This window comes from Salmo salar, chromosome ssa17 (assembly GCF_905237065.1).
Source record: "Salmo salar chromosome ssa17, Ssal_v3.1, whole genome shotgun sequence".
NCBI classification, from domain to species: Eukaryota; Metazoa; Chordata; class Actinopteri; order Salmoniformes; family Salmonidae; genus Salmo; species Salmo salar.
Genome location: NC_059458.1, coordinates 76,329,628 through 76,400,889, shown reverse-complemented (window position 1 = coordinate 76,400,889; position 71,262 = coordinate 76,329,628). Strand labels below are relative to the sequence as shown.

Below are 71,262 nucleotides of genomic sequence, written 5' to 3'. Positions count from 1 at the left end.
TCATATCTAGCCTAGTGCTGCATGGCTTCTAACTCATATCTAGCCTAGTGCTGCATGGCTTATTATAACTCATATCTAGTCTAGTGCTGCATGGCTTATTATAACTCATATCTAGCATAGTGCTGCATGGCTTATTATAACTCATATCTAGTCTAGTGCTGCATGGCTTATTATAACTCATATCTAGCCTAGTGTTGCATGGCTTATAACTCATATCTAGCCTAGTGCTGCATGGCTTATTATAACTCATATCTAGCCTAGTGCTGCATGGCTTATTATAACTTATATCTAGCCTAGTGCTGCATGGCTTATAATAACTCATATCTAGTCTAGTGCTGCATGGCTTATTATAACTAATATCTAGCCTAGTGCTGCATGGCTTATTATAACTCATATCTAGCTCAGTGCTGCATGGCTTATTCTAAGTCATATCTAGCTTAGTGCTGGATGGCTTATTCTAACTCATATCTAACCTAGTGCTGCATGGCTTCTAACTCATATCTAGCTTAGTGCTGCATGGCTTATTATAACTCATATCTAGCCTAGTGCTGCATGGCTTATTATAACTCATATCTAGTCTAGTGCTGCATGGCTTATTATAACTCCTATCTAGTCTAGTGCTGCATGGCTTATTATAACTCATATCTAGTCTAGTGCTGCATGGCTTATTATAACTCATATCTAGCATAGCGCTGCATGGCTTATTATAACTCATATCTAGCTTAGTGCTGCATGGCTTATTCTAAGTCATATCTAGCTTAGTGCTGCATGGCTTATTCTAACTCATATCTAACCTAGTGCTGCATGGCTTCTAACTCATATCTAGCTTAGTGCTGCATGGCTTATTATAACTCATATCTAGCCTAGTACTGCATGGCTTATTATAACTCATATCTAGCCTAGTGTTGCATGGCTTATTATAACTCATATCTATCATAGTGCTGCATGGCTTATTATAACTCATATCTAACTTAGTGCTGCATGGCTTCTAACTCATATCTAGCTAAGTGCTGAATGGCTTATTACAACTCATATCTAGTCTAGTGCTGCATGGGTTATTCTAACTAATATCTAACCTAGTGCTGCATGGCTTCTAACTCATATCTAGCCTAGTACTGCATGGCTTCTAACTCATATCTAGCCTAGTGCTGCATGGCTTATTATAACTCATATCTAGTCTAGTGCTGCATGGCTTTTTATAACTCATATCTAACATAGTGCTGCATGGCTTATTATAACTCATATCTAGCATAGTGCTGCATGGCTTATTATAACTCATATCTAGTCTAGTGCTGCATGGCTTATTATAACTCATATCTAACCTAGTGCTGCATGGCTTCTAACTCATATCTAGATTAGTGCTGCATGGCTTCTAACTCATATCTAGTCTAGTGCTGCATGGCTTATTATAACTCATATCTAGCCTAGTGTTGCATGGCTTATAACTCATATCTAGCCTAGTGCTGCATGGCTTATTATAACTCATATCTAGCCTAGTGCTGCATGGCTTATTATAACTTATATCTAGCCTAGTGCTGCATGGCTTATAATAACTCATATCTAGTCTAGTGCTGCATGGCTTATTATAACTAATATCTAGCCTAGTGCTGCATGGCTTATTATAACTCATATCTAGCTCAGTGCTGCATGGCTTATTCTAAGTCATATCTAGCTTAGTGCTGCATGGCTTATTCTAACTCATATCTAACCTAGTGCTGCATGGCTTCTAACTCATATCTAGCTTAGTGCTGCATGGCTTATTATAACTCATATCTAGCCTAGTGCTGCATGGCTTATTATAACTCATATCTAGTCTAGTGCTGCATGGCTTATTATAACTCCTATCTAGTCTAGTGCTGCATGGCTTATTATAACTCATATCTAGTCTAGTGCTGCATGGCTTATTATAACTCATATCTAGCATAGCGCTGCATGGCTTATTATAACTCATATCTAGCTTAGTGCTGCATGGCTTATTCTAAGTCATATCTAGCTTAGTGCTGCATGGCTTATTCTAACTCATATCTAACCTAGTGCTGCATGGCTTATTATAACTCATATCTAGCCTAGTGTTGCATGGCTTATTATAACTCATATCTATCATAGTGCTGCATGGCTTATTATAACTCATATCTAACTTAGTGCTGCATGGCTTCTAACTCATATCTAGCTAAGTGCTGAATGGCTTATTATAACTCATATCTAGTCTAGTGCTGCATGGGTTATTCTAACTAATATCTAACCTAGTGCTGCATGGCTTCTAACTCATATCTAGCCTAGTACTGCATGGCTTCTAACTCATATCTAGCCTAGTGCTGCATGGCTTATTATAACTCATATCTAGTCTAGTGCTGCATGGCTTTTTATAACTCATATCTAACATAGTGCTGCATGGCTTATTATAACTCATATCTAGCATAGTGCTGCATGGCTTATTATAACTCATATCTAGTCTAGTGCTGCATGGCTTATTATAACTCATATCTAACCTAGTGCTGCATGGCTTCTAACTCATATCTAGATTAGTGCTGCATGGCTTCTAACTCATATCTAGTCTAGTGCTGCATGGCTTATTATAACTCATATCTAGCCTAGTGCTGCATGGCTTATTATAACTCATATCTAGCCTAGTGTTGCATGGCTTATTATAACTCATATCTATCATAGTGCTGCATGGCTTATTATAACTCATATCTAACTTAGTGCTGCATGGCTTCTAACTCATATCTAGCTAAGTGCTGAATGGCTTATTATAACTCATATCTAGTCTAGTGCTGCATGGCTTATTCTAACTCATATCTAACCTAGTGCTGCATGGCTTCTAACTCATATCTAGCCTAGTGCTGCATGGCTTCTAACTCATATCTAGCCTAGTGCTGCATGGCTTATTATAACTCATATCTAGCCTAGAGCTGCATGGCTTATTATAACTCATATCTAGTCTAGTGCTGCATGGCTTATTATAACTCATATCTAGCCTAGTGCTGCATGGCTTATTATAACTCATATCTAGCTTAGTGCTGCATGGCTTATTATAACTCATATCTAGCTTAGTGCTGCATGGCTTATTATAACTCATATCTAGCCTAGTGCTGCATGGCTTATTATAACTCATATCTAGCCTAGTGCTGCATGGCTTATTATAACTTATATCTAGCCTAGTGCTGCATGGCTTATTATAACTCATATCTAGTCTAGTGCTGCATGGCTTATTATAACTCATATCTAGCCTAGTGCTGCATGGCTTATTATAACTCATATCTAGCCTAGTGCTGCATGGCTTATTATAACTCATATCTAGCCTAGTGCTGCATGGCTTATTATAACTCATATCTAGCCTAGCTCTGGCCAGGGCTAAAAGGAGAACCAACCTTCTGTCTTCCCGAGGAGAGCTGATTCCACCTCACATACCTAGTGCTGCATCAGGTTTGGGGAGGAAGAGAGGAGCAGAGACATGGGCTACTTTATCATTCTAACTGTCATGTACTTAGCGTTAGCATGCCTGAGAATCTAAAAGGAGAACCAAAGCTCTCTCATCATATAGAGCTGTAAACTTTAAACCTGTAACTAATCTCCTCCACTTCATCACTCTAATTCAAACACCTCACCACCTAGCCTTGTCCTCCTCTTCATCACTCTAACCACCTAGCCTTGTCCTTCCCCAGAGCTGCATGTCTGAGACTATAAGAAGAACCCAGCCTGTCTTCACATATAGCTAACCTGGAATTAATATCCACCACTTTATCAAACTTAATCAAATCATTTTTTTTTTATCTAAACATGTAAAAATGGATATCATCCACCAAGTGCATTATTCCCTCATCAGAATGAGGACATACTTCACTTCAAATCAAACAGGCCATGGAGGCAGATACGGAGCTTCATCCCAACAGGCCATGGCTGCAAATACAGAGATTTATCACAACAGGCCATGGCTGCAGATACGGAGATTTATCACAACAGGCCATGGCTGCAGATACAGAGATTTATCACAACAGGCCATGGCTGCAGATACGGAGATTTATCACAACAGGCCATGGCTGCAGATACGGAGATTTATCACAACAGGCCATGGCTGCAGATACAGAGATTTATCACAACAGGCTGCAAATACGGAGATTTATCACAACAGGCCATGGCTGCAGATACGGAGATTTATCACAACAGGCTGCAAATACGGAGATTTATCACAACAGGCCATGGCTGCAGATACGGAGATTTATCACAACAGGCCATGGCTGCAGATACAGAGATTTATCACAACGGGCCATGGCTGCGGATACAGAGATTTATCACAACAGGCTGCAAATACGGAGATTTATCACAACAGGCCATGGCTGCAGATACGGAGATTTATCACAACAGGCCATGGCTGCAGATACAGAGATTTATCACAACAGGCTGCAAATACGGAGATTTATCACAACAGGCCATGGCTGCAGATACGGAGATTTATCACAACAGGCCATGGAGGCAGATACGGAGATTTATCACAACAGGCCATGGAGGCAGATATGGAGATTTTGACCCCCTGCCGCGCCTCATCGGAAACCTCTTTCTCAAAGCCTAAAATCCGGATTACGTTCAGCGTGTTATTTTATGCACGTAGCGTCTGCTCACACTCCACTTCCCTTAACGCTTCTCTCTTCACCATCTTCTGAACCATAATGACGTAGCTGGTCTTTCTCATACTTCTGAACAGTTTAAATAAATAAACCCTGCTGTGATGTGAACGAGCGTATCCCCAAAAGTATATATCGAAGGCTATACAAACTTCTCCGTCTGCAGTCGCTCGATATGCTGCCTAGACGGCTGCATGTAACTCCCCACAATGGGGCAAAACCACAATCTGTGTTTAACTACAGACCGGCCCTACTAACTGCTATTTCACTTCTCAATGATCACGCAAGTAGACTACCTGTACAAGGAGGCTGACTAGCTGTTCCACCTCTAGGCAGCCAAACGTTCTAGGCAGACTAGCTGTTCCACCTCTGGGCAGCCCAACGTTCTAGGCAGACTAGCTGTTCCACCTCTGGGCAGCCGAACGTTCTAGGCAGACTAGCTGTTCCACCTCTGGGTAGCAGAACGTTCTAGGCAGACTAGCTGTTCCACCTCTGGGCAGCCCAACGTTCTAGGCAGACTAGCTGTTCCACCTCTGGGCAGCCCAACGTTCTAGGCAGACTAGCTGTTCCACTTCTGGGCAGCCGAACGTTCTAGGCAGACTAGCTGTTCCACTTCTGGGCAGCCGAACGTTCTAGGCAGACTTCCTGTTCCACCTCTGGACAGCAGAACGTTCTAGCCAGACTAGCTGTTCCACCTCCGGACAGCAGAACGTTCTAGGCAGACTAGCTGTTCCACCTCTGGGCAGCCAAACGTTCTAGGCAGACTAGCTGTTCCACCTCTGGGCAGCCGAACGTTCTGGCAGACTAGCTGTTCCACCTCCGGGCAGCCGAACGTTCTGGCAGACTAGCTCTTCCACCTCTGGGCAGCCGAACGTTCTGGCAGACTAGCTGTTCCACCTCTGGGCAGCCGAACGTTCTGGCAGACTAGCTGTTCCACCTCTGGGCAGCCGAATGTTCTGGCAGACTAGCTGTTCCACCTCTGGGCAGCCGAACGTTCTGGCAGACTAGCATGTGTATCAGGACCGGTAGAGTCTGACAACGGGCAAGTTAGTTTTACATCGCCCGGCACGCTGTTATTCAACTACTGCTTTAGACTGTCTCCTATTGATGATGATAATCTACATAGTTATTCTGCTGCTTTAGACTGTCTCCTATTGGTGATGATAATCTACATAGTTATTCTGCTGCTTTAGACTGTCTCCTATTGGTGATGATAATCTACATAGTTATTCTGCTGCTTTAGACTGTCTCCTATTGGTGATGATAATCTACATAGTTATTCTGCTGCTTTAGACTGTCTCCTATTGGTGATGATAATCTACATAGTTATACTGCTGCTTTAGACTGTCTTCTATTGGTGATGATAAACTACATAGTTATTCTGCTTTAGACTGTCTCCTATTGGTGATGATAATCTACATAGTTATTCTGCTTTAGACTGTCTCCTATTGGTGATGATAATCTACATAGTTATACTGCTGCTTTAGACTGTCTCCTATTGGTGATGATAATCTACATAGTTATTCTGCTTTAGACTGTCTCCTATTGATGATGATAATCTACATAGTTATTCTGCTTTAGACTGTCTCCTATTGGTGATGATAATCTACATAGTTATTCTGCTGTTTTAGACTGTCTCATATTGGTCATGATAATCTACATAGTTATTCTGCTTTAGACTGTCTCCTATTGGTGATGATAATCAACATAGTTATTCTGCTTTAGACTGTCTCCTATTGGTGATGATAATCTACATAGTTATTCTGCTGCTTTAGACTGTCTCCTATTGGTGATGATAATCTACATAGTTATTCTGCTTTAGACTGTCTCCTATTGATGATGATAATCTACATAGTTATTCTGCTGCTTTAGACTGTCTCCTATTGGTGATGATAATCTACATAGTTATTCTGCTGCTTTAGACTGTCTCCTATTGGTGATGATAATCTACATAGTTATTCTGCTTTAGACTGTCTCCTATTGGTGATGATAATCTACATAGTTATTCTGCTTTAGACTGTCTCCTATTGGTGATGATAATCTACATAGTTATTCTGCTGCTTTAGACTGTCTCCTATTGGTGATGATAATCTACATAGTTATTCTGCTGCTTTAGACTGTCTCCTATTGGTGATGATAAACTACATAGTTATTCTGCTTTAGACTGTCTCCTATTGGTGATGATAATCAACATAGTTATTCTGCTTTAGACTGTCTCCTATTGGTGATGATAATCTACATAGTTATTCTGCTGCTTTAGACTGTCTCCTATTGGTGATGATAATCTACATAGTTATTCTGCTTTAGACTGTCTCCTATTGATGATGATAATCTACATAGTTATTCTGCTGCTTTAGACTGTCTCCTATTGGTGATGATAATCTACATAGTTATTCTGCTGCTTTAGACTGTCTCCTATTGGTGATGATAATCTACATAGGTATTCTGCTTTAGACTGTCTCCTATTGGTGATGATAATCTACATAGTTATTCTGCTTTAGACTGTCTCCTATTGGTGATGATAATCTACATAGTTATTCTGCTGCTTTAGACTGTCTCCTATTGGTGATGATAATCTACATAGTTATTCTGCTTTAGACTGTCTCCTATTGGTGATGATAATCTACATAGTTATTCTGCTTTAGACTGTCTCCTATTGGTGATGATAATCTACATAGTTATTCTGCTGCTTTAGACTGTCTCCTATTGGTGATGATAATCTACATAGTTATTCTGCTTTAGACTGTCTCCTATTGGTGATGGTAATCTACATAGTTATTCTGCTGCTTTAGACTGTCTCCTATTGGTGATGATAATCTACATAGTTATTCTGCTGCTTTAGACTGTCTCCTATTGGTGATGATAATCTACATAGTTATTCTGCTTTAGACTGTCTCCTATTGGTGATGATAATCAACATAGTTATTCTGCTTTAGACTGTCTCCTATTGGTGATGATAATCTACATAGTTATACTGCTGCTTTAGACTGTCTCCTATTGGTGATGATAATCTACATAGTTATTCTGCTGCTTTAGACTGTCTCCTATTGGTGATGATAATCTACATAGTTATTCTGCTTTAGACTGTCTCCTATTGGTGATGATAATCTACATAGTTATTCTGCTTTAGACTGTCTCCTATTGGTGATGATAATCAACATAGTTATTCTGCTTTAGACTGTCTCCTATTGGTGATGATAATCAACATAGTTATTCTGCTTTAGACTGTCTCCTATTGGTGATGATAATCAACATAGTTATTCTGCTTTAGACTGTCTCCTATTGGTGATGATAATCTACATAGTTATTCTGCTTTAGACTGTCTCCTATTGGTGATGATAATCAACATAGTTATTCTGCTTTAGACTGTCTCCTATTGGTGATGATAATCAACATAGTTATTCTGCTTTAGACTGTCTCCTATTGGTGATGATAATCAACATAGTTATTCTGCTTTAGACTGTCTCCTATTGGTGATGATAATCTACATAGTTATTCTGCTTTAGACTGTCTCCTATTGGTGATGATAATCTACATAGTTATTCTGCTTTAGACTGTCTCCTATTGGTGATGATAATCTACATAGTTATTCTGCTTTAGACTGTCTCCTATTGGTGATGATAATCAACATAGTTATTCTGCTTTAGACTGTCTCCTATTGGTGATGATAATCTACATAGTTATTCTGCTGCTTTAGACTGTCTCCTATTGGTGATGATAATCTACATAGTTATTCTGCTGCTTTAGACTGTCTCCTATTGGTGATGATAATCAACATAGTTATTCTGCTGCTTTAGACTGTCTCCTATTGGTGATGATAATCAACATAGTTATTCTGCTGCTTTAGACTGTCTCCTATTGGTGATGATAATCAACATAGTTATTCTGCTTTAGACTGTCTCCTATTGGTGATGATAATCAACATAGTTATTCTGCTGCTTTAGACTGTCTCCTATTGGTGATGATAATCAACATAGTTAGCGAGAGTTGCTGAAAACAGAACTAGACAATGTTTGCAATGATGACAAGATAGTCACTATGTCTGTATTGCTTGTGTTTGGTATGCTTGTGTTTGGTATGCTTGTGTTTGGTATTGCTTGTGTTTGGTATGCTTGTGTTTGGTATGTTTGTGTTTGGTATGCTTGTGTTTGGTATTGCTAGTGTTTGGTATGTTTGTGTTTGGTATTGCTTGTGTTTGGTATTGCTTATGCTTGGTATTGCTAGTGTTTGGTATGCTTGTGTTTGGTATTGCTAGTGTTTGGTATGTTTGTGTTTGGTATGCTTGTGTTTGGTATGCTTGCCTAAGAACATGAAATAGACTGCCTTTGTGTCGTGCTCGTGTTTGCAATACTGTTACACCGGACAACAAGGTTTGTACGAACACATCAATCACGTCTTCTGCGTACAACATAACTGTATGTGGCCTAAGACTCCTCCTAAGAAAATAACACGAAATCGCACATTAAGATTCCCCCTCCATGTCAATGAGGGGGAAGTGGCAGTGGAGCAGAAGTGAGTGGAGAAGTGGGGAACACTGAGCAGAAGCTATCTAGACAGCAGAGTGGAGAAGTGAGGAACACTGAGCAGAAGCTATCTAGACAGCAGAGTGGAGAAGTGGGGGAACACTGAGCAGAAGATATCTAGACAGCAGAGTGGAGAAGTGGGGAACACTGAGCAGAAGATATCTAGACAGCAGAGTGGGGAACACTGAGCAGAAGCTATCTAGACAGCAGAGTGGAGCAGTGGGGAACACTGAGCAGAAGCTATCTAGACAGCAGAGTGGAGAAGTGGGGAACACTGAGCAGAAGCTATCTAGACAGCAGAGTGGAGAAGTGGGGAACACTGAGCAGAAGCTATCTAGACAGCAGAGTGGAGAAGTGGGGAACACTGAGCAGAAGCTATCTAGACAGCAGAGTGGAGCAGTGGGGAACACTGAGCAGAAGCTATCTAGACAGCAGAGTGGAGAAGTGGGGAACACTGAGCAGAAGCTATCTAGACAGCAGAGTGGAGAAGTGGGGAACACTGAGCAGAAGCTATCTAGACAGCAGAGTGGAGAAGTGGGGAACACTGAGCAGAAGCTATCTAGACAGCAGAGTGGAGAAGTGGGGAACACTGAGCAGAAGGTATCTAGACAGCAGAGTGGAGCAGTGGGGAACACTGAGCAGAAGATATCTAGACAGCAGAGTGGAGAAGTGGGGAACACTGAGCAGAAGATATCTAGACAGCAGAGTGGAGAAGTGGGGAACACTGAGCAGAAGATATCTAGACAGCAGAGTGGAGAAGTGGGGAACACTGTGCAGAAGATATCTAGACAGCAGAGTGGAGCAGTGGGGAACACTGAGCAGAAGTTATCTAGACAGCAGAGTGGAGAAGTGGGGAACACTGAGCAGAAGATATCTAGACAGCAGGGTGGAGAAGTGGGGAACACTGAGCAGAAGATATCTAGACAGCAGAGTGGAGAAGTGGGGAACACTGAGCAGAAGATATCTAGACAGCAGAGTGGAGAACACTGAGCAGAAGCTATCTAGACAGCAGAGTGGAGCAGTGGGGGAACACTGAGCAGAAGCTATCTAGACAGCAGAGTGGAGAAGTGGGGAACACTGAGCAGAAGCTATCTAGACAGCAGAGTGGAGAAGTGGGGAACAGTGAGCAGAAAATATCTAGACAGCAGAGTGGAGAAGTGGGGAACACTGAGCAGAAGCTATCTAGACAGCAGAGTGGAGAAGTGAGGAACACTGAGCAGAAGCTATCTAGACAGCAGAGTGGAGAAGTGGGGAACACTGAGCAGAAGATATCTAGACAGCAGAGTGGAGAAGTGGGGAACACTGAGCAGAAGATATCTAGACAGCAGAGTGGAGAAGTGGGGAACACTGAGCAGAAGATATCTAGACAGCAGAGTGGAGCAGTGGGGAACACTGAGCAGAAGATATCTAGACAGCAGAGTGGAGAAGTGGGGAACACTGAGCAGAAGATATCTAGACAGCAGAGTGGAGAAGTGGGGAACACTGAGCAGAAGATATCTAGACAGCAGAGTGGAGAAGTGGGGAACACTGAGCAGAAGATATCTAGACAGCAGAGTGGAGCAGTGGGGAACACTGAGCAGAAGTTATCAAGACAGCAGAGTGGAGAAGTGGGGAACACTGAGCAGAAGATATCTAGACAGCAGAGTGGAGAAGTGGGGAACACTGAGCAGAAGATATCTAGACAGCAGAGTGGGGAACACTGAGCAGAAGCTATCTAGACAGCAGAGTGGAGCAGTGGGGAACACTGAGCAGAAGCTATCTAGACAGCAGAGTGGAGAAGTGGGGAACACTGAGCAGAAGCTATCTAGACAGCAGAGTGGAGAAGTGGGGAACAGTGAGCAGAAGATATCTAGACAGCAGAGTGGAGAAGTGGGGAACACTGAGCAGAAGCTATCTAGACAGCAGAGTGGAGAAGTGGGGAACACTGAGCAGAAGCTATCTAGACAGCAGAGTGGAGCAGTGGGGAACACTGAGCAGAAGCTATCTAGACAGCAGAGTGGAGAAGTGGGGAACACTGAGCAGAAGCTATCTAGACAGCAGAGTGGAGAAGTGGGGAACACTGAGCAGAAGCTATCTAGACAGCAGAGTGGAGAAGTGGGGAACACTGAGCAGAAGCTATCTAGACAGCAGAGTGGAGAAGTGGGGAACACTGAGCAGAAGGTATCTAGACAGCAGAGTGGAGCAGTGGGGAACACTGAGCAGAAGATATCTAGACAGCAGAGTGGAGAAGTGGGGAACACTGAGCAGAAGATATCTAGACAGCAGAGTGGAGAAGTGGGGAACACTGAGCAGAAGATATCTAGACAGCAGAGTGGAGAAGTGGGGAACACTGTGCAGAAGATATCTAGACAGCAGAGTGGAGCAGTGGGGAACACTGAGCAGAAGTTATCTAGACAGCAGAGTGGAGAAGTGGGGAACACTGAGCAGAAGATATCTAGACAGCAGGGTGGAGAAGTGGGGAACACTGAGCAGAAGATATCTAGACAGCAGAGTGGAGAAGTGGGGAACACTGAGCAGAAGATATCTAGACAGCAGAGTGGAGAACACTGAGCAGAAGCTATCTAGACAGCAGAGTGGAGCAGTGGGGAACACTGAGCAGAAGCTATCTAGACAGCAGAGTGGAGAAGTGGGGAACACTGAGCAGAAGCTATCTAGACAGCAGAGTGGAGAAGTGGGGAACAGTGAGCAGAAAATATCTAGACAGCAGAGTGGAGAAGTGGGGAACACTGAGCAGAAGCTATGTAGACAGCAGAGTGGAGAAGTGGGGAACACTGAGCAGAAGCTATCTAGACAGCAGAGTGGAGCAGTGGGGAACACTGAGCAGAAGCTATCTAGACAGCAGAGTGGAGAAGTCGGGAACACTGAACAGAAGCTATCTAGACAGCAGAGTGGAGAAGTGGGGAACACTGAGCAGAAGCTATCTAGACAGCAGAGTGGAGAAGTGGGGAACACTGAGCAGAAGCTATCTAGACAGCAGAGTGGAGAAGTGGGGAACACTGAGCAGAAGCTATCTAGACAGCAGAGTGGAGAAGTGAGGAACACTGAGCAGAAGCTACCTAGACAGCAGAGTGGAGAAGTGGGGAACACTGAGCAGAAGCTATCTAGACAGCAGAGTGGAGCAGTGGGGAACACTGAGCAGAAGATATCTAGACAGCAGAGTGGAGAAGTGGGGAACACTGAGCAGAAGCTACCTAGACAGCAGAGTGGAGAAGTGGGGAACACTGAGCAGAATATATCTAGACAGCAGAGTGGAGAAGTGGGGAACACTGAGCAGAAGCTATCTAGACAGCAGAGTGGAGCAGTGGGGAACACTGAGCAGAAGCTATCTAGACAGCAGAGTGGAGAAGTGGGGAACACTGAGCAGAAGCTACCTAGACAGCAGAGTGGAGAAGTGGGGAACACTGAGCAGAAGCTATCTAGGCAGCAGAGTGGAGAAGTGGGGAACACTGAGCAGAAGCTATCTAGGCAGCAGAGTGGAGAAGTGGGGAACACTGAGCAGAAGCTATCTAGGCAGCAGAGTGGAGAAGTGGGGAACACTGAGCAGAAGCTATCTAGACAGCAGACTGGAGAAGTGGGGAACACTGAGCAGAAGCTATCTAGACAGCAGAGTGGAGAAGTGGGGAACACTGAGCAGAAGCTATCTAGACAGCAGACTGGAGAAGTGGGGAACACTGAGCAGAAGCTATCTAGACAGCAGAGTGGAGAAGTGGGGAATACTGAGCAGAAGCTATCTAGGCAGCAGAGTGGAGAAGTGGGGAATACTGAGCAGAAGCTATCTAGACAGCAGACTGGAGAAGTGGGGAATACTGAGCAGAAGCTATCTAGGCAGCAGAGTGGAGAAGTGGGGAATACTGAGCAGAAGCTATCTAGACAGCAGAGTGGAGAAGTGGGGAATACTGAGCAGAAGCTACCTAGACAGCAGAGTGGAGAAGTGGGGAACACTGAGCAGAAGCTATCTAGACAGCAGAGTGGAGAAGTGGGGAACACTGAGCAGAAGATATCTAGACAGCAGAGTGGAGAAGTGGGACACAGAGTGGAGCAGCAGATATTTTTGGTTTTAATGATCCTGCACATGTGCAGAAATCTCTGTATCAATAGCCAAGGGTTAGAGTTCAAGAAAATCCAGAACCGCAGCCACTCATCCTCATCCACTCTGAATTCAATATGACCTCATCCTGTAACAGAGAAACCAGACTTCCTGCCAAGCCACAAGCATTTATCTAAAACCTTATCTAATTAGGTAAAACGTGAGGCTTTGCATACTTACAACTGAAATATCCCATCATGCCCTGATCCCAAACCCAACTCTTGCTGTGTTCACGGCACTCTTCCTTCCCCCTGAGTTTTCCTCTCAATCCCTTCTCTTTTACCCTCTCCCTCTGTCTTCAGACAGACTTCCCCCCCTCAACAGACCCCATCCCTCTTCAGACAGACTTCCCCTCTCTCTCTCCCTCAACAGACTCAATCCCTCTTCAGACAGACTTCCCCCTCCATCTCTCTCAACATACTCAAACCCTCTTGTCAGACTTCCCCCCTCTCTTTCTCCCTCAACAAACTCAGTCCCTCTTCAGACTTCCCCCCTCTCTCTCAACAGACTCAATTCCTCTTCAGACTTCCCCCCTCTCTCTCTCCCTCAACAGACTCAATCCCTCTTCAGACAGACTTCCCCCGCTCTCTCCCTCAACAGACTCAATCCCTCTTCAGACAGACTTCCCCCCTCTCTCCCTCAACAGACTCCATCCCTCTTCAGACAGACTTCCCCCCCTCTCTCCCTCAACAGACTCCATCCCTCTTCAGACAGACTTCCCCCTCTCTCAACAGACTCAATCCCTCTTCAGACAGACTTCCCCCCCCCTCTCTCCCTCAACAGACTCAATCCCTCTCCACTCCCTCTCAAGACTTACATCCCTCTCAAGACTTACATCCCCATTACACAATTAATGATGTTATTTCATTGATCCTCTCCTCTGTTCTCGTCAAGGTCACGGCCCGGCATATCTTCCTTAAAGATGAAAAGAAGAGCGGGAAGGAAGAGGAAGAAAGTTTTCTTCCGTCTTCAAAACGAAGCTGCGTCCAAACTGAGAACTGTTTCAATCAGATCATTTCAACTCCACTTAACCCCTCATTAACCCTCTTTGTTCACTGAGCTCCCAGCTAATGAAATTAGACCAGAAGAACGGTCCCGAACATTTTCAGCACACAGGCAGGCACGCCATGAGAGACAGGTGGAGCGTCCTAAACTGTTCACATGAATAGCTGATTATATACTGTAGATACCATAATAAAGGGCACACAGACCCTAAAGCTGTTTGTCTTTTAATATCAACGACATGCTCAGAAAGAGAAACTCTAGTGGTGTATTACAGTTACCCTGTTAGTCAGAGCTGTAGGTCAGCACTGTAGGCTGTTAGGGCTAGAGCTGTTAGGGCCAGAGCTGTTAGGGCCAGAGCTGTTAGGGCCAGAGCTGTTAGGGCCAGAGCTGTAGGCTGTTAGGACCAGAGCTGTTAGGGCCAGAGCTGTTAGGGCCAGAGCTGTAGGCTGTTAGGACCAGAGCTGTTAGGGCCAGAGCTGTGGGCTGTTAGGGTCAGAGCTGTTAGGGCCAGAGCTGTTAGGGCCAGAGCTGTTAGGGCCAGAGCTGTTAGGGCCAGAGCTGTTAGGGCCAGAGCTGTTGGTCAGAGCTGCAGGTCAGAGCTCCAAAGACCAATTTCCATTTTGTGAGAACCTAATGCACAATACAGTTCTCTGACTTTATCTCATGTGAATAACAATCCATAATGTTTGATGGTCTTTAATCACACCTCAACATTTTCAACAAAATGTCCAGACAGACATGATTACAATGGGTGGCAATCTTTCATTACAACGACAACAGTAATAGACAGACGGAAAACTGAATTAAGAGCTTTATATTGTCTATAATATAGTACTCTCAAAACAACTACAGTTTAATGGATCATTAAGACTGACTCAGCAACACTCAATTCATACAGCATCATAGTTTCACATTGTTTGGATGGGAACTAGATGAAACAATACTGGCTAACTGTCTCAAGGCACAAAGAGTAAGATATTACAGAAGTATTGTACATCCTGTATATAGTAAAATGGCATATGTACCAGAAGTACTGTATACAGTAAAATGGCAGATATACCAGAAGTACTGTATACAGTAAAATGGCAGATATACCAGAAGTACTGTATACAGTAAAATGGCAGATATACCAGAAGTACTGTATACAGTAAAATGGCAGCTATTCCAGAAGTACTATATACAGTAAAATGGCAGCTATCCCAGAAGTACTGTATACAGTAAAATGGCAGATATCCCAGAAGTACTGTATACAGTAAAATGGCAGATATCCCAGAAGTACTGTATACAGTAAAATGGCAGATATCCCAGAAGTACTGTATACAGTAAAATGGCAGATATCCCAGAAGTACTGTATACAGTAAAATGGCAGGCTCTCTTCCCTTCACTTGACATGGTCATCTGGTCAAATCAACATATTCCTGACAAATACAGTTACAGACATATCTTCCAGGAACCAATCTGCACAGTGATAGGCTGGTTCGGTGAGGTTTCAGATTGGTCACTTTGGAAATGGTAACCATGGTTTCAGGCCATGGGCATCTGGTGATAGGCTGCGTAGCGACCAGTCACGTAATGGTAGATCTGGAGAAAAGAGAGAAACAGGGAATAACAGAAGATGAAAGAGGATGACAGGTAAAAACACTTAGCTAGATAGAGCAGACCATTTAAATATGACCCTGTTGTTATTGGGACGTCTAGAACACTGACATGTACAGGTTAAAGGTCAGGACTAATGGACAAACTAAACCATTATTGTGTCCTACAGTACCAAGCCATCCCACTCTCAGCACTAAAATCAGCCACGTTATGGGACGTGTTTTAAAAGGACCTGAGTGTGTGAGTGTGAGTGTGTGTGTGTGTACCTGTCTCTCTATGTCAGCCAGTAGACTACTAGCCCCCAGTCTAAAGAGGTGAGGGCTCAGCCACTCGTCTCCCAGCTCTTCCTTCATCAGAGTCAGCCACACCAACGACTCCTTGGCTGTACGGATCCCACCAGCAGGCTTAAAACCAACCTAGGGGAACAGGATACAGGAACAACAGATAGACGTCAGTGAGGCAACAACACAACTTCACCAGGGATAGAAGACCACTCAACAGGGAACAATGTTTATTTCAATCCATTTTAGGTAAATACATATATCTGATGATGAACGGCATTGATTAGAACGGAGTTAATTCAGCTAACTTGACTGGACGGAATCTAAAGAAAAGCACACACACACACACACACACACACACACACACACACACACACACACACCTTATGTCCAGTCTTCAGGAAGTAGTCCCGGATGGCTCTGACCATCACTATGGCGACAGGGTAGGTAGCGTTGACAGACTCCTTCCCTGTTGACGTCTTGATGAAGTCCGACCCTGTTGTTACACAAACACACACAGACGTTGTTAAAAAGACGACCTTGTTTCACCAACTGACCTCAGGGCATTGGGAAAGTATTCAGAACCCTGGACTTTTTACACATTTTGTTACGTTAAATGTAAAAACAAAATCCTCAATCTTCACACAGTACCCAGTAATGACAAAGTGAAACAGGTTTTTCAAAATGTTTGCTAATTTTATTAAAAACAAAAAACAGAAATACCTCATTTACATAAGTATTCAGACCCTTTGCTAGGAGACTCAAAATTGACCTCAAGTGAAGCCTGTTTCTATTGATCATCCTTCAGATGTTTCTACAACTTGATTGGAGTCCACCTGTGGTAAATTCTATTGATTGGACATGATTTGGAAAGGCACACACCTATATATATATATAAGGTCCCACAGTTGACAGTACATGTCAGAGCAAAAACCAAGCCATGAGGTCGAAGGAATTGTCCGTAGAGCTCTGAGACAGGATTGTTTTGAGGCACAGATCTGGGGAAGGGTACCAAAAGATTTCTGCAGCATTGAAGGTCCCCAAGAACACAGTGGCCTCCATCATTCTTAAATGTAAGAAGTTTGGGACCACCAAGACTCTTCCTAGAGCTGGCCGCCCGGCCAAACTGAGCAATCGGTGGAGAAGGGCCTTGGTCAGGGAGGTGACCAAGAACCCGATGGTCACTCTGACAGAGCTTCAGAGTTCCTCTGTGGAGATGGAAGAACCTTCCAGAAGGACAACCATCTCTGCAGCACTCCAACAATCAGGTCTTTATGGTAGAGTGGCCCGACGGAAGCCATTCCTCAGGCACATGACAGCCTGCTTGGAGTTTGCCAAAAGGCACTTAAAGACTCACAGACCATGAGAAACAAGATTCACTGGTCTGATGAAACCAAGATTGAACTCTTTGGCCTAAATGCCAAGCGTCACGTCTGGAGGAAACCTGGCACCATCCCTACGGTGAAGCATGGTGTTGGCAGCATCATGCTGTGGGGATGTTTTTCAGCGGCAGAGATTGGGAGACTAGTCAGGATGGATGGAAAGATGAACGGAGTAAAGTACAGAGAGATCCTTGATGAAAACCTGCTCCAGAGCGCTCAGGACCTCAGACTGGGGCGAAGGTTCACCTTCCAACAGGACAATGACCCTAAGCACACAGCCAAGACAACGCAGGAGAGGCTTTGGGACAAGTCTCTGAATGTCCTTGAGTTACATTACTGCTGCTCTTCAATGAATTATTATTAATTTTACTTAACACTTATTTTTCTTAACTGCATTGTTGGTTAAGGGCTGGTAAGTAAGCATTTCACTGTAATACCTGTTGTATTCAGCATTTCACTGTAATACCTGTTGTATTCAGCATTTCACTATAATACCTGTTGTATTCGGCATTTCACTGTAATACCTGTTGTATTCAGCATTTCACTGTAATACCTGTTGTATTCAGCATTTCACTGTAATACCTGTTGTATTCAGCATTTCACTGTAATACCTGTTGTATTCAGCATTTCACTGTAATACCTGTTGTATTCGGCATTTCACTGTAATACCTGTTGTATTCGGCATTTCACTGTAATACCTGTTGTATTCGGCATTTCACTGTAATACCTGTTGTATTCGGCATTTCACTGTAATACCTGTTGTATTCGGCATTTCACTGTAATACCTGTTGTATTCGGCATTTCACTGTAATACCTGTTGTATTCGGCATTTCACTGTAATACCTGTTGTATTCGGCATTTCACTGTAATACCTGTTGTATTCGGCATTTCACTGTAATACCTGTTGTATTCAGCATTTCACTGTAATACCTGTTGTATTCAGCATTTCACTGTAATACCTGTTGTATTCAGCATTTCACTGTAATACCTGTTGTATTCAGCATTTCACTGTAATACCTGTTGTATTCAGCATTTCACTGTAATACCTGTTGTATTCAGCATTTCACTGTAATACCTGTTGTATTCAGCATTTCACTGTAATACCTGTTGTATTCAGCATTTCACTGTAATACCTGTTGTATTCAGCATTTCACTGTAATACCTGTTGTATTTGGCACATGTGACAAATACAATTTGATTTGAGTGGCCCAGCCAGATCCCGGACTAGATACCTGATCGAACATCTCTGGAGAGACCTGAAAATAGCTGTGCAGCGACACTCCCCATCCAACCTGAAAGAGCTTGAGAGGATCTGCAGAGAGGAATGGGAGAAACTCCCCAAATACATGTGTGCCAAGCTTGTAGCATCATGGCCAAGAAGACTCAAGGCTGTAATCTCTGCCAAGGGTGTTTCAACAAAGTACTGAGTAAAGGGTCTGAATACTTCTGTAAATGTGATATTTAATTTATTTTTGCTGCAAAGAATTCTACAAACGTGTTTTTGCTTTGTCATTATGGGGTATTGTGATGTCATTATGGGGTATTGTGATGTCATTATGGGGTATTGTGATGTCATTATGGGGTATTGTGATGTCATTATGGGGTATTGTGATGTCATTATGGGGTATTGTGTGTAGGTTGACGAGGGGGAAAAACATAATCAATTTTAGAATAAGGCTGTAACGTAACAAAATGTGGAAAAAGTCAAGGGGTCTGAATCCTCTCTGAATGCTCTGTTTAACCTGCAAAATAACATCTGGTGGACAATTTCGTGTTATTGTCACCATGACAATTCCTTCTAGCCATCAATATGGAATCTATTCGGCTTTTCAACAATTCCAGAAAGATCCCATTCAAGCAGGATGCGCTATAGAAATAGGAAACTAGACATACAGATGACCTACAATACAGTACACACATTTAACACTCTAGAAATTCTAGAAATACATTTGTAGGAATAAAAATAGGAAATTTAGAGATGTCATCAGACTGGACTAAAATACAATATGATACTACTACAGTATAAGAGGTACAGCTAGTTCTAAAGTATCTCTGGCTGAAACAGGACATTACAGTGAGGCCCGCTCTGCTCCCAGGGTCTCCAGAGCCATTACAGTGAGGGCCGCTCTGCTCCCAGGGTCTCCAGAGACATTACAGTGAGGGCCGCTCTGCTCCCAGGGTCTCCAGAGACATTACAGTGAGGGCCGCTCTGCTCCCAGGGTCTCCAGAGACATTACAGTGAGGGCCGCTCTGCTCCCAGGGTCTCCAGAGACATTACAGTGAGGGCCGCTCTGCTCCCAGGGTCTCTAGAGACATTACAGTGAGGGCCGCTCTGCTCCCAGGGTCTCCAGAGACATTACAGTGAGGGCCGCTCTGCTCCCAGGGTCTCCAGAGACATTACAGTGAGGGCCGCTCTGCTCCCAGGGTCTCCAGAGACATTACAGTGAGGGCCGCTCTGCTCCCAGGGTCTCCAGAGACATTACAGTGAGGGCCGCTCTGCTCTCAGGGTCTCCAGAGACATTACAGTGAGGGCCGCTCTGCTCCCAGGGTCTCCAGAGACATTACAGTGAGGGCCGCTCTGCTCCCAGGGTCTCCAGAGACATTACAGTGAGGGCCGCTCTGCTCCCAGGGTCTCCAGAGACATTACAGTGAGGGCCGCTCTGCTCCCAGGGTCTCCAGAGCCAGAGGAGAACATATGGTGTCTGTGACACTGTAACAGGGCTAACAGAGGGTGTGTGCTGCCTGCTTCATCAATATAACTCTTCATTTATCCCCTTCCTTCCCTCCCGTTCCTTCCATCCCTACATTTATCCCCTTCCTTTCCTTCTGAGACAATTATGTCTTATCAGCTTTCTGGATAAAAATAGAAGATGAAATGACAGGCTGTTAATAGATGAACCACAAACCCTGGTAAAAAAACCATCATCCCTCTATTCTCCTCTCCTCCTTTCCCTCCATCCCTTCTGCCTCCTCCCCCTAGTCTCTAATGACTGTTCATTACTACACTGATGAACACTTTACAGATATGTACTATGTATTTTTACAGTCAGAGTTTTTCTTTATTTCTTCCCTTCTTTCTTTCACTCACTCTCTCTTTCTTTCTTTGTCTCTCGCTCTCTTCCTCTTCCCACCATCGCCCCCTTTCTCTCTCCCGCATAACCCCCTCTCTCTCCCGCATAACCCCCTCTCTCTCTCCCGCATAACCCCCTCTCTCTCTCCCGCATAACCCCCTCTCGAAACCCCCCCTCTCGCTCTCGCATAACCCCCTCTCTCTCTTCCTCATAAACCCCCTCTCACCATCTTTCCCTCTCGCTCTCCCCCCTCTCTCACCATCTTTCCCTCTCGCTCTCCTCCCCCCTCACCATCTTTCCCTCTCCCTCTCGCTCTCCTCCCCCCCACTCTCTCACCATCTTTCCCTCTCCCTCTCGCTCTCCTCCCCAATTCTCTCACCATCTTTCCCTCTCTCTCCCTCTCTCTCCTCATCCCCAGACGGAGGAATAATTCTGTACATTGGTTATGGGGATGTTAATGAGTTGATAATTGATAGAGGTTATTAAACGAGGATGTCGGTAATGACGCTCGTTTCATTTGGCTAGCGCGGGCAAGCAGGCAGTGTGTGTGTGTGTGTGTGTGTGTGTGTGTGTGTGTGTGTGTGTGTGTGTGGCGGAGTAAAATAGCCGCCGTCATAGATTAATAGGCAAAATTATCATTCAATTTCTGGAATCTCATACGCAATTTATAGAACAAGGGGAGATTAAGGAGCAGAGCTGAGACAAAAGCAATGTATTTTAATAATGATCTCTATCGGACCGGCTGACAATTTGGTACAGTAATCAGGCTTATTATGTGACAGGGAGCTAAGTGTACAGTTCAGTGTGTGTGTGTGTGTGTGTGTGTGTGTGTGTATGTGAGAGAGAGAGAAAGAGAGAGAGAGTGTTCATCAGGTTAGCTAAGTACAGAGACAGAGAGTACAGCCTGTACAACAGCTCCCCCCAGAGGAGGACATGACAAACTGCACCATGTGTAAAACAATATCACTGGTCCTGATTCAGGGGAGAGATGAGCACATTCAACTCAACATTTTCACAAATCATTCATCAACGAGAGAAAATGGGAGCTGGATCTCAAGTATAATACCAACCTGTGTGTACGTGTGAGTGTGTGTGAGAGAGAGAGAGGGAACACTCACCAGCCATCATAGCCACCAGACTAGCCTTGTAGACATTGGTGTAGGTCCCCAGCTCTCCTATAGCCAGGATGGACTTCATGTGAGCCTCCCCACAGGCCTCTCTGAACTGACACACCTCATCATACATGGCTGAGGAGAGACACGGGATTTAAATGGAAACTTTATTGAGGAGAGAGACGGGATTTAAATGGAAACTTTATTGAGGAGAGACACTTCACCACACACCTTCACTGCCATAGCAACACCATAGCTCATACTGCCATAGCAACACCATAGCTCATACTGCCATAGCAACACCATAACTCATACTGCCATAGCAACACCATAGCTCATACTGCCATAGCAACACCATAACTCATACTGCCATAGCAACACCATAGCTCATACGGCCATAGCAACACCATAGCTCATACTGCCATAGCAACACCATAGCTCATACTGCCATAGCAACACCATAGCTCATACGGCCATAGCAACACCATAGCTCATACTGCCATAGCAACACCATAGCTCATACTGCCATAGCAACACCATAGCTCATACTGCCATAGCAACACCATAGCTCATACGGCCATAGCAACACCATAGCTCATACGGCCATAGCAACACCATAACTCATACTGCCATAGCAACACCATAGCTCATACTGCCACAGCAACACCATAGCAACACCATAGCAACACCATAGCAACACCATAGCTCATACTGCCATAGCAACACCATAGCTCATACTGCCATAGCAACACCATAGCTCATACTGCCATAGCAACACCATAGCTCATACTGCCATAGCAACACCATAGCTCATACTGCCATAGCAACACCATAGCTCATACTGCTATAGCAACACCATAGCTCATACTGCCATAGCAACACCATAGCTGTTTTTAATATGTTTTATGTACACTGCCGGTCAAAAGTTTTAGAACACATACTCATTCAAGGGTTTTTCTTTATTTTTAAATAACACATATGGAATCATGTAGTAATCAAAAAAGTGTTGAACAAATCAAAATATATTTTATATTTGAGATTCTTCAAATAGCCACCCTTTGCCTTGATATGTATGTGAGTGAGTGAGTGAGTGAGTGAGTGAGTGAGTGAGTGAGTGAGTGAGTGAGTGAGTGAGTGAGTGAGTGAGTGAGTGAGTGAGTGAGTGAGTGAGTGAGTGAGTGAGTGAGTGAGTGAGTGAGTGAGAGAGTGAGAGAGTGAGAGAGTGAGAGAGTGAGAGTGAGACCTCAAAGTCAACAGTGAAGAGGCAACTCTGGGATGCTGGCCTTCTAGGCAGAGTTCCTCTGTCCAGTGTCTGTGTTCTTTTGCCCATCTTACTGACTGACTGACTGACTGTGTGTTTACATGTTCCAGCTGACTGACTGACTGTATGTTTACATGTTCCAGTTGACTGACTGACTGACTGTATGTTTACATGTTCCAGTTGACTGACTGACTGACTGACTGACTGTATGTTCCAGTTGACTGACTGACTGACTGATATGTTCCAGTTGACTGACTGACTGACTGTATGTTCCAGTTGACTGACTGACTGACTGACTGACTGACTGACTGCATGTTCCAGTTGACTGACTGACTGACTGTATGTTTACATGTTCCAGCTGACTGACTGACTGTGTGTTTACATGTTCCAGTTGACTGACTGACTGTATGTTTACATGTTCCAGTTGACTGACTGACTGACTGTATGTTTACATGTTCCAGTTGACTGACTGACTGACTGTATGTTCCAGTTGACTGACTGACTGACTGACTGTATGTTCCAGTTGACTGACTGACTGACTGACTGACTGTATGTTCCAGTTGACTGACTGACTGACTGTATGTTCCAGTTGACTGACTGACTGACTGACTGACTGCATGTTCCAGTTGACTGACTGACTGACTGTATGTTTACATGTTCCAGCTGACTGACTGACTGTGTGTTTACATGTTCCAGTTGACTGACTGACTGTGTGTTTACATGTTCCAGTTGACTGACTGACTGACTGTATGTTTACATGTTCCAGTTGACTGACTGGCTGACTGTATGTTTACATGTTCCAGTTGACTGACTGACTGACTGTATGTTTACATGTTCCAGTTGACTGACTGACTGACTGTATGTTTACATGTTCCAGTTGACTGACTGACTGACTGTATGTTTACATGTTCCAGTTGACTGACTGACTGACTGACTGTATGTTTACATGTTCCAGTTGTCTGACTGACTGTGTGTTTACATGTTCCAGTTGTCTGACTGACTGTGTGTTTACATGTTCCAGTTGTCTGACTGACTGTGTGTTTACATGTTCCAGTTGTCTGACTGACTGTGTGTTTACATGTTCCAGTTGACTGACTGACTGTGTGTTTACATGTTCCAGTTGACTGACTGACTGTATGTTTACATGTTCCAGTTGTCTGACTGACTGTGTGTTTACATGTTCCAGTTGTCTGACTGACTGTGTGTTTACATGTTCCAGTTGACTGACTGACTGTGTGTTTACATGTTCCAGTTGACTGACTGACTGTGTGTTTACATGTTCCAGTTGTCTGACTGACTGACTGTATGTTTACATGTTCCAGTTGTCTGACTGACTGACTGTATGTTTACATGTTCCAGCAGACTGACTGACTGTATGTTTACATGTTCCAGCAGACTGACTGACTGTATGTTTACATGTTCCAGCAGACTGACTGACTGTATGTTTACATGTTCCAGCAGACTGACTGACTGTATGTTTACATGTTCCAGTTGACTGACTGTATGTTTACATGTTCCAGTTGACTGACTGTATGTTTACATGTTCCAGTTGACTGACTGTATGTTTACATGTTCCAGCTGACTGACTGTATGTTTACATGTTCCAGCTGACTGACTGTATGTTTACATGTTCCAGCTGACTGACTGTATGTTTACATGTTCCAGCTGACTGACTGTATGTTTACATGTTCCAGTTGACTGACTGTATGTTTACATGTTCCAGTTGACTGACTGTATGTTTACATGTTCCAGCTGACTGACTGTATGTTTACATGTTCCAGTTGACTGACTGTATGTTTACATGTTCCAGCTGACTGACTGTATGTTTACATGTTCCAGTTGACTGACTGTATGTTTACATGTTCCAGTTGAATGACTGACTGTATGTTTACATGTTCCAGGTGACTGACTGTATGTTTACATGTTCCAGCAGACTGACTGACTGTATGTTTACATGTTCCAGCAGACTGACTGACTGTATGTTTACATGTTCCAGTTGACTGACTGTATGTTTACATGTTCCAGTTGACTGACTGTATGTTTACATGTTCCAGGTGACTGACTGTATGTTTACATGTTCCAGCAGACTGACTGACTGTATGTTTACATGTTCCAGTTGACTGACTGTATGTTTACATGTTCCAGTTGACTGACTGTATGTAACAGGCTGTTCTGGAAGCAGAGGGTGGTCTGACCCGGTACAAGCCAGATGTACCTAATAAAGTGTCTGGTGAGTGTCTATAATAAGATATACCATACCTTCCCACTGTCCAGTGAGGGCCAGAGTCCTGTTAATGACTATATCGATCTCCATAGCTCCATCCTCTACAGCCATACGGACCTCCTCCAGCCTGGTCTTCAGTGAGGTCTGGCCTGCAGGGAAACCTGTCGCCACTGAGGACAGGAGCAGCAGGATGGAGAGAGAGAAGACAGTGGCTTTGCTGAGTCACTATCTACAGTTTTTCATGTCATAATATTCTGTTATTTCATTCATGTTGTGGCTGTAAGAGTCGTTTATGTGTTATAATTAAGCAATAAGGCCTGAGGAGGTGTGGTATATGGCCAATATACCACGGCCGAGGGCTGTTCTTAGACACGACGCAACGCGGAGTGCCTGGATACAGCCCTTAGCCGTGGTATATTGGCCATATACCACAAACCCCTTAGGAGCCTTATTGCTATTATAAACTGGTTACCAATGTAATTAGAGCAGTAAAAATACATGTTTGGTCATACCCGTGGTGTACGGTCTTATATACCATTGCTGTCAGCCAATCAGCATTCAGGGCTCCAACCACCCAGTTTATAATTGCATATATGAATCGATCAATAAATCAAAATAACAAAGAAACATAAAACCAATCAGAGGTTGACGGAAGTGACAAAACACACCTGGACTGTCCAACTACAGAATGATACGGAGGTAGACTTCCTCCTCTCTCTCTCTCTAACCTGAGGAGACAGGTAGGAGACAACATACACCTGGACTGTCCAACTACAGAATGATACGGAGGTAGACTTCCTCATCTCTCTCTCTAACCTGAGGAGACAGGTAGGAGACAACATACACCTGGACTGTCCAACTACAGAATGATACGGAGGTAGACTTCCTCCTCTCTCTCTCTAACCTGAGGAGACAGGTAGGAGACAACATACACCTGGACTGTCCAACTACAGAATGATACGGAGGTAGACTTCCTCCTCTCTCTCTCTAACCTGAGGAGACAGGTAGGAGACAACATACACCTGGACTGTCCAACTACAGAATGATACGGAGGTAGACTTCCTCCTCTCTCTCTCTCTAACCTGAGGAGACAGGTAGGAGACAACATACACCTGGACTGTCCAACTACAGAATGATACGGAGGTAGACTTCCTCCTCTCTCTCTCTAACCTGAGGAGACAGGTAGGAGACAACATACACCTGGACTGTCCAACTACAGAATGATACGGAGGTAGACTTCCTCCTCTCTCTCTCTAACCTGAGGAGACAGGTAGGAGACAACATACACCTGGACTGTCCAACTACAGAATGATACGGAGGTAGGATTCCTCCTCTCTCTCTCTAACCTGAGGAGACAGGTAGGAGACAACATACACCTGGACTGTCCAACTACAGAATGATACGGAGGTAGACTTCCTCCTCTCTCTCTCTCTAACCTGAGGAGACAGGTAGGAGACAACATACACCTGGACTGTCCAACTACAGAATGATACGGAGGTAGACTTCCTCCTCTCTCTCTCTAACCTGAGGAGACAGGTAGGAGACAACATACACCTGGACTGTCCAACTACAGAATGATACGGAGGTAGACTTCCTCCTCTCTCTCTCTCTAACCTGAGGAGACAGGTAGGAGACAACATACACCTGGACTGTCCAACTACAGAATGATACGGAGGTAGACTTCCTCCTCTCTCTCTCTCTAACCTGAGGAGACAGGTAGGAGACAACATACACCTGGACTGTCCAACTACAGAATGATACGGAGGTAGACTTCCTCCTCTCTCTCTCTAACCTGAGGAGACAGGTAGGAGACAACATACACCTGGACTGTCCAACTACAGAATGATACGGAGGTAGACTTCCTCCTCTCTCTCTCTAACCTGAGGAGACAGGTAGGAGACAACATACACCTGGACTGTCCAACTACAGAATGATACGGAGGTAGACTTCCTCCTCTCTCTCTCTCTAACCTGAGGAGACAGGTAGGAGACAACATACACCTGGACTGTCCAACTACAGAATGATACGGAGGTAGACTTCCTCCTCTCTCTCTCTCTAACCTGAGGAGACAGGTAGGAGACAACATACACCTGGACTGTCCAACTACAGAATGATACGGAGGTAGACTTCCTCCTCTCTCTCTCTAACCTGAGGAGACAGGTAGGAGACAACATACACCTGGACTGTCCAACTACAGAATGATACGGAGGTAGACTTCCTCCTCTCTCTCTCTCTAACCTGAGGAGACAGGTAGGAGACAACATACACCTGGACTGTCCAACTACAGAATGATACGGAGGTAGACTTCCTCCTCTCTCTCTCTAACCTGAGGAGACAGGTAGGAGACAACATACACCTGGACTGTCCAACTACAGAATGATACGGAGGTAGACTTCCTCCTCTCTCTCTCTAACCTGAGGAGACAGGTAGGAGACAACATACACCTGGACTGTCCAACTACAGAATGATACGGAGGTAGACTTCCTCCTCTCTCTCTCTAACCTGAGGAGACAGGTAGGAGACAACATACACCTGGACTGTCCAACTACAGAATGATACGGAGGTAGACTTCCTCCTCTCTCTCTCTAACCTGAGGAGACAGGTAGGAGACAACATACACCTGGACTGTCCAACTACAGAATGATACGGAGGTAGACTTCCTCCTCTCTCTCTCTAACCTGAGGAGACAGGTAGGAGACAACATACACCTGGACTGTCCAACTACAGAATGATACGGAGGTAGACTTCCTCCTCTCTCTCTCTCTAACCTGAGGAGACAGGTAGGAGACAACATACACCTGGACTGTCCAACTACAGAATGATACGGAGGTAGACTTCCTCCTCTCTCTCTCTCTAACCTGAGGAGACAGGTAGGAGACAACATACACCTGGACTGTCCAACTACAGAATGATACGGAGGTAGACTTCCTCCTCTCTCTCTCTAACCTGAGGAGACAGGTAGGAGACAACATACACCTGGACTGTCCAACTACAGAATGATACGGAGGTAGACTTCCTCCTCTCTCTCTCTAACCTGAGGAGACAGGTAGGAGACAACATACACCTGGACTGTCCAACTACAGAATGATACGGAGGTAGACTTCCTCCTCTCTCTCTCTAACCTGAGGAGACAGGTAGGAGACAACATACACCTGGACTGTCCAACTACAGAATGATACGGAGGTAGACTTCCTCCTCTCTCTCTCTAACCTGAGGAGACAGGTAGGAGACAACATACACCTGGACTGTCCAACTACAGAATGATACGGAGGTAGACTTCCTCCTCTCTCTCTCTAACCTGAGGAGACAGGTAGGAGACAACATACACCTGGACTGTCCAACTACAGAATGATACGGAGGTAGACTTCCTCCTCTCTCTCTCTTAACCTGAGGAGACAGGTAGGAGACAACATACACCTGGACTGTCCAACTACAGAATGATACGGAGGTAGACTTCCTCCTCTCTCTCTCTCTAACCTGAGGAGACAGGTAGGAGACAACATACACCTGGACTGTCCAACTACAGAATGATACGGAGGTAGACTTCCTCCTCTCTCTCTCTCAACCTGAGGAGACAGGTAGGAGACAACATACACCTGGACTGTCCAACTACAGAATGATACGGAGGTAGACTTCCTCCTCTCTCTCTCTCTAACCTGAGGAGACAGGTAGGAGACAACATACACCTGGACTGTCCAACTACAGAATGATACGGAGGTAGACTTCCTCCTCTCTCTCTCTCTAACCTGAGGAGACAGGTAGGAGACAACATACACCTGGACTGTCCAACTACAGAATGATACGGAGGTAGACTTCCTCCTCTCTCTCTCTCTAACCTGAGGAGACAGGTAGGAGACAACATACACCTGGACTGTCCAACTACAGAATGATACGGAGGTAGACTTCCTCCTCTCTCTCTCTAACCTGAGGAGACAGGTAGGAGACAACATACACCTGGACTGTCCAACTACAGAATGATACGGAGGTAGACTTCCTCCTCTCTCTCTCTAACCTGAGGAGACAGGTAGGAGACAACATACACCTGGACTGTCCAACTACAGAATGATACGGAGGTAGACTTCCTCCTCTCTCTCTCTCTAACCTGAGGAGACAGGTAGGAGACAACATACACCTGGACTGTCCAACTACAGAATGATACGGAGGTAGACTTCCTCCTCTCTCTCTCTCTAACCTGAGGAGACAGGTAGGAGACAACATACACCTGGACTGTCCAACTACAGAATGATACGGAGGTAGACTTCCTCCTCTCTCTCTCTCTAACCTGAGGAGACAGGTAGGAGACAACATACACCTGGACTGTCCAACTACAGAATGATACGGAGGTAGACTTCCTCCTCTCTCTCTCTAACCTGAGGAGACAGGTAGGAGACAACATACACCTGGACTGTCCAACTACAGAATGATACGGAGGTAGACTTCCTCCTCTCTCTCTCTAACCTGAGGAGACAGGTAGGAGACAACATACACCTGGACTGTCCAACTACAGAATGATACGGAGGTAGACTTCCTCCTCTCTCTCTCTAACCTGAGGAGACAGGTAGGAGACAACATACACCTGGACTGTCCAACTACAGAATGATACGGAGGTAGACTTCCTCCTCTCTCTCTCTAACCTGAGGAGACAGGTAGGAGACAACATACACCTGGACTGTCCAACTACAGAATGATACGGAGGTAGACTTCCTCCTCTCTCTCTCTCTAACCTGAGGAGACAGGTAGGAGACAACATACACCTGGACTGTCCAACTACAGAATGATACGGAGGTAGACTTCCTCCTCTCTCTCTCTAACCTGAGGAGACAGGTAGGAGACAACATACACCTGGACTGTCCAACTACAGAATGATACGGAGGTAGACTTCCTCCTCTCTCTCTCTAACCTGAGGAGACAGGTAGGAGACAACATACACCTGGACTGTCCAACTACAGAATGATACGGAGGTAGACTTCCTCCTCTCTCTCTCTAACCTGAGGAGACAGGTAGGAGACAACATACACCTGGACTGTCCAACTACAGAATGATACGGAGGTAGACTTCCTCCTCTCTCTCTCTAACCTGAGGAGACAGGTAGGAGACAACATACACCTGGACTGTCCAACTACAGAATGATACGGAGGTAGACTTCCTCCTCTCTCTCTCTCTAACCTGAGGAGACAGGTAGGAGACAACATACACCTGGACTGTCCAACTACAGAATGATACGGAGGTAGACTTCCTCCTCTCTCTCTCTAACCTGAGGAGACAGGTAGGAGACAACATACACCTGGACTGTCCAACTACAGAATGATACGGAGGTAGACTTCCTCCTCTCTCTCTCTAACCTGAGGAGACAGGTAGGAGACAACATACACCTGGACTGTCCAACTACAGAATGATACGGAGGTAGACTTCCTCCTCTCTCTCTCTAACCTGAGGAGACAGGTAGGAGACAACATACACCTGGACTGTCCAACTACAGAATGATACGGAGGTAGACTTCCTCCTCTCTCTCTCTAACCTGAGGAGACAGGTAGGAGACAACATACACCTGGACTGTCCAACTACAGAATGATACGGAGGTAGACTTCCTCCTCTCTCTCTCTAACCTGAGGAGACAGGTAGGAGACAACATACACCTGGACTGTCCAACTACAGAATGATACGGAGGTAGACTTCCTCCTCTCTCTCTCTAACCTGAGGAGACAGGTAGGAGACAACATACACCTGGACTGTCCAACTACAGAATGATACGGAGGTAGACTTCCTCCTCTCTCTCTCTAACCTGAGGAGACAGGTAGGAGACAACATACACCTGGACTGTCCAACTACAGAATGATACGGAGGTAGACTTCCTCCTCTCTCTCTCTAACCTGAGGAGACAGGTAGGAGACAACATACACCTGGACTGTCCAACTACAGAATGATACGGAGGTAGACTTCCTCCTCTCTCTCTCTAACCTGAGGAGACAGGTAGGAGACAACATACACCTGGACTGTCCAACTACAGAATGATACGGAGGTAGACTTCCTCCTCTCTCTCTCTAACCTGAGGAGACAGGTAGGAGACAACATACACCTGGACTGTCCAACTACAGAATGATACGGAGGTAGACTTCCTCCTCTCTCTCTAACCTGAGGAGACAGGTAGGAGACAACATACACCTGGACTGTCCAACTACAGAATGATACGGAGGTAGACTTCCTCCTCTCTCTCTCTCTAACCTGAGGAGACAGGTAGGAGACAACATACACCTGGACTGTCCAACTACAGAATGATACGGAGGTAGACTTCCTCCTCTCTCTCTCTAACCTGAGGAGACAGGTAGGAGACAACATACACCTGGACTGTCCAACTACAGAATGATACGGAGGTAGACTTCCTCCTCTCTCTCTTACCTGAGGCGACAGGTAGGCTGGAGTTGGCTGCTTTCAGTGCCTTCACAGCATCAGCCACACGAGACGGGTACACGCACACTGCTGCAGTGGTCACACCTAGATACACAGATACAATCAGAACACATAGTTAAAATACATCTCTTAGCTAACTGAGACAACACACCGCTGCAGTAATCACACCTAGATACAATCAGAACACATAGTTACTCTTCGCCAACACCAAAGACAGGCCTATCATGCGGGACAATAAGGAGCACGTCGCCCCCTAGCGGGACAATAAGGAGCACGTCGCCCCCTAGCGGGACAATAAGGAGCACGTCGCCCCCTAGCGGGACAATAAGGAGCACGTCGCCCCCTAGCGGGACAATAAGGAGCACGTCGCCCCTAGCGGGACAATAAGGAGCACGTCGCCCCTAGCGGGACAATAAGGAGCACGTCGCCCCCTAGCGGGACAATAAGGAGCACGTCGCCCCCTAGCGGGACAATAAGGAGCACGTCGCCCCTAGCGGGACAATAAGGAGCACGTCGCCCCCTAGCGGGACAATAAGGAGCACGTCGCCCCCTAGCGGGACAATAAGGCGCACGTCGCCCTCTAGTGGGTAAATATTCCATGAGTTGTGAATTGAAGAACAAGTATGAAGTATAGCACATCAGTCATGTTTAGGAGGATGTAGACTAACACATTTCATACACAGGATTGATGAAGAGCTATGTAAAGCTAGTCTGTCTCTAGAGCAGGGTGAGGTGGAGAGAGGGAGAGACACGGACAGACAGACACACACCCCACTACCTTTGTCCTGCATGTCCATGCTCTTCAGCAGGTCGCTGCGTACAGGCTGGGTAGCCTTCATACACAGCCGGTGGACGTTGCCGGGAGTGTCGTCACCAGCTAGGGTCGTCAGGTCAATACAGGTCACCGCCCGCAGCAGCCACGCCGCCTGGAGACAGAGAGCATTATGGGTAATGTTGTAACACAGAGCCAGATGTTTGTTCTCAATACAAGGGGTTGGTGTGGACAACACTTCAACACTAGACAACATACAAAACCATACATAATGTAAATCCTTATTCTAATAGTAGGATACAAAATGAGAGTACTGCATATCCTTATTCTAATAGTAGGATACAAACTGAGAATACTGCATATCCTTATTCTAATAGTAGGATACAAACTGAGAATACTGCATATCCTTATTCTAATAGTAGGATACAAACTGAGAATACTGCATATCCTTATTCTAATAGTAGGATACAAACTGAGAATACTGCATATCCTTATTCTAATAGTAGGATACAAACTGAGAATACTGCATATCCTTATTCTAATAGTAGGATACAAACTGAGAATACTGCATATCCTTATTCTAATAGTAGGATACAAACTGAGAATACTGCATATCCTTATTCTAATAGTAGGATACAAACTGAGAATACTGCATATCCTTATTCTAATAGTAGGATACAAACTGAGAATACTGCATATCCTTATTCTAATAGTAGGATACAAACTGAGAATACTGCATATCCTTATTCTAATAGTAGGATACAAACTGAGAATACTGCATATCCTTATTCTAATAGTAGGATACAAACTGAGAATACTGCATATCCTTATTCTAATAGTAGGATACAAACTGAGAATACTGCATATCCTTATTCTAATAGTAGGATACAAACTGAGAATACTGCATATCCTTATTCTAATAGTAGGATACAAACTGAGCATCACTTTATCCTTTCATCTTGAGTGTCTTCTTATGAGACTTATAGGAAAACATTGGAGATGGTTTTTTATTCACACACTCCAAAACTAACCCCCAAAGCCAACCCCCAAAGCCAACCCCCAAAGCCAACCCCCAAAGCTAACCCCCAAAGCCAACCCCCAAAGCTAACCCCCAAAGCTAACCCCCAAAGCTAACCCCCAAAGCTAACCCCCAAAGCCAACCCTCAAAGCCAACCCCCAAAGCTCCTACCTGCCACTGTTTCTTGTTCTTGTTGTGTCCTTGGATCTGCTGAGCTCTCTTCAGCACTGCCTGGGTGTTCACCCGCACCTTGGACACCCACTGCAGGTCTGACACACACACACACACACACACACACACACACACAATAACAACATCAAAATGGAAGGTTGATAAGAAACACGTTAGTTGATCTGTGGTCGCTGTCCACAACGCTTCTATATAAGTTTATATTGAGGTATACGCCTATTTCTAACTGAGTCCACTATTCTGTTCAGATATCTACTGAATATCAGTAGGTCTACAGCAGTTAACCACTGACGGTTAGGCCTGTAACTAAATGTTTTCCGGGATCTTAGTACAGTCAGAAAACAAGAGATCACTGATAGTCACCCCGCCCTGTGCAACTGGGTCCTGGACTTCCTGACGGGTCGCCCCCTGGTGGTGAGGGTAGGTAACAACATCTCCACCCCGCTGATCCTCAACACTGGGGCCCCACAAGGGTGCATTCTCAGCCCTCTCCTGTACTTCCTGTTCACCCACGACTGCGTGGCCACGCACGCCTCCAACTCAATCATCAAGTTTGCAGACGACACTACAGTGGTAGGCTTGATTACCAACAACGACGAGACGGCCTACAGGGAGGAGGTGAGGGCCCTCGGAGTGTGGTGTCAGGAAAATAACCTCACACTCAATGTCAACAAAACAAAGGAGATGATCGTGGACTTCAGGAAACAGCAGAGGGAGCACCCCCTATCCACATCGATGGGACAGTAGTGGAGAAGGTGGAGAGTTTTAAGTTCCTCGGCGTACACATCACGGACAAACTGAAATGGTCCACCCACACAGACAGAGTGGTGAAGAAGGTGCAGCAGCGCCTCTTCAACCTCAGGAGGCTGAAGAAATTTGGCTTGTCACCGAAAACACTCACATTCTTTAACAGATTTTTACATTTTAGTCATTTAGCAGACGCTCTTATCCAGAGCGACTTACAGTAGTGAATGCATACATTTGATTTCGTGCATTTTTATTTATTTATATAAATGTTTTTTTTTGTACTGGCCCCCCATGGGAATCGAACCCACAACCCTGACGTTGCAAACACCATGCTCTACCAACTGAGCCACAGGGAAGGACCCCAGCATCCTTTCGGGCTGTATCTCCGCCTGGTACGGCAACTGCTCCACCCATAACCGTAAGGCTCTCCAGAAGGTAGTGAGGTCTGCACAACACATCACCGGGGGCAAACTACCTGCCCTCCAGGACACCTACACCACCCGATGTCACAGGAAGGCCAAAAAGATCATCAAAGACAACAACCACCCAAGCCACAGCCTGTTCACCCTGCTATCATCCAGAAGGTGAGGTCAGTACAGGTGCATTAAAGCTGGGACCGAGAGACTGAAAAACAGCTTCTATCTCAAGGCCATCAGACTGTTAAACAGCCCTTCACTAACATTGACTGGCTGCTGCCAACATACTGACTCAATCTCTAGCCACTTTAATAATTCAAACTTTAAACAATGCCACTTTATATAATGTTTACATACCCTACATTACTCATCTCATATGTATATACTGTATTTTATACCATCTACTGCATCTTGCCTATGCCGTTCGGGCATCACTCATCCATATATTTATATGTACATATTCTCATTCATTCCTTTAGATTTGTGTGTATTAGGTAGTTGTTGGGGAATTGTTAGATTACTTGTTAGATATTACTGCATGGTCGGTAACTAGAAGCACAAGCATTTCGCCACACTCGCATTAACATCTACTAGCCATGTGTATGTGACCAATAACATTTGACTTGACATGATTCACCCTATCTACTCTGAGTGTCATGTGAAACATATTATCCAGGACATCATGAGTCAAGACTACCAACATTCACTAATTCAGCATAAAACGTTAACTAGCTACTATCTTTAGTGTTCACTAGACACGATACAAAGTATCTCTGATCTCTGAATGTTACTTAACTAAACGTTAGATATATATTAACACGTTGACAGGTACAATGTGCAGTGATTGTTAATACATTGTGTACTTAAATTTACATCACGTGAGAGCGGTAAACGTTACTTCTTACATGCATTTGTTTGAAACCAAACTCTTCCTGTTAGGCCTAAGTGTCACAGTCAAAACATTGATTATCAAGAATGTCCTAAATCTAAACACAGCCTCTATGATAGTAGCTAGAGTTGATACTAGCTAGCTGCACATGCTAACACAATCGATAGCTATTTCACTGGATTTGACTAATGTTTCAGGATAAACATGTATTTCCCACAATAAAGAAGCGAGTCTTACCAAGGGGCATGCCCGGGTTTCTTGCAGACATGGTTAACGACGATTAAACGACCAAAATGAGTTATTTTTCCAGCAGATTCACATAGCAAGCTAATTTGCTACCAGCAGAGTTTCCGGTCTATGGATCTCTTCCTGACGTATAGTTACCGCCCCCCTCAACCCACCAATCACGGTTCAGCTCGAAATGGCGTCGTAAGATGTACATTTGAAGGATCCTCATCAATTAAAAAGATGAATGACATATTTTCAATTATAATATAGTTTTTTTCATAAGAATGTTTTAACCAAAAGTTGTACTTATACATTCTGTATTTATTGTGTCAATAACTATTTATTGTGTCAATTTTTATTTGTTTAAATATTCAAAAATCAAAGCAATCGATTTAACCAGGCTATATCTTAGTCCTTCATGTAAAATCTTGGATAATACTCCAAATGCTGTACACATTTATTGCAAGTCTCACTAACCACATTTTTTTGTTCCTGCCTAGACGTGACATCCTTCAACCATTGCCAAAACCAGAACATGACCAGAATACTATGAAACAAGTTGAGACTTTTTACCACACTGACCGAAACCATGCATTTCTACAGAGCAGTCAATCTGCCAAGATGCCAACAGTCTATGGGCCCACCCAGAAGCAGTATGTAGGCTATGAATGAAAACCAGACCTGATCTGGGATGCGTCCCCATCCTAAATGGCACTCTGTTCCCTATACAGTGCACTACTTTTGACCAGGGTGCTATTTGGGACTCTGACGTGGAGTCAGATCTGAGAGGAAGCAGGAGTGAACGCTTTATTGCCATAACAGACACTGGTAGGCATCTCATTGGGCTCGGTAATCAGTGACTCGATCAGTAATTAAGATGATGAAAGGAGACTTGACAGGCCTACAGAGAGAGAGAGAGAGAGAAGAGGAGGAAGGGAGAGAGAGGGTGGGAGAGAGAGGGAAGGGGAGAGAGAGAGAGAGAAGGGGAGAGAGAACGAGAGGAGGGAGAGAGAGAGAGAGCGAGCGAGCGAGAGAGAGAGAGAGAGAGGGTAGAGAGAGAGAGAGAGAGAGAGAGAGAGAGAGTGAGTGAGTGAGTGAGTGAGTGAGTGAGTGAGTGAGTGAGTGAGTGAGTGAGTGAGAGAGAGAGAGAGATTTGTACTTTAACCATTTGCACATCATTACAACACTGTATATATACATAATATGACATTTATAATGTCTTTATTATTTTGGAACTTCTGTGAGTGTAATGTTTACTGTTCATTTTTATTGTTTATTTCACTTTTGTATGTTATCTACTTCACTTGCTTTGGCAATGTTAACATATGTTTCCCATGCCAATGATATGAATTGAATTGGTGTTTATACTTGCATACTATTGTTTGTACAGATGAACGTCGTACCTTCAGGCATTTGGAAATTGCTCCCAAGGATGAACCAGACTTGTGGAGGTCTACAATTTTCTTTCTGAGGTCTTAGCTGATTTCTTTTGATTTTCCCATGATGTCAAGCAAAGAGGCACTGAGTTTGAAGGTAGGCCTTGAAATACATCCATAGGTACACCTCCAATTGACTCAAATGATGTCATTTAGCCTATCAGAAGCTTCTAAAGCCATGACATCATTTTCTGGAATTTTCCAAGCTGTTTAAAGGCACAGTCAACTTAGTGTATGTAAACGTCTGACCAACTGGAATAAGTTGACCAACTGGATAAGTGAAATAATCTGTCTGTAAACAATTGTTGGAAAAATTACTTGTGTCATGCACAAAGTAGATGTCCTAACCGACTTGCCAAAACTATAGTTTGTTAACAAGAAATTTGTGGAGTGGTTGAAAAACGAGTTTTAATGACTCCAAATGTATGTAAATTTCCGACTTCAACTGAATATACAAAAAATTATATAAATATATATACAAGTAATGATTTAAAAAAAAAATATATATATATAAATATATACATATAATGATATAAATAAATATGCAAATAATAATATAAATAAATATACATATAATGATATAAGTATATATACAAATAATAATATAAATATATATACATATAATAATATAAATAAATATACATGTAATTATATAAATATATATACAAGTAATGATTTAAATATATATAAATATATATACATATAATGATATAAATAAATATTCAAATAATAATATAAATATATACATATAATATATAAATATATATACAAATAATAATATAAATATGGATATATATAATGATGTAAATATATATATATATATATATATATATATATATATATATATACATATAATGATATAAAAATAAATATATATAATAATATAAGTATTATACATAAAATGATATAAATATATATACAAGTAATGATTTAAATATATATGTATATATATATATATATATATATATATATATAATGAAATAAATAAATATACAAATAATAATATAAATAAATATACATAAAATGATATACATTTATATACAAATAATAATATAAATATATATACATATAATAATATAAATAAATATACATATAATTATAGAAATATATATACAAGTAATGATTTAAATATATATAAATATTTATACATATAATGATATAAATAAATATTGAAAGAATAATATAAATATATATACATATAATGATATAAATATATATACAAATAATAATATAAATATGTATACATATAATGATGTAAATATATATATATATATATAAACACATAATGATATAAATATATATACATATAATAATATAATTAATATACATATAATGATATAAATATAAATACAAATAATAATATAAATATATATACATATAATGATGTAAATATATATATACATATATTGGTTGTATAGACAGTATGGACAGTATAAAAATAGAAATGGTTTGTACAGCAGTAGTTATATTAAAAATATATATATATTTAACCTTTATTTAACTAGGCAAGTCGGTTAAGAACAAATACCCAGGGTACTGGGGGGAGACTAGTAACAGTGACTATAGTTCAGGGTACTGGGGGAGACTAGTAACAGTGACTATAGTTCAGGGTACTGGGGGAGACTAGTAACAGTGACTATAGTTCAGGGTACTGGGGGGAGACTAGTAACAGTGACTATAGTTCAGGGTACTGGGGGAGACTAGTAACAGTGACTATAGTTCAGGGTACTGAGGGAGACTAGTAACAGTGACTATAGTTCAGGGTACTGGGGGGAGACTAGTAACAGTGACTATAGTTCAGGGCAGGGTAATGGGGGAGACTAGTAACAGTGACTATAGTTCAGGGCAGGGTACTGGGGGAGACTAGTAACAGTGACTATAGTTCAGGGCAGGTACTGGGGGGAGACTAGTAACAGTGACTATAGTTCAGGGTACTGGGGGAGACTAGTAACAGTGACTATAGTCCAGGGTACTGCGGGGAGACTAGTAACAGTGACTATAGTTCAGGGTACTGGGGGAGACTAGTAACAGTGACTATAGTTCAGGGTACTGGGGGAGACTAGCAACAGTGACTATAGTTCAGGGTACTGGGGGAGACTAGTAACAGTGACTATAGTTCAGGGTACTGGGGGGAGACTAGTAACAGTGACTACAGTTCAGGGCAGGGTACTGGTGGAGACTAGCAACAGTGACTATAGTTCAGGGTACTGGGGGAGACTAGTAACAGTGACTATAGTTCAGGGTACTGGGGGGAGACTAGTAACAGTGACTATAGTTCAGGGTACTGGGGGGAGACTAGTAACAGTGACTATAATTCATGGTACCGGGGGAGACTAGTAACAGTGACTATAGTTCAGGGTACTGGGTGGAGACTAGTAACAGTGACTATAGTTCAGGGTACTGGGGGAGACAAGTAACAGTGACTATAGTTCAGGGTACTGGGGGGAGACTAGTAACAGTGACTATAGTTCAGGGTACTGGGGGAGGCTAGTTACAGTGACTATAGTTCAGGGTACTGAGGGAGACTAGTAACAGTGACTATAGTTCAGGGTACTGGGGGAGACTAGTAACAGTGACTATAGTTCAGGGTACTGGGGGGAGACTAGTAACAGTGACTATAGTTCAGGGTACTGGGGGAGACTAGTAACAGTGACTATAGTTCAGGGTACTGGGGGGAGACTAGTAACCGTGACTATAGTTCAGGGTACTGGGGGAGACTAGTAACAGTGACTATAGTTCAGGGTACTGGGGGAGACTAGTAACAGTGACTATAGTTCAGGGTACTGAGGGGAGACTAGTAACAGTGACTATAGTTCAGGGTACTGGGGGAGACTAGTAACAGTGACTTTAGTTCAGGGCAGGGTAATGGGGGGAGACTAGTAACAGTGACTATAGTTCAGGGTACCGGGGGAGACTAGTAACAATGACTATAGTTCAGGGTACTGGGGGGAGACTAGTAACAGTGACTATAGTTCAGGGTACTGGGGGGAGACTAGTAACAGTGACTATAGTTCAGGGTACTGAGGGAGACTAGTAACAGTGACTATAGTTCAGGGTACTGGGGGGAGACTAGCAACAGTGACTATAGTTCAGGGTACTGAGGGAGACTAGTAACAGTGACTATAGTTCAGGGTACTGGGTGGAGACTAGTAACAGTGACTATAGTTCAGGGTACTGGGGGAGACTAGTAACAGTGACTATAGTTCAGGGTACTGGGGGAGACTAGTAACAGTGACTATAGTTCAGGGTACTGGGGGAGGCTAGTTACAGTGACTATAGTTCAGGGTACTGGGGGAGACTAGTAACAGTGACTATAGTTCAGGGTACTGGGGGAGACTAGTAACAGTGACTATAGTTCAGGGTACTGGGGGAGACTAGTAACAGTGACTATAGTTCAGGGTACTGGGGGAGACTAGTAACAGTGACTATAGTTCAGGGTACTGGGGCAGACTAGTAACAGTGACTATAGTTAAGGGTACTCCGTCAGTCCGTCACTCCGTCACACCGTCACTCCGTCACTCCGTCAGCCCGTCACCCCGTCACCCCGTCACTCCGTCCACTCCGTCAGCCCCGTCAGTCCGTCCCAGCCCGTCACTCCGTCAGTCCGTCACTCCGTCAGCCCGTCAGTCCGTCAGTCCGTCACGCCTCCGTCACCCCCCTCCGTCACTCCGTCACTCCGTCAGTCCGTCAGTCCGTCACTCCGTCACTCCGTCAGCCCGTCACTCCGTCACTCCGTCAGTCCGTCAGTCCGTCAGCCCGTCATTCCGTCAGCCCGTCACTCCGTCAGCCCGTCACGCCGTCAGCCCGTCAGTCCGTCAGTCCGTCAGTCCGTCAGCCCGTCACTCCGTCAGCCCGTCATTCCGTCACTCCGTCAGTCCGTCAGTCCGAGGAACTTGAAGCTGTTGACACGCTCCACTGCGGCTCTGTCGATGTGGACGGCTCTCTCCGCTGTCTCCTGTAGTCCTGTAGTGTGTGTGTGTGTGTGTGTGTGTGTGTGTGCGTGTAGACGTCCTGCCTCTCTGCAGCTTCTTGTTAGACTAGTGAGACCTGACCTCAGAGAAGCTTCACCTGCTTTAGTAATTGCTGCATTCCACAGTTATAAAACAGGAGTGTGTTTGTGTGTGTGTGTGTGTGTGTGTGTGTGTGTGTGTGCGTGCGTGCGTGCTAGCATGTGTGTGTGCGCGCTAACTGTGACTTGGGAGTGGAGTGCTGGAGTCCTGTGCTGGCCCCAAAGCATTCCACCACCAACCCCGTTGCCATGGCACCGGCCCACAATATTATGGAGCGGCCATATGTTGAGACCTTGTGATGTTTTATAGTCTTTTGTAAAAATCTATTAAATTGTACAAAGTTTCTTAGTTCCTTAGTCTTCCTGTTTCTAACTGTCGGATTCTGTTAATAACTGTCTGGTTCTGGTTCTGATTCTGTTTCTAACTGTCTGGTTCTGGTTCTGATTCTGTTAATAACTGTCTGGTTCTGATTCTGTTAATAACTGTCTGGTTCTGATTCTGTTAATAACTGTCTGGTTCTGATTCTAGCTGTCTGGTTCTGATTCTGTTTCTAACTGTCTGGTTCTGGTTCTGATTCTGTTTCTAACTGTCTGGTTCTGATTCTGTTTATAACTGTCTGGTTCTGATTCTGTTAATAACTGTCTGGTTCTGATTCTGTTAATAACTGTCTGGTTCTGGTTCTGATTCTAACTGTCTGGTTCTGATTCTGTTTCTAACTGTCTGGTTCTGGTTCTGATTCTGTTAATAACTGTCTGGTTCTGGTTCTGATTCTAACTGTCTGGTTCTGATTCTGTTTCTAACTGTCTGGTTCTGATTCTGTTAATAACTGTCTGGTTCTGGTTCTGATTCTAACTGTCTGGTTCTGATTCTGTTTCTAACTGTCTGGTTCTGGTTCTGATTCTAGCTGTCTGGTTCTGATTCTGTTAATAACTGTCTGGTTCTGGTTCTGATTCTGTTAATAACTGTCTGGTTCTGATTCTGTTTCTAGCTGTCTGGTTCTGATTCTGTTTCTAACTGTCTGGTTCTGATTCTGTTTCTAACTGTCTGGTTCTGATTCTGTTTATAACTGTCTGGTTCTGGTTCTGATTCTAGCTGTCTGGTTCTGATTCTGTTTCTAGCTGTCTGGTTCTGGTTCTGATTCTGTTAATAACTGTCTGGTTCTGATTCTGTTTATAACTGTCTGGTTCTGATTCTGTTTCTAACTGTCTGGTTCTGATTCTGTTTCTAGCTGTCTGGTTCTGGTTCTGTTTCTAGCTGTCTGGTTCTGATTCTGGGACATGCTGAAGCGAGACAGGACGTGATTTAGTTGTGTGATGGTCCTTTTTTTAGATGCATCACCATTGACTCAAACACCACTGTTTGAAACACAGACCACCTCATCATTAAACTACTTATGTCTGCATACTAACAAAATAAACATTACACAGTTTCATTCATCAACATATATACTATTATGTTTTACAAAGATTTCGATGACTGAATTGGCTGTTCTGTGTTCTTTTTGGCAACAAGTTGTTGTTCTTGGTGCAGTACTCCTGTGTGGCCACTAGATGGCAGTACAGGCACGGCATTGGAGTTTTACGCGGCCAGTCCATGTCAATTGACCAGTCAATCAATTTTTCCAAATTAAAAGATAATTATTTCTCAAAGACTGCAGAAAAATATGTCTAGAATAATGTAGCACCATTTGACACCACTGATTGTGACAATATTAAACCATGTAAGACCCTTAACATAAAGCCTGAGATCTCTGTTCTGCCACCCCAGGTCTCTCTGTCCTCCCACCCCTACGGGAGGGCAGCTCCCTCTCAGCCCAGTCCAAGCTCTTCTCTGTTCTGCCACCCCAGGTCTCTCTGTCCTCCCACCCCTACGGGAGGGCAGCTCCCTCTCAGCCCAGTCCACGCTCTTCTCTGGTCTGCCACCCCAGGTCTCTCTGTCCTCCCACCCCTACGGGAGGGCAGCGCCCGCTCAACCTATCCAGCACTTGACCCCCCCACCCCCATCCCATCCCCCATTCTACCTCTGACTCTACTTACAGCTATGTTATTGAGGAAAAATGTACTTACTATGACTGTGATATGTGGTTGTCCCACCTAGCTATCTGGAGATGAATGTACTGACTATGACTGTGATATGTGGTTGTCCCACCTAGCTATCTGGAGATGAATGTACTGACTATGACTGTGATATGTGGTTGTCCCACCTAGCTATCTGGAGATGAATGTCCTGACTATGACTGTGATATGTGGTTGTCCCACCTAGCTATCTGGAGATGAATGTCCTGACTGTGATATGTGGTTGTCTCACCTAGCTATCTGGAGATGAATGTCCTGACTATGACTGTGATATGTGGTTGTCCCACCTAGCTATCTGGAGATGAATGTCCTGACTATGACTGTGATATGTGGTTGTCCCACCTAGCTATCTGGAGATGAATGTCCTGACTATGACTGTGATATGTGGTTGTCCCACCTAGCTATCTGGAGATGAATGTCCTGACTATGACTGTGATATGTGGTTGTCCCACCTAGCTATCTGGAGATGAATGTACTGACTGTGATATGTGGTTGTCCCACCTAGCTATCTGGAGATGAATGTCCTGACTATGACTGTGATATGAGGTTGTCCCACCTAGCTATCTGGAGATGAATGTCCTGACTGTGTTATGTGGTTGTCCCACCTAGCTATCTGGAGATGAATGTCCTGACTATGACTGTGATATGTGGTTGTCCCACCTAGCTATCTGGAGATGAATGTACTGACTGTGATATGTGGATGTCCCACCTAGCTATCTGGAGATGAATGTCCTGACTATGACTGTGATATGTAGTTGTTCCACCTAGCTATCTGGAGATGAATGTCCTGACTATGACTGTGATATGAGGTTGTCCCACCTATATGACCCCAAGAACACCATCCCCACCGTCAAACATGGAGGTGGAAACATTATGCTTTGGGGGTGTTTTTCTGCTAAGGGGACAGGACAACTTCACCGCATCAAAGGGACGATGGACGGGGCCATGTACCGTCAAATCTTGGGTGAGAACCTCGTTCCCTCAGCCAGGGCATTGAAAATGGGTTGTGGATGGGTATTCCAGCATGACAATGACCCAAAACACACGGCCACGGCAACAAAGGAGTGGTTCAAGAAGAAGCACATTAAGGTCCTGGAGTGGCCTAGCCAGTCTCCAGACCTTAATCCCATAGAAAATCTGTGGAGGGAGCTGAAGGTTCGAGTTGCCAAACGTCAGCCTCGAAACCTTAATGACTTGGAGAAGATCTGCAAAGAGGAGTGGGACAAAATCCCTCCTGAGATGTGTGCAAACCTGGTGGCCAACTACAAGAAAGGTCTGACCTCTGTGATTGTCAACAAGGGTTTTGCCACCAAGTACTAAGTCATGTTTTGCAGAGGGGTCAAATACTTATTTCCCTCATTAAAATGCAAATCATTTTATAACATTTTTGACATGCGTTTTTCTGGATTTTTTTGTTGTTATTCTGTCTCTCACTGTTCAAATAAACCTACCATTAAAATTATAGACTGATCATTTCTTTGTCAGTGGGCAAACGTACAAAATCAGCAGGGGATTAAATACTTTTTTCCCTCACTGTATGACACAATTAGCATTCCTTTATAACATGTTCTACTTTGTTCTACAGGTGTGTGATTCTCACCATCTCACCTGAGGACAACAACATAACCCTTCAAGAATGACCTGGTCCAGTAGGTGAGCTTAATGAATGTTCAGGTTAACTCTGTCCAGATGAGGTTACTGAATGTCTAGGTTAACTCTGTCCAGGTGAGGTTACTGAATGTTCAGGTTAACTCTGTCCAGATGAGGTTACTGAATGTCTAGGTTAACTCTGTCTAGGTGAGGTTACTGAATGTCTAGGTTAACTCTGTTAGTTTTACAGGAGGTTTGTTTATTAATACAGGAGAGAGGATGGGTATTATGTAGTTTTACAGGAGGTGTGTTTATTAATACAGGAGAAAGGATGGGTATTAAAATTAGTTTTACAGGAGGTTTGTTTATTAATACAGGAGAGAGGATGGGTATTAAGTAGTTTTACAGGAGGTTTGTTTATTAATACAGGAGAGAGGATGGGTATTAAGTAGTTTTACAGGAGGTTTGTTTATTAATACAGGAGAGAGGATGGGTATTAAGTAGTAGTTTTACAGGAGGTTTGTTTATTAATACAGGTGTCACGGCTGTCTGAAGAAAGGGACCAAAGCGCAGCGTGTGTACCGTTCCACATTTTATTTAAACTGTGAAACTATGCAATACATACAAATAAACGAATAAACAAAACAACAAACCGTGACGTAGAGGTGCAACATACACTTACTCAAAAATAATCTCCCTAGTGGGAAAACCAACAACTTAAATATGATCCCCAATTAGAGACAACGATGACCAGCTGCCTCTAATTGGAGATCATCCCCCCCCAAAAAAGTATAGAAATACAGAAATACAGAAACTAGAACCCCACATAGAAATACAGAAGCTAGACAAAACCCCCAACATTGAAAAAAGAAACTAGGACCAACATAGAAATAAATAAAATAGACAAACCCCCTGTTACGCCCTGACCTACTCTACCATAGAAAATAAAAGCTTTCTATGGTCAGAACGTGACAGTACCCCCCCAAAGGTGCGGACTCCAAACGCCAAAACCCTAAACAAAAAAAAAGGGTTAGGGTGGGTGTCTAATGTCGGTGGCTGCTCTGGTGCAGGACGAAGAACCCTCTCATCCTGCTTATCCACCAGTGACGTCCCCCAGTCCGGAGCCTCCAGCGACGTCCCCCAGTCCGGAGCCTCCGGCAACGGTCCGCAGTCCAGAGTCTCCAGTGGCGGTCTGCCGTCCAGAGTCTCAGGCGGCGGTCTGCAGTCCAGAGTCTCCGGCGGCGGTCTGCAGTCCAGAGTCTCTGGCGGCGGTCTGCAGTCCAGAGTCTCTGGCGGCGGTCTGCAGTCCAGAGTCTCCGGTGGCGGTCTGCAGTCCAGAGTCTCCGGCGGTGGTCCGCAGTCCAGAGTCTCAGGCGGCGGTCCGCCGTCCAGAGTCTCAGGCGGCGGTCTGCAGTCCAGAGTCTCCGGCGGCGGTCTGCAGTCCAGAGTCTCTGGCGGCGGTCTGCAGTCCAGAGTCTCTGGCGGCGGTCTGCAGTCCAGAGTCTCCGGTGGCGGTCTGCAGTCCAGAGTCTCCGGTGGCGGTCTGCCGTCCAGAGTCTCCGGCGGCGGTCTGCAGTCCAGAGTCTCCGGCGGCGGTCTGCAGTCCAGAGTCTCCGGCGGCGGTCTGCAGTCCAGAGTCTCCGGCGGCGGTCTGCAGTCCAGAGTCTCCGGCGGCGGTCCGCAGTCCAGAGTCTCCGGTGGCGGTCTGCAGTCCAGAGTCTCTGGCGGCGGTCTGCAGTCCAGAGTCTCCGGTGGCGGTCTGCAGTCCAGAGTCTCCGGCGGTGGTCTGCAGTCCAGAGTCTCTGGCGGTGGTCTGCAGTCCAGAGTCTCTGGCGGCGGTCTGCAGTCCAGAGCCTCCGGCGGCGGTCCGTCTCCAGCACGGTCCGGTATGTCGCGGGCGGTGCCCCAAACCGGCTGCCACCATGGGTAGTCCACGCCCTCCCCAGTCAGGTTGCGGCAGTCCACTGGGTCTGAGGCCGAGAGTCTCTGTTTGCGGGTGTGACATGGGGTGGGCATTCGCGGCGTCTAATCAGAGGCAGCTCTAGGTCTCTCCTTAGGCAGCCTTTTCCCGACCTGTGTTTGTGGGTAATTATTCTTTCTGTGAGTGTTTTGTGTGCGCGGAATTACCTGCACGATGCGCCTTGGCTGATATATGACAGGGAGTTGGAAGATAGCGAACGTGACAACAGGAGAGAGGATGGTATTAAGTAGTTTTACAGGAGGTTTGTTTATTAATACAGGAGAGAGGATGGGTATTAAGTAGTTGTACAGGAGGTTTGTTTATTAATACAGGAGAGAGGATGGGTATTAAGTAGTTGTACAGGAGGTTTGTTTATTAATACAGGAGAAAGGATGGTATTAGGTCATTTTACAGGAGGTTTGTTTATTAATACAGGAGAGAGGATGGGTATTAAGTAGTTTTACAGGAGGTTTGTTTATTAATACAGGAGAGAGATGGTATGTTAGAGGTTTTTTATTAATACAGGAGAGAGGATATGTAATAATTAGTTTTACAGGAGGTTTGTTTATTAATACAGGAGAGAGGATGTGTAATAATTAGTTTTACAGGAGGTTTGTTTATTAATACAGGAGAGAGGATATGTAATAAGTAGTTTTACAGGAGGTTTGTTTATTAATACAGGAGAGAGGATATGTAATAATTAGTTTTACAGGAGGTTTGTTTATTAATACAGGAGAGAGGATGTGTAATAATTCGTTTTACAGGAGGTTTGTTTATTAATACAGGAGAGAGGATGGGTATTAAGTAGTAGTTTTACAGGAGGTTTATTAATACAGGAGAGAGGATGTGTAATAATTAGTTTTACAGGAGGTTTGTTTATTAATACAGGAGAGAGGATGGGTATTAAGTAGTAGTTGTACAGGAGGTTTATTAATATCTTTATAAATGCTATTCCACATTTGCCAAGGGGCTTCTTGTCATGCCGAGCGGCTATTCTAAACCAACCCACATGGGTCGTGTCTCACATGGCACCCTGACCCCTATGTAGTGCACGACGTTTCACCAGGCTCTGGCCTAAAGTAGTGCTCTGTATAGGGAATAAGATGCCGTTTGGGACACAGCCCAGGGGGCTCAGAAAGTCCCGTTGACTCATAGCGGTGGAGCTGCCAGAGAATGTGCGGAGGCATTTGTGACTAGCACGCCTGTCTATGATTCAGACAGAAATGTGAATGGTGCACAGTTACTCTGTTTAGAGGCTGGTCACACGCACGCACGCACGCAAACACACACACACACACATACACACACACACTCACACACACATACACACATACACACACACACACTCACACATAGTCCACAGGGCTGGTTTAATGTACCAACTGCAGGGGGAGGTTCTGCTGCCACGGTTCTCTTTACCCATTATGGTGACATCCCAAATGGCACCCTATTCCCTATGTAGTGCACTACTTTAGACCAGGACCCATAGGACTCAGGTTAAAACTAGTGCCCTGTATAGGGAATAGGGTGCCATTTGGGACTCAGTCCAAGTCTGGACTTCATTAACATGAGGTCATTTACACAGCCAAGGAGGATGAGAGGGGAGGGGAGGGGAGGAGAGGAGAGAGGAGGGAAGGGGGGAGGGGAGGGAAGGGGAGGGGAGAGGAGGGGAGGGGAGGAGAGATGAGGGAAGGGGAAGGGGGGAGGGGAGGGGAGGGGAGGGGAGGGGAGGGGAGGGGAGGGGAGGGGAGGGGGAGGGGAGCAGGGGGCAAACTGAAACCAAAATGACTCACAGGGAGAGAAGGAAAGAGAGAGAGGAGAGCCAGAGAGAGAGAGAGAGGGGAGCCAGAGAGAGAGAGAGAGGAGAGACAGAGAGAGAGAGAGACAAGAGAGAGAGAGAGCCAGAGAGAGAGGAGAGGGAGAGACAGAGAGAGAGAGAGAGGAGAGACAGAGAGAGAGAGGAGAGACAGAGAGAGAGAGGAGAGACAGAGAGAGAGAGAGAGAGAGGAGAGACAGAGAGAGAGAGGAGAGCCAGAGAGAGAGGGAGAGCCAGAGAAGCAGAGAGAGGAGAGACAGAGAGAGAGAGAGGAGAGCCAAAGAGAGAGAGAGGAGAGCCAGAGAGAGAGAGGTAGCTAAAGAGGGAGAGTAGAAATTGTTCCTCGATGACTTTTTTCTGAGGTCCTGCCAAGTTAGTGTGTCTATGAGAGAGAGAGAGAGAGAGAGAGAGAGAGAGAGAGAGAGAGAGAGCGAGAGAGAGAGAGAGAGGGGAAATTGTTCCTCGATGACTGTGTTCCCCTGGCCGGTGTCCTGCCGCAGCACGCGAGTTTGGGGACAGCGATGTGAGTCACCACCGCCTCCGCCTCCGCCCGTGTGTGTGACTCAGTAGATCACTGTCACAGAACAAACAGTCAGACTGTCAACCCTCTTACGGCCATGTGACCTCCGCCCTCCCACCGCACACACATTCATAAACACACACACACATTCATAAACACACACACATTCATAAACACACACACACATTCATAAACTCACACACACATTCATAAACACACACACACATTCATAAACTCACACACACATTCATAAATTCACACACACACACATTCATAAACTCACACACACACACATTCATTCATAAACTCACAGACACACCGATGTTCATACAATTGCACACACTCACGTACGTACACAGAAAGTTTGAGGCACCGCCACAATATTTTACATCCACACTCACTCTCTCTCCCACCTTCTAGCTGCCCACGCTGTACAGTTACATGATCATATTGTAGAGTTCTGACTCTGTAGAGTTCTGACCTGTACATCCTAACACCCAGATAGATTCTGCTGTGTAGGAGGAAGGGGAGCAGGGGGAGGAGGAGGTGGAGGAACAGGTGGAGGAGGAGGTGGAGGAGGAGGTGTAGGAACAGGTGGGGGAGGAGCAGGAAGTGGAAGAACAGGTGGAGGAGGAGGAGGAGGTGGAGGAACAGGTGGGGGAGGAGCAGGAGGTGGAGGAACAGGAGGAGGTGGAACAGGAGGAGGAGCAGGGGAGGAGGTGGAGGAGGAGGAACAGGTGGAGGAACAGGAGGAGGAGCAGGGGAGGAGGTGGAGGAACAGGAGGAGGAACAGGTGGAGGAGGAAGAGGAGGAGGAAGAGGTGGAGGAGGAAGAGGAGGAGGAAGAGGTGGAGGGGGAAGAGGTAGAGGAGGAAGAGGAGGAGGAAGAGGAGGAGGAGGAACAGGAAGAGGAGGAGGAAGAGGTGGAGGACGACGGGGAGAAGGAGGAGGGGGTGGAGGAACAGGTGGAGGAGGAGGTGGAGGAACAGGAGGATGAAGAGCAGGAGGTGGAGGAACAGGAGGTGGAGGAGGTGGAGGAGGAGGAGGTGAAGGAACAGGTGGAGGAACAGGTGGAGGAGGAGGAGGTGGAGGAGGAGGTGGAGGAACAGGAAGAGGAGGAGGAAGAGATGGAGGAGGAGGAGAAGGAGGAGGAGGAGGTGGAGGAGGAGGAAGAGGAAGAGGTGGAGAAGGAGAAGGGGAAATGAGGAGGAGAGGAGACTGGAGTCAAAGTAGAACAACAGGAACTCAGGAGGAGATGATTATGGTGACAAAAACAGCAGGTTACAGACACCTTGTTTACAGCAGGTTACAGACACCTTGTTTAGAGCAGGTTACAGACACCTTGTTTAGAGCAGGTTACAGACACCTTGTTTACAGCAGGTTACAGACACCTTGTTTACAGCAGGTTACAGACACCTTGTTTACAGCAGGTTACAGACACCTTGTTTACAGCAGGTTACAGACACCTTGTTTACAGCAGGTTACAGACACCTTGTTTACAGCAGGTTACAGACACCTTGTTTACAGCAGGTTACAGACACCTTGTTTAGAGCAGGTTACAGACACCTTGTTTACAGCAGGTTACAGACACCTTGTTTAGAACAGGTTACAGACACCTTGTTTACAGCAGGTTACAGACACCTTGTTTAGAGCAGGTTACAGACACCTTGTTTACAGCAGGTTACAGACACCTTGTTTAGAGCAGGTTACAGACACCTTGTTTACAGCAGGTTACAGACACCTTGTTTACAGCAGGTTACAGACACCTTGTTTACAGCAGGTTACAGACACCTTGTTTACAGCAGGTTACAGACACCTTGTTTAGAACAGGTTACAGACACCTTGTTTACAGCAGGTTACAGACACCTTGTTTAGAGCAGGTTACAGACACCTTGTTTACAGCAGGTTACAGACACCTTGTTTATAGCAGGTTACAGACACCTTGTTTACAGCAGGTTACAGACACCTTGTTTAGAGCAGGTTACAGACACCTTGTTTACAGCAGGTTACAGACACCTTGTTTAGAGCAGGTTACAGACACCTTATTTACAGCAGGTTATAGACACCTTGTTTAGAGCAGGTTACAGACACCTTGTTTACAGCAGGTTACAGACACCTTGTTTACAGCAGGTTACAGACACCTTGTTTACAGCAGGTTACAGACACCTTGTTTACAGCAGGTTACAGACACCTTGTTCCGTGAATTGACTTTCTATCTGCCTGTTGTCTTCTGATGTGGTTTTCTCCTTCCTTCCTTCCTTCCTTCCTTCCTTCCTTCCTTCCTTCCTTCCTTCCTTCCTTCCTTCCTTCCTTCCTTCCTTCCTTCCTTCCTTCCTTCCTTCCTTCCTTTTATCTCAGTCATGACTCATGATGACTGTGTCTTTCAAATTCATTCAAGGAGGAATCATTGGCCGGTCCATTGTTTACAACACAGTCAGGATGAAGAGGTTATGGACAGTTAGTCACCCCACAAAGTCATTCAGAAAAAGGAGGCATCACTACTGAAGTGTGTTAGGTTACAGTGTGACTCATGTTTTGTAGAAGGATGTAGAATGTACAATGGTTCTGTTTTGGTTTCACCATAGTAAATAGAATCCTTCTAATTCTATGGGCGTAACCTGGTATGCAGGTTGACTCATTCATATCCCCATAACCCCTGCAGTGAATCCCAGGAGCTAGGGAATACAGGGACCTTCCATGGTAGGACAGAGTCTATCCAGAGATGTGTTTCTCTGTAACAGAGAGCAGGGTCTGGTGTGGTCTGTCTGCTGTGGCCCTGTATGATAAACTACAGCTGTCTGCTGTTCTTCTGTTGTAAAAATAGAGACTCCCTGCAGGCCCCGTCTTTGTCCCAAACTACGGCCCCATATTTAACCTCAATATCCCACTCTGTGTCAGGAAGTCTTTGTATCCACCCATCTTCCTGTTGGAGGAGACTGAGCTGTTGGCTTTCTATTGGATTGAACACTGAACGTTATACTGAAACAGAAGGTGAAAGATGTGAGCTGTAATACAACATGGACAGTACACAAACACTATGCATAAGCCCAACCATAAATGTCTGGTAATATGGGACCTGTATCTAACAAGTCTGGAATTACAGACACTTCCCCACGCTCGTGCAATTAGCCCGGGGACGAGGTTAACATATAAGTGACTGTCCTGTCCAAAATGTCTGGTAAAATGTGGCTTGTATATACAGTGCATTCGGAAAGTATTCAGACCCCTTGACTTTTTCCACATTTTGTTACATTACAGCCTTATTCTAAAATGGATGAAATAGTATTTTCACATCATCAATCTACACACAATACCCCATAATGACATCACAATACCCCATAATGACATCACAATACCCCATAATGACATCGCAATACCCCATAATGACATCACAATACCCCATAATGACAAAGCAAAATAAAATAAAAAAATTCTTTTGTAAATGTATTAAAAAGAAATAACTGAAATATCACATTTACATAAGTATTCAGACCCTTCACTCAGTACTTTGGTGAAGAACCTTTGGCAGCAATTACAGCATCGAGTCTTCTTGGGTATGATGCTACAAGCTTGTCACACCTGTATTTGGGGAGTTTCTCCCATTCTTCTCTGCAGATCCTCTCAAGCTCTGATCCAGGTTGGATCAAGTCCAGACTCTGGCTGGGCCACTCAAGGACATTCAGAGACTTGTCCCGAAGCCACTCCTGCATTGTCTTGTCTACGTGCTTAGGGTCATTGTCCTGTTGGAAGGTGAACATTCACCCCAGTCTGAGGTCCTGAGCGCTCTGGAGCAGGTTTTCATCAAGGACCTCTCTGTATTTTGCGCCATTCATCTTTCCCTCAATCCTGACTAGTCTCCCAGTCCCTGCCTCTGAAAAACATCCCCACAGTATGATGCTGCCACCACCATGCTTCACCGTAGGGATGGTGCGAGGTTTCCTCCAGATGTGACGCTTGGTTTTCAGGCCAAAGAGTTGAATCTTGGTTTCATCAGACCAGAGAATCTTGTTTCTCATGGTCTGAGAGTCCTTTAGGTGCCTTTTGGCAAACTCCAAGCGGGCTGTCATATGCATTATACTGTGGCTTCCGTCTGGCCACTCTAGCATAAAGGCCTGATTGGTGGAGTGCTGCAGAGATGGTAGTCCTTCTGGAAGGTTCCCCCATCTCCTAAGAGGAACTCTGGAGCTCTGTAAGAGCTTGGTCACCTCCCTGACCAAGGCCCTTCTCCCCCGATTGCTCAGTTTGGCCGGGCGGCCAGCGCTATGAAGAGTCTTGGTGGTTCCAAACTTCTTCCATTTAAGAATGATGGAGGCCACTGTGTTATTGGGGACCTTCAATGCTGAAGATATGTTTTGGTACCCTTCCCCAAATCTATGCCTTGACACAATGCTGTCTCGGAGCTCGATGGACAATTCCTTAGACCTCATGGCTTGATTTTTGTTCTGACATGCACTGTCAACTGTGGGGCCTTACATAGACAGGTGTGTGCCTTTCCAAATCATGTCCAATCAATAGAATCTACCACAGGTGGACTCCAATCAAGTTGTAGAAACATCTCAAGGATGATTAATGGAAACAGGATGCACCTGAGGTCAATTTTGAGTCTCATAGCAAAGGGTCTGAATACTTCAGTAAATAAGGTGTCTGTAACCTGCTCTAAACAAGGTGTCTGTAACCTGCTCTAAACAAGGTGTCTGTAACCTGCTATAAACAAGGTGTCTGTAACCTGCTCTAAACAAGGTGTCTGTAACCTGCTCTAAACAAGGTGTCTGTAACCTGCTCTAAACAAGGTGTCTGTAACCTGCTCTAAACAAGGTGTCTGTAACCTGCTCTAAACAAGGTGTCTGTAACCTGCTGTAAACAAGGTGTCTGTAACCTGCTGTAAACAAGGTGTCTGTAACCTGCTGTAAACAAGGTGTCTGTAACCTGCTCTAAACAAGGTGTCTGTAACCTGCTGTAAACAAGGTGTCTGTAACCTGCTGTAAACAAGGTGTCTGTAACCTGCTCTAAACAAGGTGTCTGTAACCTGCTGTAAACAAGGTGTCTGTAACCTGCTCTAAACAAGGTGTCTGTAACCTGCTGTAAACAAGGTGTCTGTAACCTGCTCTAAACAAGGTGTCTGTAACCTGCTGTAAACAAGGTGTCTGTAACCTGCTGTAAACAAGGTGTCTGTAACCTGCTGTAAACAAGGTGTCTGTAACCTGCTGTAAACAAGGTGTCTGTAACCTGCTCTAAACAAGGTGTCTGTAACCTGCTCTAAACAAGGTGTCTGTAACCTGCTGTAAACAAGGTGTCTGTAACCTGCTGTAAACAAGGTGTCTGTAACCTGCTCTAAACAAGGTGTCTATAACCTGCTGTAAACAAGGTGTCTGTAACCTGCTGTAAACAAGGTGTCTGTAACCTGCTCTAAACAAGGTGTCTATAACCTGCTGTAAACAAGGTGTCTGTAACCTGCTGTAAACAAGGTGTCTATAACCTGCTGTAAACAAGGTGTCTGTAACCTGCTGTAAACAAGGTGTCTGTAACCTGCTCTAAACAAGGTGTCTATAACCTGCTGTAAACAAGGTGTCTATAACCTGCTGTAAACAAGGTGTCTGTAACCTGCTGTAAACAAGGTGTCTGTAACCTGCTGTAAACAAGGTGTCTATAACCTGCTGTAAACAAGGTGTCTATAACCTGCTGTAAACAAGGTGTCTGTAACCTGCTGTAAACAAGGTGTCTATAACCTGCTGTAAACAAGGTGTCTATAACCTGCTGTAAACAAGGTGTCTGTAACCTGCTGTAAACAAGGTGTCTGTAACCTGCTGTAAACAAGGTGTCTATAACCTGCTGTAAACAAGGTGTCTATAACCTGCTGTAAACAAGGTGTCTGTAACCTGCTGTAAACAAGGTGTCTATAACCTGCTGTAAACAAGGTGTCTGTAACCTGCTGTAAACAAGGTGTCTGTAACCTGCTGTAAACAAGGTGTCTGTAACCTGCTGTAAACAAGGTGTCTGTAACCTGCTCTAAACAAGGTGTCTGTAACCTGCTGTAAACAAGGTGTCTGTAACCTGCTGTAAACAAGGTGTCTGTAACCTGCTGTAAACAAGGTGTCTGTAACCTGCTGTAAACAAGGTGTCTGTAACCTGCTGTAAACAAGGTGTCTGTAACCTGCTGTAAACAAGGTGTCTGTAACCTGCTCTAAACAAGGTGTCTGTAACCTGCTGTAAACAAGGTGTCTATAACCTGCTGTAAACAAGGTGTCTGTAACCTGCTGTAAACAAGGTATTTCTGTTTTTTATTTTTAATACCTTCGCAAAAATTCCTCCCCCAATTTTTTATTTTTGCTTTGTCATTAAGTTGTACTGTGTGTAGATTAAAGAGGTTTCTTTATTTATTTAATCCATTTTAGAATTAGGCTCTAACATAAAAAAATGTGGAGAAAGGGAAGGGGTCTGAATACTTTCCGAATGTCTGTCAGTACGGGGCCTGTATATATATCTGGTAAAATAGGGTCTGTATATATATATCTGGTAATATAGGGCCTGTATATATATCTGGTAATATAGGGTCTGTATATATATCTGGTTATATAGGGTCTGTATATATATCTGTAATATAGGGCCTGTATATATATCTGGTAATATAGGGTCTGTATATATATCTGGTAATATGGGGTATGTATATATATCTGGTAATATAGGGCCTGTATATATATCTGGTAATATAGGGTCTGTATATATATCTGGTAATATAGGGTCTGTATATATATATCTGGTAATATGGGGTCTGTATATATATCTGGTAATATGGGGTCTGTATATATATCTGTAATATAGGGTCTGTATATATATCTGGTAATATGGGGTCTGTATATATATCTGGTAATATAGGGTCTGTATATATATCTGGTAATATAGGGTCTGTATATATATATCTGGTAATATGGGGTCTGTATATATATCTGGTAATATGGGGTCTGTATATATATCTGTAATATAGGGCCTGTATATATATCTGGTAATATGGGGTCTGTATATATATCTGTAATATAGGGCCTGTATATATATCTGGTAATATAGGGTCTGTATATATATCTGGTAATATAGGGTCTGTATATATATCTGGTAATATAGGGCCTGTATATATATCTGGTAATATAGGGTCTGTATATATATCTGGTTATATAGGGTCTGTATATATATCTGTAATATAGGGCCTGTATATATATCTGGTAATATAGGGTATGTATATATATCTGGTAATATAGGGCCTGTATATATATCTGGTAATATGGGGTCTGTATATATATCTGGTAATATAGGGCCTGTATATATATCTGGTAATATGGGGTCTGTATATATATCTGGTAATATGGGGTCTGTATATATATCTGGTTATATAGGGTCTGTATATATATCTGTAATATAGGGCCTGTATATATATCTGGTAATATAGGGCCTGTATATATATCTGGTAATATAGGGGTCTGTATATATATCTGTAATATAGGGTCTGTATATATATCTGGTAATATGGGCCCTGTATATATATCTGGTAATATGGGGTCTGTATATATATATCTGTAATATAGGGCCTGTATATATATATCTGGTAATATAGGGCCTGTATATATATCTGGTAATATGGGGCCTGTATATATATCTGGTAATATGGGGTCTGTATATAAGTGTATGTTTAATGAATGAATGTCTCACTTCATCCCATTCCCTAGAAGAGGAAATACATTGACCCCTAATTGACCCCTACACTAGCTGGGACAGGCAAGATGACTGAGAGGAAGCCTCTTGAGATGTGTGAAACTGCATTTCCCATGAGTGCGTTCCAAATGGCACAGTGACCTGGTCAAAAGTAGTGCGCTATATAGGGAATATAGGGTGCCTTTTGGGAAGCCTGTCTGTTCCTAATGCTAAAAGTAGTGTCTTTGTTGTCCCTGTCTGGTGGGTCAGTGAACCCTTAGTGGTCTGGTCTGTAGTGTGTGTGTGTGTGTGTGTGTGTGTGTGTGTGTGTGTGTGTGTGTGTGTGTGTGTGTGTGTGTGTGTGTTCACTTCCTGTGGACATAGTGTTTGGATTGGGCCGTCTGGGTGTCTGGTTGTGAGGAAGAGAGCTCAGCAGCCAAGAAGGGATTAAAGAGGGGGATGGTGAGAGAGGGTGGAGGAGGAGAGGAGTGAGGGATGGTGAGAGAGGGTGGAGGAGGAGAGGAGTGAGGGATGGTGAGAGAGGGTGGAGGAGGAGAGGAGTGAGGGATGGTGAGAGAGTGAGGAGGAGGAGAGGAGTGATGGATGGTGAGAGATGGTGGAGGAGGAGAAGAGTGAGGGATGGTGAGAGAGGGAGAGGGAGGGGAGGAGTGAGGGATGGTGAGAGAGGGTGGAGGAGGAGAGGAGTGAGGGATGGTGAGAGAGGGAGGAGGAGGAGAGGAGTGAGGGATGGTGAGAGAGGGAGGAGGAGGAGAGGAGTGAGGGATGGTGAGAGAGGGAGGAGGAGGAGAGGAGTGAGGGATGGTGAGAGAGGGAGAGGGAGGGGGAGGAGTGAGGGATGGTGAGAGAGGGTGGAGGAGGAGAGGAGTGAGGGATGGTGAGAGAGGGTGGAGGAGGAGAGGAGTGAGGGATGGTGAGAGAGGGAGGAGGAGGAGAGGAGTGAGGGATGGTGAGAGAGGGAGGAGGAGGAGAGGAGTGAGGGATGGTGAGAGAGGGAGGAGGAGGAGAGGAGTGAGGGATGGTGAGAGAGGGAGAGGGAGGGGAGGAGTGAGGGATGGTGAGAGAGGGTGGAGGAGGAGAGGAGTGAGGGATGGTGAGAGAGGGTGGAGGAGGAGAAGAGTGAGGGATGATGAGAGAGGGAGGAGGAGGAGAGGAGTTAGGGATGGTGATAGAGGGAGGAGGAGGAGAGGAGTGAGGGATGGTGAGAGAGGATGGAGGAGGAGAGGAGTGAGGGATGGTGAGAGAGGGAGGAGGAGGAGAGGAGTGAGGGATGGTGAGAGAGGGTGGAGGAGGAGAAGAGTGAGGGATGGTGAGAGAAGAAGAGGGAGGAGAGGAGTGAGGGATGGTGAGAGAGGGTGGAGGAGGAGAAGCGTGAGGGATGGTGAGAGAGGGAGAGGGAGGAGAAGAGTGAGGGATGGTGAGAGAGGGAGAGGGAGGAGAGGAGTGAGGGATGGTGAGAGAGGGAGGAGGAGGAGAGGAGTGTGGGATGGTGAGAGAGGGAGGAGGAGGAGAGGAGTGAGGGATGGTGAGAGAGGGAGAGGGATGGTGAGAGAAGGAGGAGGAGGAGGAGAGGAGTGAGGGATGGTGAGAGAGGGAGGAGGAGGAGAGGAGTGAGGGATGGTGAGAGAGGGAGAGGGAGGAGAGGAGTGAGGGATGGTGAGAGAGGGAGGAGGAGGAGAGGAGTGAGGGATGGTGAGAGGGGGTGGAGGAGGAGAAGAGTGAGGGATGGTGAGAGAGGGTGGAGGAGGAGAGGAGTGAGGGATGGTGAGAGGGGGTGGAGGAGGAGAGGAGTGAGGGATGGTGAGAGGGGGTGGAGGAGGAGAGGAGTGAGGGATGGTGAGAGAGGGTGGAGGAGGAGAGGAGTGAGTGATGGTGAGAGGGGGTGGAGGAGGAGAGGAGTGAGGGATGGTGAGAGAGGATGGAGGAGGAGAGGAGTGAGGGATGGTGAAAGAGGGTGGAGGAGGAGAGGAGTGAGGGATGGTGAGAGATGGTGGAGGAGGAGAAGAGTGAGGGATGGTGAGAGAGGGAGGAGGAGGAGAGGAGTGAGGGATGGTGAGAGATGGTGGAGGAGGAGAAGAGTGAGGTATGGTGAGAGAGGTTGGAGGAGGAGAAGAGTGAGGGATGGTGAGAGAGGATGGAGGAGGAGAGGAGTGAGGGATGGTGAGAGAGGGAAGAGGAGGAGAATAGTGAAGGATGGTGAGAGAGGATGGAGGAGGAGAGGAGTGAGGGATGGTGAGAGAGGATGGAGGAGGAGAATAGTGAGGGATGGTGAGAGAGGATGGAGGAGGAGAGGAATGAGGGATGGTGAGAGAGGATGGAGGAGGAGAATAGTGAGGGATGGTGAGAGAGGGAGGAGGAGGAGGAGAGTGAAGGATGGTGAGAGAGAGAGGAGGAACATGACTCACCTTCTGCGACCCCAAGCATGACCCTCACCCCTACCCTGCACTTCCCTCAACATCGTACAGATATCCAAGTTCAGGGTAGTGTCCTGTGAAGCCCTTAGCACCATCTGAAATGGCACCCTATTCCCTACCTAGTGCACTAACACCTATGCGGGCCTTGTCAAATGTAGTGTACTATAAAGGGAATAGGGTGTCATTTGTCTCATTGGATGCCCTGGACCTCAGCACCACCCACTCAGCCTCTCAGGGGGTCTATGGCTACGGTCCAATCATGTCATTTGTACCCCCTCAGCCCTTGCGCTAGTCACTTTCCCTCGTGGGACTCTCATTACCCCTCAGCCCTTGGGGGACACACTTACCCTCTCAGCCCACAGCGGAATCCATTAACCCCTCAGCCCACGGAAGAATCTATTACACCCTCAGCCCACGGAAGAATCTATTACACCCTCAGCCCACGGAAGAATCTATTACACCCTCAGCCCACGGGGGAATCCATTAACCCCTCAGCCCACGGAAGAATCCATTACCCCCTCAGCCCACGGGGGAATCCATTACCCCCTCAGCCCTCGGGGGAATCCATTACCCCCTCAGCCCTCGGGGGAATCCATTACCCCCTCAGCCCTCAGGGGAATACATTACCCCCTCAGCCCTCGGGGGAATCCATTACCACCTCAGCCCACGGGGGAATCCATTATCAAGAGAACATCCCTGGTCATCCCTACTGCCTGTGATCTGGAGGACTCACTAAACAGAGAACATCCCTGGTCATCCCTACTGCCTCTGATCTGGAGGACTCACTAAACAGAGAACATCCCTGGTCATCCCTACTGCCTACGATCCGGCGGACTCACTAAACAGAGAACATCCCTGGTCATCCCTACTGCCTCTGATCTGGAGGACTCACTAAACAGAGAACATCCCTGGTCATCCCTACTGCCTCTGATCTGGAGGACTCATTAAACAGAGAACATCCCTGGTCATCCCTACTGCCTCTGATCTGGAGGACTCACTAAACAGAGAACATCCCTGGTCATCCCTACTGCCTCTGATCTGGAGGACTCACTAAACAGAGAACATCCCTGGTCATCCCTACTGCCTCTGATCTGGAGGACTCACTAAACACAAAGGTTTTGCTTGTAAATGATGTCTGAGTGTTGGAGTGTTCCCCTGGCTATCTGTAAATGATGTCTGAGTGTTGGAGTGTTCCCCTGGCTATCTGTAAATGATGTCTGAGTGTTGGAGTGTTCCCCTGGCTATCTGTAAATGATGTCTGAGTGTTGGAGTGTTCCCCTGGCTATCTGTAAATGATGTCTGAGTGTTGGAGTGTTCCCCTGGCTATCTGTAAATGATGTCTGAGTGTTGGAGTGTTCCCCTGGCTATCTGTAAATGATGTCTGAGTGTTGGAGTGTTCCCCTGGCTATCTGTAAATGATGTCTGAGTGTTGGAGTGTGCCCCTGGCTATCTGTAAATGATGTCTGAGTGTTGGAGTGTGCCCCTGGCTATCTGTAAATTATGTCTGAGTGTTGGAAAGTACCCCTGGCTATACGTAAATGTAAAAAACAATAAATAGTGCCGTTTGTTTGCTTAATATAAGGAATTTGAAATGATTTATACTTTCTTTTGATACTCAGCTATTACATTATGGCTCTAATCTGATAGTGGTAGTGGGGTGGTAGATGTCTAGTCTCCATTATGGCTCTAATCTGATAGTGGGGTGGTAGATGTCTAGTCTCCATTATGGCTCTAATCTGATAGTGGTAGTGGGGTGGTAGATGTCTGGTCTCCATTATGGCTCTAATCTGATAGTGGTAGTGGGGTGGTAGATGTCTAGTCTCCATTATGGCTCTAATCTGATAGTGGGGTGGTAGATGTCTAGTCTCCATTATGGCTCTAATCTGATAGTGGTAGTGGGGTGGTAGATGTCTAGTCTCCATTATGGCTCTAATCTGATAGTGGGGTGGTAGATGTCTAGTCTCCATTATGGCTCTAATCTGATAGTGGTAGTGGGGTGGTAGATGTCTAGTCTCCATTATGGCTCTAATCTGATAGTGGAGGGTGGTAGATGTCTAGTCTCCATTATGGCTCTAATCTGATAGTGGTAGTGGGGTGGTAGATGTCTATTCCATTATGGCTCTAATCTGATAGTGGTAGATGTCTAGTCTCCATTATGGCTCTAATCTGATAGTGGGGTGGTAGATGTCTATCTCCATTATGGCTCTAATCTGATAGTGGTAGTGGGGTGGTAGATGTCTCCATTATGGCTCTAATCTGATAGTGGTAGTGGGGTGGTAGATGTCTCCATTATGGCTCTAATCTGATAGTGGTAGTGGGGTGGTAGATGTCTAGTCTCCATTATGGCTCTAATCTGATAGTGGTAGTGGGGTGGTAGATGCCTAGTCTCCATTATGGCTCTAATCTGATAGTGGTAGTGGGGTGGTAGATGTCTAGTCTCCATTATGGCTCTAATCTGATAGTGGTAGATGTCTAGTCTCCATTATGGCTCTAATCTGATAGTGGTAGTGGGGTGGTAGATGTCTCCATTATGGATCTAATCTGATAGTGGTAGTGGGGTGGTAGATGTCTAGTCTCCATTATGGCTCTAATCTGGTAGTGGGGTGGTAGATGTCTAGTCTCCATTATGACTCTAATCTGATAGTGGTAGTGGGGTGGTAGATGTCTAGTCTCCATTATGGCTCTAATCTGATAGTGGTAGTGGGGTGGTAGATGTCTAGTCTCCATTATGGCTCTAATCTGGTAGTGGGGTGGTAGATGTCTAGTCTCCATTATGGCTCTAATCTGATAGTGGTAGTGGGGTGGTAGATGTCTCCATTATGGCTCTAATCTGGTAGTGGTAGTGGGGTGGTAGATGTCTATATTTATTGTTTACAAATAAGCAACGACATGAATATATAGCACATCTTTGGATTTCACCACATCTCAGAATCAAATGGTTTGGACTGTTTGGCCGTTTGTAGTGATCTTCTTTTCTCTTCCCGCCTTGGCCATGCAGTGCACCTCACAAAGTGATGAAATTATGAACTTTATTTTAAAAAATGACTTTTGCTGACGGTGAACCTGAACAATCAAAATAAAATCTATTGTAAACCCTGTTCATCAGGTAAAGTCAGATGAGAGAGTTGTCTCTGTTTACTTTTGTTCCGGTAAAACACAATTTTCAACAGCTCATAGATAACTAAACTCAGCAAAAAAAATAAACGTCCTTTCACTGTCAACTGCGTTTATTTTCAGCAGACTTAACATGTGTAAATATTTGTGTGAACATAACAAGATTCAACAACTGAGACATAAACTGAACAAGTTCCAATCAAAAGTAACAGTCAGTATCTGGTGTGGCCACCAGCTGCATTAAGTACTGCAGTACATCTCATCTTCATGGACTGCACCAGATTTGCTGGTTCTTGTTGTGAGAGGTTACCCCACTCTTCCACCAAGGCACCTGCAAGTTCCCCGGACATTTCTGGGGGAATGGCCCTTGCCCTCACCCTCCGATCCAACAGGTCCCAGACGTCCTCAATGGGATTGAGATCCGGGCTCTTCGCTGGCCATGGCAGAACACTGACATTCCTGTCTTGCAGGAAATCACGCAGAGAACGAGCAGTATGGCTGGTGACATTGTCATGCTGGAGGGTCATGTCAGGATGAGCCTGCAGGAAGGGTACCACATGAGGGAGGAGGTTGTCTTCCCTGTAACACACAGCGTTGAGATTGCCTGCAATGACAACATGCTCAGTCCGATGATGCTGTGGCACACCACCCCAGACCATGACGGACCCTCCACCTCCAAATCGCTCCCGCTCCGGAGTACAGGCCTCGGTGTAACGCTCATTCCTTCGACGATAAACGCAAATCCGACCATCACCCCTTGTGAAACAAAAACACGACTCGTCAGTGAAGAGCACTTTTGCCAATCCGGTCTGGTCCAGCGATGGTGGGTTTGTGCCCATAGGCGACGTTGTTGCCGGTGATGTCTGGTGAGGACCTGCCTTACAACAGGCCTACAAGCCCTCAGTCCAGCCTCTCTCAGCCTATTGCAGTCAGTCTGAGCACTGATGGAGGGATGGTGCGTTCCTGGTGTAACTCGGGCAGTTGTTGTTGCCATCCTGTACCTGTCCCGCAGGTGTGATGTTCGGATGTACCGATCCTGTGTTACACGTGGTCTGCCACTGCGAGGACGATCAACCGTCTGTCCTGTCTCCCTGTAGCGCTGTCTTAGGCGTCTCACAGTACCGACATTGCAATTTATTGCCCTGGCCACATCTGCAGTCCTCATGCCTCCTTGCAGCATGCCTAAGGCACGTTCACACAGATCTTTCTTTTGGTGTTTTCAGAGTCAGTAGAAAGGCCTCTTTAGTATCCTAAGTTTTCATAACTGTGACCTTAATTGCCTACCGTCTGTAAGCTGTTAGTGTCTTAACGACCGTTCCACAGGTGCATGTTCATTAATTGTTTATGGTTCATTGAACAAGTATTGGAAACAGTGTTTAAACCCTTTAAAATGAAGATCTGTGAAGTAATTTGTATTTTTACTAATTATCTTTGAAAGACAGGATCCTGAAAAAGAGACGTTTCTTTTTTTGCTGAGTTTATAACCTAGCAAATGACACAGGTTGTCACTCAACTAGTAACGCCTCATTTCGTTCAAGTAATTTTAGCATTTTAATACTGAAGGTGCCACTCAGATATGCAAGATCAGGAACAAGGCCGCCTACCTCTGTCACGGCTGTCGAAAGGAGTAGCGGACCAAAGTGCAGCGTGTGAATAGTTCCACATTTTATTTACTCTGTGAAACTCATGCAATACATCAAAATAGCTGAATAAACAAAAACAACAAACCGTGACGCAGAGGAGAACAAACACTACTCAAAAATAATCACCCACAAAACCCAGGAAGAAAAAAACCCTACTTAAATATGATCTCCAATTAGAGACAACGAGGACCAGCTGCCTCCAATTGGAGATCATCCCAAACAAGCCAACATAGAAATACAAAACCTAGAACCTAAGAACATAGAAATAGAAAACATAGAAAAAAACACAAAACACCCCCTGTCACGCCCTGACCTACTCTACCATAGAAAATAACATCTTACTATGGTCAGGACGTGACAACCTCTCATTGGTCAGCAAGCGAAGCTGTTGTTACGGATCCCTCTGGAACTTTCATCACGCACACCTGTTTCCTATTGCCACTGATTAGTATTTGTATTTATGTGCCCTTTGGTTTCCATGGTCTTGTCGATTATTGTTCCAATGTCTGTTGGTGCTGTGAGTACCTGTGCTGTGTGTTTTGGGCTTTCGTGCCATTGTGGCGTGCTCAGATGATTGCGGGTCTCATCCCGTGTGTTTATCATCGTGTGCGTGTGTTATTTATTCGAGGTACTCCTCCCTCTTTTATTTGGGTTTCTACCCTGGGTTTTTGTATAGTGTTTGTTTGGTCTTCGTCCCCGTGCCTTTACACGGCACGGCGTAATCTGGGCTTAATAAAAAAAGAACTATTACGCATTCCTGCGCCTGTCTCCCGACTCCATTCATACCAACGTGCCAAGCTGGGCACAGTGCTCAGTTTGACTAGGCTACTGATATTCCCTACAGTTGTCTGGCATGCTAAATGACTTGTAGATCGATGACTGTCAACACAGTTACATGCTTAGTTTGTCACTGAAGGAGAGGACGAATCAGTTGTCACAGTAGATTAGGTATTTTCAGAAGGTACAAAAAAAGTTATTTGAGCAACAACAACAAAAAAGTGAATTAGCGATTCGTAGCGTTATAATTGATTTTCTGGAGGGTGCATGCTACATTTGGCTCGGTTTGGGGTCCGCAGACCAATGCAGTCTAATCTTAAACATTTGAATCGTTACATCCTTTCCCGAGACCAAAGCACAAAAAACAACTGGACCAGACCCTTGGGACAAGTTAAAATTTCAGACCCAAACCCCATTGGTCCCAGGTCAGAGGTTTATTGGGTCCACACATTAAGACCTCTACCTCATAGAGCAGCTCTTGGTGCTTGATCGTTTTGGGCTTGTCAGAAATGTGCAGCGGAGCGTTAAGCTTCTCCTCAAGGTTTCCTGTCTGACTGACAAAAACACAAACACCCACACCCAAAAACACAACAAATACACACACACCGACTGGCTGGGGCTCTGTAAGTTTGTCAATGAAGGAGAAAGTTGACTAACTGTGGAGAGCTCTCTCTGTGCTCTCTCTGTGCTCTCTCTGTGCTCTCTCTGTGGTCTCGCTCTGTGGTCTCTCTGTGCTCTCTCTGTGGTCTCTCTGTGCTCTCTCTGTGCTCTCTCTGTGCTCTCTCTGTGCTCTCTCTGTGGTCTCTCTGTGCTCTCTCTGTGCTCTCTCTGTGGTCTCTCTGTGGTCTCTCTGTAGTCTCTGTGCTCTCTCTGTGGTCTCTCTCTGTGGTCTCTCTGTGTTCTCTCTATGGTCTCTCTGTGTTCTCTCTGTGGTCTCTCTGTGTTCTCTCTATGGTCTCTCTGTGTTCTCTCTGTGATCTCTCTGTGATCTCTCTGTGGTCTCTCTGTGTTCTCTCTGTGCTCTCTCTGTTGTCTCTCTGTGGTCTCTCTGTGATCTCTCTGTGGTCTCTGTGCGCTCTCTGTGCTCTCTGTGTTCTCTCTATGGTCTCTGTGATCTCTCTGTGTTCTCCCTGTGGTCTCTCTGTGTTCTCTCTGTGCTCTCTCTGTGCTCTCTCTGTTGTCTCTCTGTGTTCTCTCTATGGTCTCTCTGATCTCTCTGTGGTCTCTCTATGGTCTCTGTGATCTCTCTGTGTTCTCCCTGTGGTCTCTCTGTGTTCTCTCTGTGCTCTCTCTGTGGTCTCTCTCTGTGGTCTCTCTGTGCTCTCTCTGTGTTCTCTCTGTGGTCTCTCTGTGTTCTCTCTATGGTCTCTCTGTGTTCTCTCTGTGATCTCTCTGTGCTCTCTCTGTGTTCTCTCTGTGCTCTCTCTGTGGTCTCTCTCTGTGGTCTCTCTGTGCTCTCTCTGTGTTCTCTCTGTGGTCTCTCTGTGTTCTCTCTATGGTCTCTCTGTGTTCTCTCTGTGATCTCTCTGTGCTCTCTCTGTGTTCTCTCTGTGTTCTCTCTGTGGTCTCTCTGTGGTCTCTCTGATCTCTCTGTGGTCTCTCTGTGTTCTCTCTGTGCTCTCTCTGTGTTCTCTCTGTGGTCTCTCTGTGTTCTCTCTATGGTCTCTCTGTGTTCTCTCTGTGATCTCTCTGTGCTCTCTCTGTGTTCTCTCTGTGTTCTCTCTGTGGTCTCTCTGTGGTCTCTCTGATCTCTCTGTGGTCTCTCTGTGTTCTCTCTGTGGTCTCTCTGTGGTCTCTCTGTGGTCTCTCTGTGCTCTCTCTGTGGTCTCTCTGTGCTCTCTCTGTGGTCTCTCTGTGCTCTCTCTGTGGTCTCTCTGTGCTCTCTCTGTAGTCTCTCTGTGCTCTCTCTGTAGTCTCTCTGTGCTCTCTCTGTAGTCTCTCTCTGTGGTCTCTCTCTGCTCTCTCTGTAGTCTCTGCAGTCTCTGTGCTCTCTCTGTGGTCTCTCTCTGTGGTCTCTCTCTATGGTCTCTCTGTGGTCTCTCTGTGGTCTCTCTGTGATCTCTCTATGGTCTCTCTGTGTTCTCTCTGTGATCTCTCTGTGATCTCTCTGTGCTCTCTCTGTGTTCTCTCTGTGCTCTCTCTGTTGTCTCTCTGTGGTCTCTCTGTGATCTCTTTGTGGTCTCCCTGTGGTCTCTCTGTTGTCTCTCTGTGTTCTCTCTATGGTCTCTGTGGTCTCTCTATGGTCTCTGTGATCTCTCTGTGCTCTCTCTGTGGTCTCTCTCTGTGGTCTCTCTGTGTTCTCTCTATGGTCTCTCTGTGGTCTCTCTATGGTCTCTCTGTGTTCTCTCTATGGTCTCTCTATGGTCTCTCTGTGTTCTCTCTATGGTCTCTCTGTGTTCTCTCTGTGATCTCTCTGTGCTCTCTCTGTGTTCTCTCTGTGCTCTCTCTGTGGTCTCTCTCTGTGGTCTCTCTGTGCTCTCTCTGTGTTCTCTCTGTGGTCTCTCTGTGTTCTCTCTATGGTCTCTCTGTGTTCTCTCTGTGATCTCTCTGTGCTCTCTCTGTGTTCTCTCTGTGTTCTCTCTGTGGTCTCTCTGTGGTCTCTCTGATCTCTCTGTGGTCTCTCTGTGTTCTCTCTGTGCTCTCTCTGTGTTCTCTCTGTGGTCTCTCTGTGTTCTCTCTATGGTCTCTCTGTGTTCTCTCTGTGATCTCTCTGTGCTCTCTCTGTGTTCTCTCTGTGTTCTCTCTGTGTTCTCTCTGTGGTCTCTCTGATCTCTCTGTGGTCTCTCTGTGTTCTCTCTGTGGTCTCTCTGTGGTCTCTGTGTTCTCTCTGTGGTCTCTCTGTGCTCTCTCTGTGGTCTCTCTGTGCTCTCTCTGTGGTCTCTGTGTTCTCTCTGTGGTCTCTCTGTGCTCTCTCTGTGGTCTCTCTGTGCTCTCTCTGTAGTCTCTCTGTGCTCTCTCTGTAGTCTCTCTGTGGTCTCTCTCTGCTCTCTCTGTAGTCTCTGCAGTCTCTGTGCTCTCTCTGTGGTCTCTCTCTGTGGTCTCTCTCTATGGTCTCTCTGTGGTCTCTCTGTGGTCTCTCTGTGATCTCTCTATGGTCTCTCTGTGTTCTCTCTGTGATCTCTCTGTGATCTCTCTGTGCTCTCTCTGTGTTCTCTCTGTGCTCTCTCTGTTGTCTCTCTGTGGTCTCTCTGTGATCTCTTTGTGGTCTCCCTGTGGTCTCTCTGTTGTCTCTCTGTGTTCTCTCTATGGTCTCTGTGGTCTCTCTATGGTCTCTGTGATCTCTCTGTGCTCTCTCTGTGGTCTCTCTCTGTGGTCTCTCTGTGTTCTCTCTATGGTCTCTCTGTGGTCTCTCTGTGGTCTCTCTGTGTTCTCTCTATGGTCTCTCTATGGTCTCTCTGTGTTCTCTCTGTGGTCTCTCTGTGTTCTCTCTATGGTCTCTCTGTGTTCTCTCTGTGATCTCTCTGTGCTCTCTCTGTGTTCTCTCTGTGTTCTCTCTGTGGTCTCTCTGTGGTCTCTCTGATCTCTCTGTGGTCTCTCTGTGTTCTCTCTGTGGTCTCTCTGTGTTCTCTCTGTGATCTCTCTGTGGTCTGTGTTCTCTCTATGGTCTCTGTGATCTCTCTGTGTTCTCTCTGTGATCTCCCTGTGTTCTCTCTGTTGTCTCTCTGTACTTTCTCTGTGCTCTCTCTGTGCTGTCTCTCTATTGTCTCTCTGTGCTCTCTCTGTGCTCTCTCATTGTGGTCTCTCTCTGTGGTCTCTCTCTGTGCTCTCTCTATGGTCTCTCTGTGGTCTCTCTGTGGTCTCTCTGTGGTCTCTCTATGGTCTCTCTGTGGTCTCTCTGCCGTTGCTGTGGTCTCTCTGTGGTATCTCTGTGGTCTCTCTCTGCTGTCTCTCTGCTCTCTCATGGTCTCTCTATGGTCTCTCTGTGGTCTCTCCTTGTGATCTCTCTATGGTCTCTCTGTGCTCGCTCTCTGTGATCTCGCTCTGCTGTCTCTCTGTGATCTCTCTGTGTTCTCCCTGTGGTCTCTCTGTGGTCTCTCTGTGTTCTCTCTGTGGTCTCTCTGTGTTCTCTCTGTGGTCTCTCTGTGTTCTCTCTGTGATCTCTCTGTGGTCTGTGTTCTCTCTATGGTCTCTGTGGTCTCTCTGTGGTCTCTCTGTGGTCTCTCGCTGTGCTCTCTCTCTGCTGTCTCTGTGGTCTCTCCTTGTGGTTTCTCTGTGGTCTCTCCTTGTGGTCTCTCTGTGGTCTCTCCTTGTGGTCTCTACTTGTGGTCTCTCCTTGTGGTCTCTCCTTGTGGTCTCTCCTTGTGGTCTCTCTGTGGTCTCTCCTTGTGGTCTCTCTGTGGTCTCTCCTTGTGGTCTCTACTTGTGGTCTCCTTGTGGTCTCTCCTTGTGGTCTCTACTTGGGGTCTCTCTGTGGTCTCTACTTGGGGTCTCTCTGTGGTCTCTGAGTGTGCATGTTCTACCCCATGTCTGTGTGAGAACAAGAGAAAGTCTATCTGTGTGAGATGAGAGAGAGGGAGAGAGAGAGAGAGAGAGAGAGAGGGAGAGGGAGAGGGAGAGGGAGAGGGAGAGGGAGAGGGAGAGAGAGAGGGAGAGGGAGAGGGAGAGGGAGAGGGAGATAGAGATAGAGATAGGGAGAGAGAGATAGTGAGAGAGAGGAAGAGAAATAGTGAGAGAGAGACAGTGAGAGAGAGGAAGAGAAATAGTGAGAGAGAGAGACAGTGAGAGAGTGAGAGAAAGCAGCATCTGTGTGAGTATGACAGGAGAACGTCTCAGCAGCATGGAAATATTCCTGCTCTTGGAAAAACATTCAGACTTCGAGGAAAAACTCACAAACGTGCGGTTTATTGCACCAGACACTGTGGGCTCAGCCAAAACAGGGGCGCCCATTTTGTCCTACCTATAACTCAGTCTATTTATTCACTGTAGTTTATGTTTTGAGTGTTATAGGAAATAGGTGGAATTTCTGCCTGCCATATGGCTGGGAAAATGGGATACGTCCCAAATGGCACCCTATTCCCTATATTGTGCACCACTTTTGACCAGGGCCCTGGCCTTTACAGGGAATAGGGTGCCATTTGGGACTCAGAAATGGAGTTCCCCTCACACACAACAACCTGGAAGGAAACCAACTGTTTTTTTCCCTTCAACCTAGCTAGCGACTAACTGACTGACTGTTTCTCTTCAACCTACCTAGCTACTGACTGTTTCCCTTCAACCTAGCTAGCGACTAACTGACTGACTGTTTCCCTTCAACCTACCTAGCTACTGACTGTTTTCCTTCAACCTACCTAGCTACTGATTGACTGACTGTTTTCCTTCAACCTACCTAGCTACTGACTGATTGACTGTTTTCCTTCAACCTACCTAGCTACTGACTGACTGACTGTTTCCCTTCAACCTACCTAGCTACTGACTGTTTTCCTTCAACCTAGCTAGCCACTGACTGTTTTCCTTCAAACTAGCTTCTGACTGACTGCCTGATTGATTGACTGTTTTCTTTCAACCTAGCTAGCTAGCTACTGACTGATTGACTTACTGACTGTTTTCCTTCAACCTTGCTGCTGACTGACTGACTGACTGAGGAGTTTATTGACTGATATGAACAGAAGATGGAAATGTTGTCCAGATTTCCAGAACGCCCAATGCCTGTGTTATGTCTGGGCAGGGTGTTACATTGAAAGTGACTGATTACCTTTTTACCCTCCCAAAATGGACGCTTTTTCTCTCCATGTGATCAGACGCTTTACATTTTTACATCCATTTAATATGATTATTTTCAAAAGTAAACATAACAATTTCTAAAACTTTATTAAAATGTATATTTTCTTTAGTTTATCATACAACTGAACATCTACATTTGAATGCATTTTAACCACTTTATAATGGACATATATGAACGTTTAAACATCATTTAAAAACCCATTTCATAGAGTGTGTTACAAACTGGACTATATTTACTAACTTACTTTGAAGAGATTGTGACATGAGTTAAAATAGGCGGTTTGGAATTTGGTAGTCTAAATTCAGTGTACTTGACTTTAACTGCCATTTCCTGAAAGTCTTACACTTCCCACATTTTTCTGGTTTTCAGAAGCATCTGCATTCACCATGCTGTGTGGGACTCCTTGCAACCAACTCATTGGCCTTGTGGTCAGAGTGATCCTAACCAGCTCACACAAACCAAGGCCCCTTACTTCTCCGTAGATATATTCCGCAGAGTTGCCCAGAGGGAATTGTTGATACAGTATTTTGTGCATTTCTTATTCCAGATAACATTTTCTTTGGATAAATGCATCAAAAAATGTATTTTACGTACATGTCTTTAGTATGTTACAGATATGTGACTTTAGTATGTTACTGATACGTGACTTTAGTATGT

The 71,262-nt window shown here is 45.2% G+C and overlaps 1 protein-coding gene across 2 annotated transcripts; it reads right to left on the bottom strand.

Annotated features, from left to right (window-relative positions):
- Nucleotides 1-14,917: 14,917 nt before the first annotated feature.
- dera (deoxyribose-phosphate aldolase (putative)) lies at nucleotides 14,918-36,005 on the bottom strand. 2 transcript variants are annotated; one of them, NM_001139835.1, is given in 10 exon segments: nucleotides 14,918-15,365; nucleotides 15,471-15,818; nucleotides 16,100-16,249; nucleotides 16,498-16,610; nucleotides 21,686-21,814; nucleotides 25,200-25,334; nucleotides 31,561-31,656; nucleotides 32,351-32,498; nucleotides 33,534-33,631; nucleotides 35,841-35,940. In NM_001139835.1, coding segments are annotated over 9 exon segments (957 nt in total). In that variant the 5' UTR covers nucleotides 35,872-35,940; the 3' UTR covers nucleotides 14,918-15,365; nucleotides 15,471-15,761.
- Nucleotides 36,006-71,262: the final 35,257 nt, after the last annotated feature.

Bases quoted from the DNA above. Each gene is read 5' to 3' on its own strand.
- dera (XM_045698457.1), bottom strand. From the start codon at position 35,871: ATGTCTGCAAGAAACCCGGGCATGCCCCTTG. The intron at 33,632-35,840 runs GTAAGACTCGCT...TGTGTGTGTCAG, and splicing joins AAACCCGGGCATGCCCCTTG to ACCTGCAGTGGGTGTCCAAG. The intron at 16,250-16,497 runs GTGTGTGTGTGT...CTGTTCCCCTAG, and splicing joins TCCTGAAGACTGGACATAAG to GTTGGTTTTAAGCCTGCTGG.